The sequence below is a fragment of the Crocodylus siamensis genome, chromosome 12, assembly GCF_052110815.1.
Source record: "Crocodylus siamensis isolate JL-2025a chromosome 12, ASM5211081v1, whole genome shotgun sequence".
In the NCBI taxonomy this organism is placed as follows: Eukaryota; Metazoa; Chordata; order Crocodylia; family Crocodylidae; genus Crocodylus; species Crocodylus siamensis.
The window spans coordinates 600,133-669,615 of record NC_143406.1 but is presented as its reverse complement, the minus strand read 5'-3'; the positions used below and the strand labels follow the sequence as shown (position 1 = coordinate 669,615).

At 57.3% G+C, this 69,483-nt stretch overlaps 1 protein-coding gene across 1 annotated transcript; it reads left to right on the top strand.

Moving 5' to 3' along the window:
* The first annotated feature begins 38,638 nt into the window (after positions 1-38,638).
* WNT4 (Wnt family member 4) lies at positions 38,639-60,418 on the top strand. The gene is made up of 5 exons (XM_090023663.1): positions 38,639-38,776; positions 51,128-51,363; positions 54,805-54,936; positions 56,028-56,170; positions 56,425-60,418. Exons 1-5 carry the CDS (start codon positions 38,700-38,702, stop codon positions 56,890-56,892), a joined length of 1,056 nt encoding a protein of 351 aa, XP_089879789.1. The 5' UTR covers positions 38,639-38,699; the 3' UTR covers positions 56,893-60,418.
* Positions 60,419-69,483: the final 9,065 nt, after the last annotated feature.

The following is a 69,483-nucleotide window of genomic DNA, read 5'->3' as shown; positions in this document are numbered from 1 at the left end:
CTGGCCAAGCTGGGGTAGGAGTCCAGCAAGCACAACAGGGCAGCTGCTCCACAGCCCCTCTGCAGCGGCAGTGCGGCCCAGTGCCTTCCCACAGGGCAGCCCGCTGCTGCCGAAACGTATGCCACCACATCTTGTGCCCTGCATCAGTCTCCTGTGTGCACAGTGCATGGCGCCGTTACAGGATTAGCTGCCTCTTTGACCTCCCTCCAGCCTTGAGTGCATCCTTTAGCGGAACAGACTTTGTTCCTTCCTTCCCCTGCCAGCGTCCCCAGGCTCCCTGGTTCACAAATGTTTGTGGAAAACTTTGGTTTTTCAGAAAGAAATTAAATACCAGCATCTTTCAGCTTTAAAAAAACCCCAAACAAGCAACCAAAAATGAAATATTTGGATAGGAAGTGTTGCCCCAGCACATCACGGGAGCCTCACACCGCCATTCTCCTCTAAATGCTGGTCCGGTCTGGAGTGTGCATGCCACGAACCCCGGGGGGTCTCCCCACTTTTGAGATAAAGACTTTGCATCAGGAGAGCGGGGCTGTAGCTGTGGACGAGCGTGCTGCGTTTGCTGCAGGCGCAGTGCTAAGGGAGCTCCTGCTCCTGGGCTGAGCCTCCAGAAGCTGCTCCCAGAAACCTTGCTTGTGTTTTGATACCAGCTCCAGGTGGGGTGCGTCTCTGAAATTTAAATATTTGCTCTTCAGCATAAGGACATTCTTCAGTCTATTAACCTATTTGTATTGAATTAGTCAGAGAATCGTTGCCCCTGGCTGTTTGACACAAATCTTTTGGGCAAAGAATGTTACCTGCAGTGTTTCTTCTTCAACAAGTCGCAGCAAGGGGAGGATTTGTCAGGCAGAACTGGGAAGTGAGGGGGTGAGCGCTGCCGGCGCGGCTCGGGGCCTGGGAGGGTCCGCGTACGCTGCTGGCAGAGCCGGCCCAGCCAGGGCCTCCCTGGGCTGCAGGCGTGTGCAGGTGAGGTGCACGCCGTGCTGGTGCCACCCTCGCTGCTGAGCTCTGGAGAAGCCTGCTCGTGTGCAACGCCGAGCACAGGGCACGCGGCCCTTTTCACGTTGCGGCTCCATATTCAGTCAGAGAAACATCGGGGTGTTTCTTCGTTGCCACTGGTTCAGGATCCCCTTTCATCAAGCCCAGAGGCTGCAACCCCTAGGCTGAGCATACCTGTAGGTGCGCATGAGCTGGATGTCTGCTCCCACGGACACCAGTCACGCTAACCCGGAGGAGACCGGCAGCGCCGAGGGGCTGTAGGCTCTGACGCACGTGGACTGATCATTCAAGCCGCTGACAGACCTCTCCCTGGTCTGGGGACAGTGGCAAGGGGGTGTTGCAGGCACATCACATGTTTCCAGTGCATTTTGGATTCATAGTGGGTCCAGTTCTTATCTCTGTGAAGATGTACGATTTTTGATGCATTTTTAAAAATGCATCTTCTGAAATCCGGTGTAATGCTTGAGATCTCAGCTTAATCCTGCCTTATCTGCACATCAAAGAGCAACTCAAAAAGACACTCTCAGGGACCCAGAAGAACAGACTTGCACCTTCAGCGTCCTCTGTGCAAAAATGAAGTTTATTTTCTACCTGAGGGGACTTTTTACCATCTTTAATTTTCACTGAGCCTGAGGAAGGGTGTGTGTGCCCAAAAGCTTTGCAGAAAAAGATAATTTTTTTGCAATTTCTTAGTTGGCCTAATAAAAGGTCTCATCTCTGAATCAACACTTCTAGAGTTTTGCATTTCTTTTGGTCTCAGACCAACACAGCTACCAAATACATCCCTGAGATCTCAGCTTGCACTCTGCTTTAAGAAGCAAGTTTTCAACACTCGTAAGTGCAGAGAAAATGTTGAAAATGCAACCCCTGTGTGACCTACAGGCTCAGGAGCCAGAGGGCAAAGAGAAGGGTCCCCAAAGTTGTGGTTTTAACTTTTCAGTTCAAAACCAAGTCCATGACTTGGAGTCATGGTTCATGATTGTGGATCCTGGGCTGGATTTGAATCCGTGCCGTTGCTGTAGATTCTCACTAGAAGACAACGGATAAACTCTACACTCGAGCCCAGGACGCACGCACATGCGCAGACAGCCCAGGTCACACACCCGGCACAGCCAGGGCCGGCTTTCTTCAGCACCTTGCTTCCACTGCCACAGCGCACAGACCCCCGGGGCAAAGTCAAGGGGGTCTGTTTAATCTTAAATTGAGAATCTCCTCCCTTGTCAATCTACTTTTTGTTTGAACATAGTCTAATGCTGTTGTGAATCACCACCGTCCTTGTCTGAATCCAGGTGAATGTGTCTAGGAGGGTCCCTGGCTGATGTCCATGCCCTTACAGAGGCTGCTGTCGGTGGGTCTGTGTGGTGTTTCTCCAGATGCACTTGGCGACTCGCTGGGAGTCTCCAACAACGTGATCATCTGTTTTTCTTTACGACGCACCGTCTGTCTCCTAGCTTGCCTCCTCCAAAGAGCTTAGCACTGCTGTAATGAAAACACAGACCAGGCAGAGTCCCTCCTCCTTGAAAAGTAGCTATTGCACTGCCTGGAGCTTGGTGGACTTCAGTCCAGGCAGGTAAGACTGGAGTTGGGAGGACTCCAAACCCATCAGCAATGCCCCAGATACTAGGAACTGGGAGACGTGTTAGATCGGCCACTCCTGTCCCTGGATCATGCTGCAGCATCTCCGTGCACGTCCTGCCAGTTAGGGAGAAGGGCGAGCCTGGTGCACCTGAGATAAGAAAGGTTTTCAACCTCCAGTTTACACTGCTGTTAGGTTGGGGCATGTGTGACTTTGGATTCCAGATGGATTTTCTCTTGTGTAAATAGATCACCAGCCCCAAGCATTCAGATATCATGAATCAGGCCAGACAAATAAAGACATTGGCTTAGAAATGGCTTTTGAATAATAAATCATTCTCTTTGCCCTCTGGTGTCTGAGCCTTCAGGCTGTGTTGTTTGCCTGCTCACAAGCTTTTTCTTGGAGGCCAGAGGAGCTGGCAGTGCTTTAAGGAAAGCATCGCATGTCACAAGCGGTGCGGCGCGGCACGGCATGGTGCGGCACGGCGCAGCTTTGGGGTCTGTATGCGCTCCGTTTTTACTGACGGAGCAGTGCTAGGTCCTTGGAAATCGGATTGTTTTCATAGTTTCATAGTTGGTAGGGTCAGAGGTGCTGCAGGTTGTATCACTCCCAGGATAGGGATGGTATCCCATGTGGCGGGGTGCGAAGCCACCCTTTTTTTCCTAGCAGAACCAATTAGCCTTGCTCCCTGGGGAGGGCAGGTCTCCTCCAAATTTATAGTGATGTAATCTCGTCTATGGCCAGCAGATGAAATGTCCATAATAAGACTGGTGCAAAGCAAGGCTGCATAATCATGGGCCCAGAAGTCAGTAAATGCCCGTGTTAACTCCACACAGCCTTATCTCTGCCCCTTTCTGAGCACAGCTTCTTTCCCTAGGACACTGAATTGCAATTTTCGAGAGCTTTCTCAGGACAGGACCACCGGGTACTGCCTGCCCACAGGCCCAGCATCTGGCAGTATTTTCTGATGCAGGCACGTAGGCAATGGCAGAAGCACAGGGGCCCTGACAGCAGCAAACAGTACAAACTGCTTAAGAGCCTCGTCTGGTAGTTGTAGGGTCTTGGTACCTGGGTGTGGGGAGGCCCAGCTACCTGGCAGACATATCCAGACCTTGTGTGAGCTTTGGGGCAGGGACGCACTTTGCTGTTGCCTGCCCCGTTTGGAAATCGGTCCCCCGCCCCGGACCAGGTCAGAAGTGGAGCCCAGCTCTTGGCCTGACGATGGCAGCTCCAGCGTCCTGCTGCTCCCAACGGCTCTGTCCTCCCTCAGATACAGAGGACGGATGATGCTCTCTTTTTAATTGGCAAGCTCCAGTCTGCTGTTTGCAAAGCGACCACCTCCTGCCTTCTGGACAGCTGAGGGGCAGACTAGGGGAGCACAGGCCCGCGGCCCGGCAGTCAGCTCAGTAGTAGTGCATTTTGTCCTCGTGGTAGAATGGTAGTGAAACCAGGGTGAGTATATTCGTGCCAGGCAGTGTACTGCGTGTGCAACTCCCCTAGGAAGAGCGAGTCCCATTCTACTATCGAAGCACACCCGTCAAGAAAATACTATTGCTTCTGGGGAAAGGAGGCACGGCATCGCGACGAAGACCTGTGCTTTCCTTGCAAGACTTGAGATCAACCCCTGAACTTTCTCCTTCTCTCTGTAAATTAAGTTGCTAGGTGAATTCATCCAGCCCAGCTCCTCTCAAAGGAAGCCTGTGGAGGTGGCCCAGCCGCACGTCGTGAAAACCAGCGAGAAGCTATGTGAGCGAACAAGGCTTTATAGACGGACAACAGAGTCGAGGAAGAGCTCTTTACTTCAAAAGCCTCCCATGCCCTGCATGCTCTGGAAGCCAGCTACCTGCACGAGGCACAAATGGCAGGAATAAGGGTCCTGAATTATTTGCAGGAAACAATGCTACGTGCACCAGTGGGACCGTCCTGACTGCGCCTGCCATGGGCACTGCCACCGTCTCTCGTATTAGTTCCCGCAACATCCCAGCAACATCTGTCAGGTGCCACCGAACCGACCCGAGCCAGGACGGCCGAGGCAGGGGGAGGAAGACGGTGATGGGGTCTGCGATGAAGGGGAGCCAGGGGGAAGGGCGTATCGAGGTGTTTCTAGGAGAACTCCACCCTGGCGCTGGCAGCAGGAATGTGGCTCTTGACTGAGCTCTGAAAGCATTTCCAAGCCTTTAAACTCCAAATGAAGGAGCTGAAAAGGGGCGAGTGCCCCTGCTGTGGGGAGAGCGATAGGGGGAGATTAAAGCAGGCTTTAACACAGCTTTGCTCAACAATGTCTTCTGAGTAGCGATAGGAGAGCTCCGGATTAGGGGGAAATCCTCTCAGACCAAAGGGGAGTTAAACACGTCCCTCCCTGCGCGCACCGAGGGATGCTCCTGAATCCGGCTCTTTCAGGGGGCCGCGGCAGCCCCTCCCTGGGCCCTTCTCCCTTTGATGCGCGGCAGAGTGAAGCCAAGCAGGGGCAATTAGGTGATGGACTTAAGGTCCCGAGAGCACCACTCCCTGCCTCTCGCCCTTTCTCTGCAGTCTTTCATGCTTTGCCCTTGCTTAGATCCATCTGCACTAATTGAATTAGCCAAACACCTCCCCGTGGCTCACCTGGAGCAGGTCGGGCGGCCTGGCAGAGCTGCGTTTCGGAGTTCAAGCTGCAGCCAAAGGACCAGGCCTAACTGGGGCTCATCGGAGGTCACTGTGGGGCTGCCGTCTGTTTTCTGGGAGGGCCTAGAGGCTTTTTAGCAGACGGGCGAGTGACCTCGGGAGCGACCTGCCTAGGGCTGGGATGAATTCTCCATCACCGGATCTCTGCCTGGAGCCGCGCGGGCCGTCGCAAAGACCTGCCCTAGCCCGACCAGGGGCTCAGAGCCGGCGTGGAGCCGCTGTGCGCTGGGCAAGGCAGGTCAGACCAAGTGGGCAGAAGGAGCCCTTCTGGCCTTGAATCTGCTGAGGCCGCTAGCACCCCTGAGAGGGAGGAAAGGCAGCTAGAGGGATGAGTATACTCCTGTTTAACTCTGGGGAGAAGTCCACCCAGCGGGGAGCTCCGGGGCCAGATTTATCCTCCCCGGAGGCACCCCTTAGGAGAAGAAATTGCAGAGGCCCTTAAACTCCCTTTGGGCAGAGGCTGCAAAGGGAAGCACATCTTCAACAAGCCTCCTCTTCTGCTCATGTTTTCTGAAGCCATCCTCTAGCTCCCAAACCCTCCTGGCCTGGCAGCCTGTCCCGGCTGCATTTAAATTACACGTATGCCAAGCCCCAATTAAATCTTGCACCTCCAAGGCAGAGCCCTTAGCATGAAGCCTGACCACCGCGCTTCAGGATGCTGCTGCTCCGTGCCTCGCTCGTGGCGGTACCAAACCCCCCTCAGGGGCCGGACGGCTGCCAGGGAAGCTTGCTGCAGCATAAAAATTATTCCTGGTGGATTTGCCACTGGGCAACTGATGTGTGGGATTGCCACGACTCCCCGCAAGCCCAGGGCCCAGGTCTGGGAGCCCGGGGCCCACGGCAGAGTCGAGTGTAGACCGTTCCCTGCGGCACATGACAGACGCCCGTCTGTTCCCAGGCAGTTTCTTCCAGTTCTGCTGCATATGCTGATCTCCCTGGAGCTGATCCCGTGGTGGGTCAGGGGATGTTTTTAATAAGAGGGCAGCAAGGGCTCCTGGAGCAGATAAGCAGCACTGTGCAATTAATCATCCCCTTCGCAGCCCAAAGTAACCATACACCAGCATGGAGTTATTAGTGATGACGATCTTTCATCTCCGCTCCCGGCTCAGCTGTCGGTGCCGAGCTCTGCCTCTGCTGTGACACCGTCCCCTGGGAGCCAGGCAGTGTGTGCACCATAAGGTTGTGTCTGCGCTAATCAAAGTGCCTCTAATAGGATTTGGGAGTGTCTGGGAGCCTTATCTTGTGGTTGCCATAATGGAGAATGACACTGGAGGCTCTGGACAAGTTTAGGGCTGTCTCCCCTGCCCGTCCAGCCCCATCCGCAGTGTCTGCATCTTTGGACCTTCTGCAGCAAGCAGCTGGGGCCAGATATGGAGACTCCCAGTCATCAGTGGCCTAAATACCATGCATAGCTGGGAGCACGAGCTCCCAGAGTGCCCAAGGCCCAGGGTTACTGAGCCAGGAGCATCAGCAAGATCTGGGTATTGCTTCTTTGCTGAGCACAGGCCTCACCCTCCCTCCTCGAGTGGGGAGGCAGAGCCCACTGCTGCCCTGAAGATGCAGGATGAGTGGGTCACGGGCAGTGGGGTGTCCCCGGAAGTCGCTGCAAAGGCCAAACGGCACATGGATTTGGGGGCAAGGGGAGCCCGTGCAGTGCTGGGGGCTGTTGACTGGGGGACTCATTCTTTCCTCTGCTCATCTGACACCTTCCTCCACTTTGCTGCTAAAAAGCATTGCACCCCCCCGGTTGGGGAACCAGAGAGCCCCGCTAGACACATTCCCATTAGCTGATGGTTCCTCATTAGTGATTAAGGTCTGAGAAGATGAATCACGGAGCTTGCTTTTAATCCATTTTCCGTGTGCTGTATTGATTGGGTCTGACACTAATGTGTGTTGTTAGGGTGCTGTGCAGTACTGCACGTTGTCGAAGGGGAGAGCAAGGCACAGCACAGCTACCTGCTGGGGCGTCTAGGGAGGCCGCTCTGAAAACATCATCTTTCTTAGTTGATTATTTTTTTCTTTCCACTTGGTTTTCCACCTATTGCCCGTGCTAGGGCTGGACACTGCTCAGCCTGGAGTCCCAGGAGATCCACTGCCTGCTGGACCCTGCAGTGCACACCTGGAGCACGCCATGTCCATGACTGCCAGCTCTACCTGTGGGCGTACAAATGTGGGGAGACCAGGGTGGAGGAGGTGCAAATGTGACCAGCCTTTGCACAGGAGACTTGGAGACAGAAAGTCTTCTGATATTCCCCACCCCTTTGCATATCTGTACGGCGCGTGCACGCTGGCCTGGCATGGGAAATGGTCTGACTGCCGCGGTTTTCACAGGGATTGAAGTTTTGCTTCCAGCAGGTCATTTTCACAGGAGTGAAATCTCTGGTGCCCGTGAAAATCTGACAGCCTCCCGCGGGGCGCCCGGCGGACGGGGTCTCGTGCCATCCAGCACTGCAGTGGTGTACACACACAGCGCACGTCGTTTCTCTTCCCAGCACCTTGGCCAGCACTTTGTGGTTTTGGCTGGAACCTGAAGCCAAATAATAGAAATGCTGAAATTCAGGAAAGGCTGTCAGATGGGAGAGGCCTGGGCAGCTGTTGATCTTTTCGAGCGCTGAACAGTCGGGCGCCGCTCTACCACCGAGTCTCAAGATTCGGAAGGGACCTTCACCGTGATGGATCGACGTTTGCAGAGGCGAAGGCCTGGCCGGCACCAAAAGCAATTCACGATTTGAATATTCTGTTGTAAAATGTGCGACGTTCACTGCCCTGCTGTAAACTGCAAATATTGCAACCACGCGCTCCAGCGATGACTATGGGTAACACTGGGGGTCTGGGGGCCCCATCAGTATTACAGCTTCGTTGTGCTAGGTGCTGTACAAACACATAATTTCTGTGCCAGAAAACTTAGTCACAAGAGAAAGGACGCCGCCGGATGATGGAAGGGGTTCTTAGCTTTATTTTACAGGCAGGGAACTGAGACCTAAAGCAATGGACTGACTTGCTCAGGAAAGAGAAGCTGGCACTGAGATCTCAGGACCCCCAGGAAAATGCCTCAGTCCTAGGTCCCTTCTTCCTCTGCTGTCCAGCTCCCGCACAGTAACATGTGAAATGTGTCCTTGCACGTGTCGCATGTTCCGCTGTAATACTCGCAGTTTGCAGTTCTGACCACATGCTGCCTAGGGAGCATTTGCTTGAAGCAATTTAAAAATCACTGTCAATACTGTAATGAATAAATTCAAGAGCGTCACCCCCTTCTCATGAACAGAAGAAGAAGCTGTATTCTCTGTATCAGTAAGCACTGCACGGTCTTTGCTCAGCTCTTCCCTGCTCCCAGCGGGATAGCTCACAAGTAGTCACAGCACCTCCAACGCTGCTGGTGCTAGAGGAGCAGCATGCTCATTGCTCACCTGCAAGGAAACCAAGTTCACCGCTGCGGCATGGCGGGGCATGGCACTGCTACAGCATGGTTTGGGGCCGGGTGAAATAGGGTGTGCAGCGTGTTTCCTCGTTAGCAGGATGCAGAACGGAGTTCCCTGCAACATGGTGCATCTCTTGCTACCTATGCAAATGTGGTGTGTTGAGGCAAAAGTGGACTTTGAGGGTATGCCAGCTCTTGGTCCGGGGTTACTGTGCTTACCCCACCTTCCTGCCTTTTAATAGGAATTTGGGATTGTGGAATTTAATTTGAAAATGTAGGAGAATGTCGGGGGCAGTGCTCTCGGCTTCCCTGGGGCACGGAGCGAGCAAGGCTTGCAGCAGAGGGAAAGGGCAGAGCAGAGGAATACCAGGAAAGCCAACAGCACGCGCATGGGCCCGAAGGATCCACCCTCCTTAATGCCTTTGTAGATGTGCCTGCTTACATCCTGACACCCAGGCGTCAGCCGTGCAGACCCATAAACCTCAGCTATTCCCCTAGAGCCGGCCAGCAAGGGGGTTGAGACTGCAAAGCTGGGGCTTGAGCGTGACCCTGGATGCCAACTGGCCAACAAATGTGGCTGCACACACCATAGCTGTCTGCAAGGAGCAAATGTGCATCACTAGATACTCACAGCCTGAATCCTTCCTGGACAAGCTAGCGCTCACCACAGGCTCCGGCAGATAGCAGCAGCAGTCTGCAGAGAAAGCACGAGTGCGGGCAGGGGGCCAGGACGTGCACACGGAGCCTGCCAGGGTGGGGGCAGTGGCCACAGGATGGGACAGCAAGAACTCGGAGCAACAGCTGCGAGTGGGTGGTGGCCAGAAGGAAAGACCTCCGGGCCTGCGCCTGCCCTCCATCCTTCTGCGCGTCTCCCCGGCCCTGGCTGAACACATCTGAAGGAGAGGCTCTGGGGTGCACCCTCATGCGTGGGGAAAGCCAAACAGCCCTGACCCTGGCTAGTAGAGAAGAACGGGTGTAGGCTGTACTACGTCTTTGGGTTGCTCATGCATAGGCTATTTGCAAGCCCAAACACAAGCCAAGACGGAGCAGAGAGAATGCATCGGGCTCTGGAGGTGAAATACGTTGTAGAGGCATCGTAGTTACCCCCAAACCAAGCATCGCAGATCGAGGAAACCCACAATGTGGGTTAAGCTGAGCTGCAAACTGACCTCAGTCAGGTTTGGAACTGCAGAGCTAGGCGCACAGGCCAAATTACCGGGGCCCTGGGGTGAGAGGAGAGGAGAAAGGAAGGGAACCAAAACATTGGGGGGGTTCACTTTTGAAAGCGTTGGCAGAAAAGCCATTGCTTGTTGGCTAAAATGTTTCAAAAAACAATGTCATTGACCCCTAATGAATAACAGTTCTTCCTGTTGTGGCCGTATCCTACAGTTTAAAATGCCCACGTGCTCTAGTGCCCAAAGACTGCACGGAGACTTGCCAAGGGGAGCCAGCTCCCGGTGGAGACCAGTGCCTCTGTCTCCCCAGGAAACAAGACCTCTGAAAAGGGAAGACTGCTGCGAGACGTGGGCTAGAAAATCATGAGGCACTGGGGAAGAATTGCAAACACTTGTAGTTTTCTGACTCGCTAGTGTATAAACAGTGCTAATCCAGCACTTCCAAAGGCTTTTAAACATACTTCCCTGGCTCAGGATGGAAGTTTAGACTTGGCCCGTGCTGTGCAGTAACACCCGGGTGTCCCGGGAGGTGGCCTGTCCCTGCGCGGAGGTCCCGGAGCTCGGGAAAGACCTTGAGGCTCTTTGCTGTTCTGTGGATTTCCAAAATGTGCAAGTGCAGGGAGCAAAGTTGGTTTCTTGGAGAAGGAAAGTGATTATCGGACACAGTTGCCAGAGCCTGGCTGAGCCCCCCGCGGTCCTGGAGGAGCGAGGCCAGCCGAGTGAATCTGCCCCAGCCGGGCTGCTGGGGTCTCTGCCCCTGGTTTCCAAAGCTGCACAGGACTGCGGTTCGGGTCCCGTGCTGGCAGTGACGTTCCCCGCCCGGGGACCGCGTGTGGCTTTGGTTCGCCCCCAGAGGCTGCAGCTGTGCCTAGGAGAGGGCTGAGCACTGTCCAGGGAGGAAGCCTGGCTGCACTTTCCCGGGCGCAGAGACAACGCGAGTGTCATCCGAAGTGCAAGAGCCCCGGTGATTTACTGCCTTTCTTTTGTCTCTCGGGGTGGATTTTCCCTTCTTCCTTTTGACCGTTGTTTTACTCCTGCTCTCCTGTCTGCCTGTGGTTTGCGGTTTCCCCCCTCATGTAACCTGAGGAGATTATATGTTTATCTGCGATTATGTGACATGCTTTGGCTGCCTCTTTGGTTTCCGAATTTATTTTCTGCTCCTCGGTCCTGCCTGGTGCCGGGCTCACCGAGGGTCTCTGCACGCAGGGACCTGGAACGGCACGCAAGGGTGCCGGTTCCCTCCGACGCCCCACAGCTGAGGTCTGCGCTGATCGCGGAGGACACGGGGCTACATCCAACAGCGTCGCAGGCCGGGTGGCTTCGGAGTAAATAGGACCCAGATCCACCCCGACTGCAAGGCCTGCCCCCATCTCACCCTCCGCAGACAGACTCTTCCTCCCAGCCATTAGACGGATCCACGCACCCCTCCCCGCTGCAAGACCCTTCCTCCCTGGCCACCAAATGGACTATTGTCTTCCTCCCACTGCTGAGTCCTTGATCTCCCAGCCAGGCAAAGCAGCCCAGCCCGCCCCAGCCGGCAGCTGGCTGACACCGCTCAGCTGTGGGTCTCAGTGCAGCCTGCTGCTGCGGCGCTGACTCATTCGCTGCATCCAGGCCCCCTGGACACACAGCCAGGGCCAGAAACCCAGCCTTCGTCTGCCCTGGGTCGCAGGTGGGGCTCGGGACAGCTGGTCCTGCTGGAGTCCTGAGCGGGCTAGGTGTGGTTTTGGAAACAACCAGGCTGGAGGGAGCGCTGCGCCAGGACAGCAGGGAAGAGCCTGCAGGCTAGGGGAAGAGAGGACGCTGGATGGGGTGGTCGAAGGGATGGAGCTGGGGCCGCGGTGAGCACAGGAGAGCTCTAATAAAAGCCCAGGTGAAAGACAGTGTGTGGAGGAGGCATGTGAGGACGGACAGGGAAGGGGCTTGGGGAGATGTAGAGCAGGAGGTAGGAAGTGAAGGGGGAAAGCGCTTCTCCCACCCATCTCAGACCCCCTTAGCCCTGGGGAGCTGCGTCCAGCGACCACACAAGCCGTAGGCCTCGGTGCCTGGCCCTGCCCACTGTCCGCCTGCCTTTTCCTGCCCACGAGTGCGGTGCATACGAAGGATGTCTGCAAAGGGGGTGTCTGGGCTGAGCGGGGTGGGCGTGCGCGTGTACATGGTGCGTGGGCCGTGTGTTCGGGGCTGTTCGTGGGCAGTGCGTACTGAACGAGGGGGAGGGCGCGGTCCAGTAAGACGTGTGCGTGACTGCCAGTCCAGGCCTGCGGAGGGCTGCCTTGCCTTTAAAAGCTTGTCTGACTTTACCCCAGCCACACAGTTGGTCCCAGCAAATTGCTCACCCTAAGAAATCCCTGCCTGCAGCATCTAGAGACACGCTTTGTACCAGGGAGTATTGCATGCGGGGCAGCGCGCTGGGAATGGAGGACCGCTCCGCACCCCCGGTGCGAGGGGCTATGATGGAGATCCTGACCGGTGAGCGGGGCTGCAGGCAGTGAAGGGGAAGCAGTCCCGAGCGCTACAGCTGGCAGGTGCAGCGGGGAAGGTGGGCATGGTCCCCCCGCCTGGCACGGACACGGGACGGACGACCCTGTCCTGAATGGCCGCCAGCAGCCGCAGCACTTTGAGTAACCCACCGTAGAAAAACCCGGCCGCGTCCCTCCAGCTTGCTGCAGATCCCCGGACCATACCCAGCGCGGCGGCTGCGGAGGCGGTGGCTCGGTTCTGTGCTGATGGTGGGGCAGAGGCGAGGGCTAAGCAGGGATAAAACCGACATGGCGAGTCCTCGTTGTCTCTCGCACGTAGAAAGGAAATCGGCAGCTATCGTTTGCAAGCCGGCTGAGTCCCATCCCTGCCCGGGCCCTTCCTTGCTGCTCCTCTTCCCTCAGCATAGACCATGACCGGCCTTCGTGGCCCTGGTGCTGCGCCCCTATTGCCGCCGTCGGGGGCTGCGGTTCCCCGTGTCTCTGTCTGAAGCTCGCGCCGCTTTGGCAGGGTCCCGGGGAACCTGCTGTCACCTCGTGCTCCTCCAGAAGTCGGCGGGGAGAGGGCTGGGCTGATGGACAGGGGAAATAAGGCTAGAGATGGAGCTAGAAGTGGCTCTCCAATACATGCAGGGAAAACTCTTCCCTCCAGCATCTGCCCCCATCGAGATGGCCTGGTTGTTCTCGTCTTGAAGGGGTTCTCCCCCATCCTGTCTTGAGTTTTGGGATGTGGCCGCTCGGGTCCAAAAACACAAAACTGATGTTACCGCCGAAGGAAGGAAGGGACTAGAGGGCTTGCAAGAGTGACGGCCCCTGCTTGGCCTTAGTGGTGCTACCGAGGGCAGGGCCAGGTCAGCGCCCGTCCTGCGCGGACCCTCGGTCACTGCTGCGCCCCCGTGCTAGCAGGGCCCAGCGAGGACCGTGCGTCGGGCACGGCCTCTGGATCAGACCTTCCTAGCCCCTAAATGCTGGAGCGCGCAAGTGGGAGAGGAGCTGTTCGCGCCGCCTTCCAGGCTCGGCTCTCTGCCACGTGACACGGGAAACGGGGCACGATGGCCCTAGGGTCTGACCCGGTCGGTGGCAGCTCTTACGACAAAGGAGAGGCCCTTTTTCTGGGGGTGCCCATTCCCTGCTGGCCCTGAGGAGCCGGGACACGGGGATTTGGCAGTCTGGGCTGGAGTCTCCCTGCGGATTGGCACGTTGTCCTGAGCGGGTGGGAAAGTGTTAGCTCATGCATGCCGTCCAGGAGCAGACGTGCGGATCGCCTCCACCTGTTTCCGATAAGCTCGCTAATCCAGGCCCATAATGATTCTTTATTAATGGATGCTCCTGTCTTCATTACATGCCTTAATTAGTGTTTTGTGAGCAAATACAAGGGGATAAGAACCGTGTCACATTTTCCAATGGGGGGTTTACACACAGCTACCAAAATAACCCTGTCTGGGAAGTCGCAGTTCCTGTTTCACCCTGCCCATCGGCCGCGGTGATGAGAGAGGTTTCTGCCTAATCCAGCTGCCCGGCTGGGTGAACTGGTGTGCACTGCCCAGGGGTCCCCTCCCTTCCTCCCTGGCTGCAGTCACTGCACGGACACGGGGAAGGATGAATTTCAGTCATGCACAGACTTGAAGTGGCATTTGCAGTCAGGACCAAGCGTCCTGGAAAAGGCAAGGCCGGTGCCCCTCTCCTGGGTGCTGCCCCCAGAAACCAGAGCAGCACGTGCATGGTGAAGGGGAGAGAGAGGGACAAGAAAGGGTTTGTGCAGGCAGATGGGATGGGACATCCCCCACGGATGCTATTCGGTGAGACTCACAGCAGGCTCCTGCTCTCTGTGCGGATGGGACCAGGCACGATTCCTCACTAGCAAAGGGTTCAGTCACCAGCGAGCCCCTGGGGGCAGAGGAGCGCGATGGGGAGGAAAGGATGAGCTGCTTTAGCCCAACTCGAGCAGGAGGTCAAAGGGAAAGGCTGTGGATATGAAGGTGAGCCGGAGTCGCTGGACCGCAGGCTGCAGTGATCCGGTGGAGCCCGTCTCCGTGCACAGAGCTGCAGCAGCCCCGGGACGGACGTCGGCTGCTCTTCCATCCGGCCTTGGTCCTGTGCCCCGGCGCCAGCTGGGCAACGCAACCAGAGCTGGTGGAAAGCAATTCAGTTCCTCCCAGGAGGGAAAAGGGCCAAAACGGTCTGTTACTGTGCACCTGGAGAGGCGCTGCTCCACGCTCAGGGCAGGAGGTGTCCCCTCCAGGCACAGGGCACTGTTTCCATTCCTCCGAAGAGCGCCCCGTGCTCCCGACTGCGTACCGGAGAGCGGGGACACCCAGGTCCCGATGTGGAGGGGTACCCCTATCCCCTAAGCACGGTTGTACCCCGGGAGAGGAGCGGCTGGACAGCTGGAGTCGGCTGCAGCCCCGCTGTCTGGGATGCAATGGGATGCTCCAGCCCCTGCCACCCGGGCACAAATCCAGAGCTGCCCTTGGAGCCAGGGAGGTGACTCCAGTCCTCAGCATCAGCGGGCAGCTTGCGGATCACTTCCCCAGGTGTCGAGGTCACTCCCTCCGCGTTGACCCCAGGCCGCCCCTAGGAACATGTTTCAGTTCCCATCGGCCCTTCCCCATTTTTCTGGAGAGTGAAATGAACCAAAACCTGCCCCGTCGTCGGGGCTCCAGGGAGAATTTAATTCCAAGGTTCAAAGCTCCCCAGGGCCCATTGCAGATAAAAGGGTGATCAGCAAGAGGGGATGAGCTGGTTAATCAGAGATAAAGAAGGCAGAAGGGCTGGGACTATGCAGCAAAGCCCAGTGTGAGAGGCAGCTTTTCTCCTTGCAAGCACTTCCCCGGTTAATGATTGCAGGCCTTAGCTGCCAGTTCCAGCCCGCTGCTCTGCAAGAAAAGGCAATTAATTTAAGACTAATAGGATTTTAAATTCAAAACAATCCCATGAGACTTTGAAAAGGGAGCTGTGAATGCACCAGAGAGACGGCCAGCCATAGGCAGGGAAGCGGCCTCAGATTTGGCAGCATGGACGGAGGAATTAAGAGCACGGATCTGAAATCCCTGCTCCTTAAACCACAGGCTTGGTAAAGACCGCTTTTAATCCAAAGGCGTCACAGCGGGGACGGCAACGTCCTTGTCGTGGGGACGTGAGAAGGCGGCACTTCATTGTGCCAGCCCCGGGCCACCCTCAGCCCCCGCCTGCCCCTCTGACGGGGAATCGCTCGCCTCTCCCTCCAGTTAGACCCAGCTCTAATACGTGTTTCGCGGGGAACTGGCACCCATCAGGGCCTACCAGCCTCCTCGAAGGGATTCATGGGGTACCGCAGTCAGAGAGAGAAGAGGAGTGAATTAGCCAGCACCGGGCGCCGTGCCGCTGTGGCTGGACTGCTGCTAGAAGCCAAGCTAGCGGGTGCAGAGGTAGCGCGGGTCTCCCCCCTGCCATCTCCTTTGTGGGTCACCTGGGTGATGGCAGCACAAATTCACAACCTGCTTCAAAGACCCTTGGACATGCGTTACTTCCTGGAGTGAGCCCTACCCCTCAGCAATGCCACCCCATTTTAATAAGAGGTAGACTGTGGCTTTGTTTCGGATGGTTTGGACAGGGCCGGGGTTGTACTAGATGTGACCTCTGCAGGTCCCTTCCAGCCCCACTTCTCCCTGGGCGCACCTGCACACGGGCTTTAATGCACCGCCGCCTGTTTTAATGCATCACAAAGAAACTATGCTCTTTAGCTCATGCACAGTAAAATGGGCTAGTGTGCCTTTTTCTAGTACCTCACAGTGGAGGTACTAGATTTAATATGCGTGACCTAAAGCGCATTCATGAGCATGTAGAAGTGCCCTACGGCTCTGCAGCAGCTCCCCCCGCACCAGGCTGTGCTTGGGAGTGCGGGTTTGTGCTGGACCTCACGATCCCATCCCAGCCTGCGGGAGGGCTGGGGGGTGACAGGAATTGCCCACACAGTCCAACTGCCTGGTCAAGCTTCCCCCCAGCTACAGTGACCGCTGGGGGGGGGGGGGGGGGGATCAAGGCCGCGGGTAGCTGTTGCTGCGGTGTGAGGCCCCCCGCCACCCTGACCCAACACCTGACTGCGCGCAGGCGCCTTGCACTGGGATGCTGCTGAATACCCTGGTCTCCTGGCAGCAAGGGCCGACTGCAATGTCCCGCTGCATTCCCCTGTGCCCCAAGCCCGGTGTCCCTGTGCTGCAGCTCAGCATCCCCCTCTAATGATATCCGATGCATGAATCCTGGCGGGATGCGGTGTGTGCAAAGGCACTCCCCCAAACAAAGCCCCATTGTCTGGGGCTGAAGTGCTCGGTGGGGTGTGGAGAGTGATAAGTTCGTGCTCTGGGAGGGCAGGGGTCAGGCTCTCAGGGTCCTGCTCCTGCCATTGACCCATGTTTCATGGAAGTGACACTGTCAGGGCAGGGAAGGGGGAGCAGAGAGTCAGCAGGGGCCGGACCAGGCTTCTCCTGCCCCATTTGGCCCCGCTGCTCTAGAGGGGCATGAAGATGCAAGGCATCGACGCCTGGCTTCTTCCCAGTGCCCTCGGCCACCCCCAGCAACAGCCTGCCAACAGGAAAGGAAGCAGCGGTGCCAGCTTGCTCCCTGCTGCTGCTGCCAGGGGAGCGTGGGCCCTTTTGGGGTGGGGAAGGGCAGCGTGGACGAGGGTGCTGCTGCCCTGCCTTGAGCTGCCCGCGCCCTGTGGGACCAGAATCACATCCCGTACGGCGGAGGGAAACGTCAGGCGTCCGCCCGGACCCCGCGCAGCGCTGGGGTTACAGCCGCGGCGCGGCCGGGAGCGACTGCCCTCGGCCTGAGGCGTGCGCGTGCCTGGCCGGAGCAGTATAAGCTCTGGCCTGAGGGTTTAACTTCTTTGCTTTTGTGCTTTTCTGCCCAGTCTGCCGGGGATTTGCGTGACGGGAAAACCTGCCTCAAGAACATCGTGGGGCTCGAACGTTAGGACATGCTGCCGTCCCACTTGCCTGCCCGGTCCGAAATCGGGCATTTCCTTGCTTCCGAGAGCTTGCTTTTCATCCCCGATGTTTTCAGCGCCGGTCTTTATTGGCGCGGGCTTCAGGGTTTTAAGGAGTAAAGTGAAGAGGGTGGAGTCCCGTCGTGTGGAGGCACACTGGCCCCCACGGGTCACCCACGGGCCAGGACCCTTACCTTTGTGTCCAACACTGGTACTTCCTCCCCTCGCCTTGCTCATCATCCCCACACCCTCCTTGCTGCCGCCCCTCTGGGACCGTGTCCCAGCCTCCCCCTGTCGCTCTACTGGCCCTGCTCCCTCCACCCAGCTCGGCCTCCCCGGCCCCTCTTCCATACCGCCTCTCCAGACCCAGCTCCTCGGCCACGTTTCAGGGAGGCAGGCGCCTTCATCCCCATCCTGCTGCTGGATGCTGGCTGTGGCCAGGGCACGGAGGGCACCGGAGCAATGGGCAGCTGCAGGGAAGCTGGTTCCCTTCTTAGCCCCGCAGCCCTGGGCTAAAACATGCCTTGTGCTGCAAGACCCTCAGACTTCAGCGGTTGAACCCAAAGAAGACCCTGAGCACATGCAAATGGAAATGATCCGGACAGTAACGTGGCCAGATCTCGGCCAGTTGTTCTCGGAGGGGACCTTTCTGTCAAGCTGCAAGTCCTTGCTTCAAAGCATGGAGGCACTAAAACTCTCGACAAAACAGCTGTGGGAATTTTTAACATGGACGAGACGATGGTTTTTTCCCCCTGACCTTGTGCCGAGAAACAAATGTATTGTTTTTGCTGAAAATTAAAAACAAAACACAATAAGCCCCACCTCAACCCAAGGCAGACACCTGGCAGGAGGACGTCAGCTTGAACTGTTAAATTCGCAAAGTTATAAAGACCTCAGTCCTATCATGAGGAAGGTTAGATACCGTTAATTAGAGGCCGGCTCTATAAAGTAAAAAAGACAGGATAGCTTTCTATCTAGCAGCACTTGGAATCCAAAATGTGCCGCTGACGGCACAAAGATATGATCTTCGTGTCGACTACAAACTGAGGACGAAGTTGCTCCCCATGCAGAGCCTAAGCTAATCACCACCAGGACAGGGTGCTCACTGACAGCACTCGGAGGATACTGAGGACGATGCCTATTGCTACCTAGTCCCCCCGTCTTGGCTGGGGACCCCCATGGGAACAAGACTCCATCGGTGAGGCGGAGACACGGGTGCAGGGATCGGGGGTCTGCTATTACTGGAAAGCGTGTCCCGGCAGAGCATGCTGGCTTTGCCACGGGGGACGAGTAGCAACTCCATATGATTGTACCACCATAAAACTAATAAAAAGTGGAGGAAGGAAAAAGCAGCTGGTCTGCACACGTGCACGAGCGAGGAGAGGGCCGTGACTGCAGGTGAAAGGGCCGTTTGGGAACGCGGGATGGGCTCCCTCGGCCTGGGAAGACGTGCTTTGCTTCTTCATCAGCCAGTCAAGTGGACTGGTGGCTGGATGCTCCGAGGCCCAATGACAAAGTGCTGGACCCCAGCCATTCGAACAAACAGGAGGCAGCCAGTTGGCCAGGAGCCATGCATATAGCCAGGACCGAGCTAAAAAAATCCAGCAAGCTAGTAAATTTAGTAACCTGAAGAGAAACATTCCTCCACCAACCAGCATGCGAACAAGCCAGAAGGGGATAGAAAGCCTACAGTCGCCTGTTGGCCTGTGGATGTTTGATGGCCAATGGCCAACTGGCTGCCAGTTGGTTATTTGCATTGGAACAGGAAACAAATTTTTCTCCTATTTATACTGCTTACCTCAGGAATAAACTAATTACTGTTGTAAAATCGCATTCCCACAGTGTCCAGCACACATCTGTAACCCCTGGAAGAGACGAGCTCGCACCACTTGCCAGCTGGACCGTCCGATCCAAATGGCCGAAGCCCAACTTGCTTTTCTCTGGCTCTTCCCGCTGGATGATGAAGCCAGCGCCTTGCTTGCAAATACCTCCACCAGATCTACTGTTTACCCTGTCCATAAACAAAATGCTGCTATAAAACGCTCGTCCCAGCTCCGGAGCACACGCTGAGAGCACCAGGGAGACGGGGAAGGGAAGCAGGGAGGAACGAGCTGGCTCCTTAGCGCGTTTGGCCAAAGGTCACTTGGTTACGCAAGCGTTGAGTGAAGCAGACTCTCCACAGGCTGAACTGAGCACGGCTGCACCGTGTCCCCAAAATACCCCTTGGTGGCCTTTTCGAATACAGCTCCTGGCCAGCCCTGCACAGACGCGAGCTCCCCGTCTTTTCCCAACCCGCCAAGACGTTCAGCATGTGCGGCCGCTTCTGCATGGGGGGGTCCAAAAGAGCAGTGCCTTGTGGGTCACGTGCCGTGCTGCGCCAAGAGCCAGAGGTCTGATTCTGTGATGTCGCCGTACGATGGCCAGTGCTGGGATGCTTTCGGGGGCTTTGTCTTAAGGCCTCGGCTGCTGGAGTCCTGTGAATAGTAAAGCGTCTCTGTGGAAAAGTCTGAGAACATGCCAGGGCTCTCCCCAAGCTCAGAAGAGCACGAGATGCATTATTTCTTCAAAATCTCCTGACTTCTTTGCAAATCTCACAATGGTGTAGGGCCTGACTCCTGGCCTTCAAAGACCTGGGACTGTCAATGCTATCCTTATTAAAAGACGATCTCAGCACGCTCCCTGCCTGCAAAGCACGCGCTGTCCTGGCTGTGGTTTCCTCCCAAGCTGTGCTATAACTCTGCAGCTTCCCACCGCCTCTGGCATGGCTGGAACGCCCTTCCCAGCCACAGATGTGTCCCACTCCTGAGCACGAAGCTGCCGATCCACTCGGATCCACCGCGAATGCTGCCACCCGTGTAATCCCAGGACTCGGTGCTAGGGAGAGCTTTGCAGCCTCCTTATCCAGTACAGGTCACGTTGCAGGAGAAGGACAGAGAGAAGTTTTTCTGCAGGTGTTTTTGCACGACCTTCACGCTAGGCACAATGTGCAGGTTTTCCTAACAAGAGCTAGAGCCTGACAACGTGGTGTGGGCTCTACAGAGACAATGTTGGAGGCCAGGAGGAGATGGGAGAGGGACCAATTGGAGGTAGCCAAACACAGGTGAGATCAGGAAAGGGTGGTCTGCTGGGAGAGGCCTTGGCTCTTGGGGAGGTGAAAGCCCCTGGAGCTCCTCCCAGACAAACTGCTCGGCAGCTGCCAAGCGCGTGCACTTTGCAGACGGACGAGAGAGACGCTGAATCGGAAAAGCCGCTCACTTCACCCTCTCGCTTTGCAGAGATACTTGCTGCTGAAGCGGTGTCAGGACAAGCAGCGCCGTACCAGGGTGGTCTGGAAGTTCCCACGTCTCGCCCCCGGGCTCTAGACAGGGCCTGAGCCCTGCTGCGGTTGAGCATATTTCTGAGATGGCAAATCTACTCTGAAGAGGAAGCCAGATTTCCTCCCGCTCAGAGCCCTGACTCCAGGTGACCTTTGTGGGACCTGAACAGGCGTTTCCCTGCATCCTGGGCTCCCCCCAACCTGGACGAGGAAACTTGCGGCGGGGCGAAGTTGCCTGGCTCTGGTGACTTGGGTGGCTGCAAACTGCGTCCCGCCACGCTGTGCTGCTCCATATGGCACGAGGCAGCCGAGTCGCCCTGGCAAATCTGCCCCCAAACCCATCTAGAGGTCTGCTGTTCTCTGGTTGCAGATCATCGGGACTATCCCCTGGCATTCTTTGCTCAGGGATTGTGGAAAGAAATTGTCATATTTACCATAGAAACTCGACCTGCATGGACAGTCCATCACTGACCTCAGGGTAGCAGCCCTTAAACAACTTAAAACTCAAGGGACCAAACTTGCTGCCAGGATAAATGGATGAAGCAAAGTAGTACCTGGCTACCTCGGCGCAGAGCCGGCACCGCGCACAACCAGCTAGAGCAGAGCACCGAACCCCGGGAAGCGGAAGCGGTGCTTCCCTGCCCATCACTACGGCAAGCGAGTCTGATCTCCAAGCCGCCGGGAACCCCACCTGTCTCCCTGTCCCTGCCCATCTCAGTCTTCACCAAAAATCTCCTCTTTGTCCTTCCCTTTGTCTCTGGCTCTTCCTGTTGGCAGGTTGCTCAAGGGGTAAGTCCAAGATAACATCAAAGCTAGGAGCGTGGGCAAAAGCTGGGAGCATCCTCTCCCGATGGCCAAGGCCTGGTCTGTTTAGGAGCCCGGGCCTGGCGACATCTCACATTGTCTCGCCCACTGCTTTTGGCCAAGTGCAATGTTCCCCGGCACTAACCTCGGGGCAAGTCGCCCTAGCCCATAGTAGGCAGAGCCTGGGACAGAGCGGCACTCCACGAGGATTATATTTGATATTGGGTTAATTATTCCTTTCCATCATTTGTTTAGCTTGGGATAGGGCCAGAGCATATGAGCGAAATCCCCCCACATGCTCTGCGCTGCTGACAAGCGGATATTGCATCTGGTTTGGATACGGTAAGGGACCGGGGAGTCAGCGGCACTGTGGAGCGGTTTGAAATACAACATGCGACTTACTTTTGTCAAGGCCCCATGTGCCACGTGACCATTAGAGAGGTGCACTGTGTGGCAGTCCCGCCTCGATCCCCCGGGCCTCCTTTCCCTTTGTGCTTGTGCTCAGTCCCCCCCAGCCCTCGTGACAGCCGGGACCTGGGGGCTGTGGGCAGGGAGAGGGGAGCGCTCTCCCAGATCAGCTCGGAGAAGGAGCTCATCTTCGATGAGGATGGGTGAGACAGCTAAGGGGCCTGATGGCAAATGGCCAAACACCAGGAAGGGGGGAAGGGAGGCTGAGTTGATGAGAGGGTCAAAAAAAGGCAGCTCGGGGCCACTTTGGAGGCGGGCCAAGACCCCACAGCTCTAAGCCAGCCTCACATCCTCACCCAGGACAGAAAAAATCATTTTGCAAGCTGCCCCGAGACTGGCCATGGAGGGGAACCCAGAAGAAAGATTAGCAGATCAAGCAGATCCTCCTCCTGACTCAGCTTGTTATTGTTAGGACCCGACCGGGGGCTGGTGCCACAAGGAGTCCAGCCAGACTGGCACGGATGGGAGGAAGGCGATGGGTGACAATGAAGAAGAGACCGCAGCAGGTTTCTTCCTGCCCCTGTGCTGTGTTTCCACACTCTCGACTCCGCTGTTCGCCACGTCTCCTGGGGAAGAGTGAGCAAGGACTGCCGGGGTCTGCAGTGAACCGGGAGTTTGGGAGCTCGCAGCTGAGCACCACCTGCCGATGAGCCCAGAGGCAGCAGAGTCCAAAGATAGACTAGTCTGCAAAACCTGTCGACATCCTGAGTGCAAGGCCACCAGCATCCATGGTGGTATCATGGGGGAAAGAGCGCTTGGTGGGAATCCCTGGGGGCAGGACAGCCCCTAGGAGCGGTTTGGAGAGATCAGCAAGTCTGTACCAGGGGCCTTGGGAGCTGCCCCTGCTCTCTCAGGGGTTTCCCTTCCAATTATCCTCTCACCCATCGGTTCCACATAGGATAACAGACCTAGGAGTGGCCCCGGGTGACTATACTGGTCATCCAGTGTCCTGCGTGGAGCTGGGATGCTCAGTTAGGAAGCAATTTAATGCTACATTGGGTAGGACCAGCACAGGTAGCCCTGGGATCTGGCAGAAGTGGCCAGCAGAGCTGATCAAAACTGGATCCTTTTTTTGAGGAAATGTGTGTGTGTGTGTGGGGGGATGGGATATCAGAATTTCTGGCAAAAAACCCAAAGAAGCACCTTGGTTCTTTTATTGAATTAATGAAACCAGAAAGCAAAATCAATGGAGGGGAAGAAAAGAGTTAATGCAAGCAGAAAATAGAGAAAATATCAACTCCAAAGTCTTTACTTTCTAGCTTTTAGGGGGAAATAAGGAGTGGGGCGGGGGGGGTTCAATCCTTCCTTAAAGGAGAGATGCCCCCTCCAAAAAGTTTACCGTCTCCAGCAGCCCTGGAGGCCTGTGCCATGCCGTGACTTTAAAATGCTCCTTGTCCCCCTTGGCTGCTTTGGGGCCAGCCCCATGACAACTCTTGCAGCAGGAAGAATTTGACCTCTAGCATCAATCAAGGGGTGTCTTAGGCCTGGCCCAACAGCGGTGCTGACTGGCCTCCATTGCCTGCCTCCCTTGCAAAATTGGACCCTTTCCCCTGTACTTTTATTAATCGTCCATTTTGTGGCTTCTCCATTAGTACTTTTTAAAGCTTTGAACGGAAAATTGTGGCCGACTTGGCATCCAACGGATTAGCCAGGAGAAATCCCACTTGGTGTTATATAAATTGTTACAAATAATACCAGCGTTGCATCTCTCGTGTAAATACGGAGTAAATGCTTGAAATCACAAATGACTGCACTCTGGGCTGATGGCTGGAGCAGCTGCCTCGGAGCCGTGCTGGTCCCCTGAGGCAAGAGTCCACATTTTAAACTAATGTGTAAATATGTAACCTGCCTCCATCCCCCGCCAGCACGGCGCACGGAGTCCTTGGAACCGGCCCAGTCTCTCAGCTGCACAGCGATGGTTTAACAACATCTATAAATACGCTGCGTGCATCGAACAACTGCACAAACAACGGCTCACCTGACAGGCAGGAGCCCCCCAAGAGGCTGCCGGCTCTGTGGGATGCTTGTGCGACCGACGCCAAGTGCTGGAGAAGGTGCCAGGCTGGTGCGCACGCAAGCCGCCTCCACGCGCAGAGCGGAGGGACGGCGAGGTCATGGCTGGCTGAGGTCTCCTGGACGCCCTTTCAGGAGAAGGCAGTGGCAACTGCAAGAAAGTCCTGAGCAGGACTAGAGAACGACTCGGAGAAAGAAAGGACCTTGCAAATGTGCAGATTCGACACCTTCAGGTAGTTTCTGAGTGGCTGCATTATTAGAAAGAAACCCACTGGAGAAGGGTTGGCCACAGCAGCCAGCATCGTACTAGTATCAGGGGCAGATTTGCCCCAAACCACCCGTCTGTGCGGCAGAGATTCGCTGGAGAGCTATGGGATGAACTGGGACGAATGCTAGCCTGGTACTGCGTGTGGATCCCCATCCCTGACAGCTGACGGCAGCTGGGATAAGTCCAGCAGAGCGGTCTAGACGCTGGGCCAATGGTGAACGGTGGAAAGGGGCCAGCAGCAGAGCTGCAGAAAGGTGCAGGGCTGCGCAGCACGGAAACGTCACCAGAAACCAGGATCCAGCCTGTGCAAAGGGACAGATGCCACCTCCAGCCGGGCCACGTATGGAGCATGGAGCAGGGCCACGTAATCTGGTGTCACCGCTTCTCCCAGAGATCCCAGACGACGAGCCCAGGAGAGAGCTCGCGCACACCAGGGCGTGGGTGAAGTCTCCGAGGGTGAAATATTAACAGGATGTCAGGTCCCAGCCCGACGTACGCTGCAGGGTGCAGGCACAGCTAGTGACGCTGCAGAGATGTAGATACTAGAACTGCTCTGTACATGGCAGCCCGAGTCTCTCCTTGTAATTAATGATTATAAAATAAACCCAGAGGGCTCCTGCCTTTGGCAGGGTTTATAAAGGAGTAACATCTGACTCGCTCTCAGCTCAGAGCCGCACCCAAAGAAATAACATTCTTGATGATCACCGAAAATTAGAGTCAAGGCTGAGATTTTCAAAGCTCCCTCGGGGATTTGGACACCTAATTCCCAATAAAATTAATGGTATGAGCTCTCCGCACTTGCTGTGCCATCCCTTCTGCATTTCTAAGAAAGGGGGGAAATAGCTGTGCATTCTGCAAGTCATTTGTCGTAATATTTAGAAAACCACAATCCTTTACAGGAAAGAAATACTGAGCAAGGGAGCTGCTTCTCAGGGGCTCTATTTGGTAATTAGAGTGCTTCTAATCCGAGTGGAAGAAATTACTGAGTGAGTCAGTAATTTAATCAAAACAATGCAAAGTACTTATCTTCCTTGGGTGTATAATTATGTAGCATCACCGCAAATTCTCTCATTCTCTTTGAGTTTTGAATTTGAAGTCATTTATGTTCAGATGAAAAGCCTCAATTTCCCATCAGGAAATTGGTTTTCTTTCTTTTATTTTTACAGTTTTCCAATAAAAGCATGAGCGCTTTCAACCAACACAAATTTATTCTGATGAACATTTCAATTTGACCAAAAATCATTTTTCATTCCAAAAAAAAGTGTTCATGAAACGCTTCCAACTATCTCTAGAAACCTCTTTGGATGAGTCTCCATATGTTTGAGTGTTATAGCAAACCATCTCTGGGTGTCTTCTAAGACAGTCTAGACACGCTCATCCCACTGACTTCAGATGGTGACGATCAGCCGTGCACCGAGGAACGAGGTGCTGCTGCCTGCCCGCCTGTGCACAGCAACTAGGCTTCGCTTGTCCTACAGGGCCTATGAGCATCTACGGTCCTGCTTCAGCCCACCAGAATAACAGCTATAAATAACAGCTAATTAACAGCTATTAATAGCATGTATTATAACAGCTAATTATAGCATTCTGGCAAGACATGCAAAATTACTTACGAGCAGCAGAAGCAGGGTGTATTTGGGAATAACTTTCACTGAACCAATTGCACGGTTATGAGAGATGTTGGACAAACTTTCAGGCATAAAAGGCCCTTCTGGAGACCAGGGGAAGGCACTTTGTGCCCAACAGCTTGCTTCACGGCTCTCACAGCAAAATACCTGGGTCAATAAACCATGATGCCAAACGAATCCTGCTTCTCGCATACTGCCTGGCCCTTCACAGCTACAACGACGCGACGACACTTCAGAGCAGTGGGGCAGTCGCGTGACACCGAGGACAGTGTTTGTCCACCGTCCCGTTCCGATTAGCTAATCTGATCCAGAACCAGGCAAGTCAGAGTCCCGGCTGGCTCCAGCCAGGTTAGACTGAGCCCTTGAGGGCTCCCTCCTGCAAAGTGCAGGTAAGTGCTGGGAGCCGCCAAGAACCGCCAGGGCCGGACACGGGTCCCAGTGCAGCTTTAAGCATGTGCTGAATCCCAACGAAGTCACACGCGCACACACATCCATCCCACACATGTATCAGCATTTGCAGGGACCACCTTATACACCTAAAAAGGATGCATGAACATATCCATACGCATAGACTCGCACCTTCCCTGCTAACAAACGCACAGCCTGTAGGCCTGTCCTTCCACACCACAACTCTCCCTAAGCCCTACACATGGATACACACACACAGACTTGCCTGGCTACGCGCTTGCATCCTCCACTCTGCACACCCCATGTTCACACTCCTACACACACTGCACTCTTGTAGTCCTACAGACTCGCATATTTGACATTCCTCCCCCTCCCACGCACGTACAATATTTCACTCTCGTTTGACAAGGACAAATAGGCATACGCAGTTCACGTGCAGGGAGAGCGATGCCCCGAGCTGCACCTTTCACACTGCTGTCCTGCAGGCGCCACGCTCACCCGGGTTGCATGCATGTGCAAACAGTTGTGTTCCTCTACACACAAAGCTGGTCTCCCTGTCCTCTCCGCCAGGACGTTTCCATCTGCACATGGCTCCTCCAGGTATACTTCACAGACAGGCACACACATTCAATGCTTTGAGCGGTAGCCCTGGAGTGTGTTGGCTGGGCTGAGCGGGAGAGGATGCACTGGAGTGGCGGGGGCTGCAGGCCACAGCTGAGGTGCAAATGAGGATGCTTTCAATGAAGAGGTTTCCAGTTCCCATGTGTAGTGGTTCTTGCAGTGGGTGCTGCAATGCAGGAAAGATCCTTATTACCCATTAGGCTGCTGCTACTGACATTTTCCTCTACCACTGCTGTACTTTCCAGTAATCCCAAACCAAAAGAAGTTGTTAAACCAGACCTGAAGAGGAGACAGTCACAGTGACTTGCACTGGGGGAATTGTGACCAAAATGGTGTTTGACAAATCCCTGCATTCAGCCAGCAGGAAATTCCAGTGGAAAGTTAAATAGTTAATGCCACATGTTGCAGCAGTCAATCCCAAAGCCTGGAAACACCAAGGAAAGGTTCCCAAGACAGCTCAGCTGATTCCTAGCACAGCTCCCATTAGGGTTTTGGCAGGAGCGTGACCTGGTAGACTCGACTGCTCCTTGGTTTTGGCTGCCGCTGGGATGTGAATCAGCAGAGCCCTGCTTGGTAGACGTGAGAACTGGCACAAGGTTCGCTGGGCTGCGTTTGCCAAGATTTAGTTCCCATCTGACAGAGCGACGCTCTTGGGGGTCCTGGTAAAAAACTAGAAAAAACTTTGTGTGCCTGCCCTTCACTTCATACACCTGTGGCCAGCCAAGAGCGTCCGTGCTCTGAGCCGCCCCTCGGTGACGTGGGAGCGTCTGCGCCATGGCTTGTTCGGGGTCCCAGCCGGCAAGAGTATTGGGAGAAATGGAAACTTCCTTTCTGTGGCAAAAGAGAAGCACCACAGATCTTCCTACGCTCGCCAGGTCTTGCCAAACTGCAGCAGAGCTTTCCAGTCATTCGTGATCTTTGTTTCTCGTGAAAACCGACGGCCTGATTTGTGAGGCCTGGTATGGACACAGCCTTCCCCTTCCTGCACGTGCTTCCCTGTACTTGACCAGCATTTAACCTAGTTGCTGGTGTTTCCTAGGGGAGAGACTGTAGTGACTCCTAGTCGTTCCTAGGTTGTTGTAAGTAGTGTCAGTAGGCTGCATCTCCCAGGCCTCCTGGATCGCTGGTCCCAGCCAGATGTTCTCCAAATCCTTCGCCCTGAGAGTGGGCAGGGAAGGAGTAGAGGGGAGCGAGAGGAGCCTCACCCCTCTTCACCCACTTCCTCCCTGGGGCTGTGTGTGGCGAGCAAGCTGGGCAAACACATGGATTACTAAATGTTATCACTCTCCCCTATGCGTGAGCCAATTCTTTCATTATGCTGAAGTAATGTCTTAAAATAGGGACACCTCGGCCAGCTGTATAACTCCCTACACTGCAGAGTTCAGCAGGAAAGCATGCAGGGCGCTGGGGCACAGGTCTCCTGGTGCCTCGAGTTAGGACCCTGGCTCCAACCTTGACTTTGAAGGTCTCCAGTGACCACGCTTCAGGGGAGCACATTGGCTTCTCCCAGGTTGCGGCTGCCGGGCCCGATCTGTGTGCTGGAGGCTGAGCATGGAGAGGCGTTGGTGCAGCAAGCGTGTTACAACTGGACATAACAGAATCGCTTTTAAAAAAAAGCCAAGACACAATGTTAGCAAGCTACTTCTAAAAAGTTATTCGGCATGTCTGGTCACACCCTCGAAAGTTAGGAAGGATGGTTGTTTCCCAAACGACCGTCATTGAACTCCCCTGTGCATGTGATACAGTCTTGAATTAAATGAACATGCACGAGCTGTTTCACAGGACTCGGCCTCATTTAGTGCCCACGCTGGACGATGCCTCCCCCCCATCGCCTTTTCCAGGACTTATGCTCAGGCACACACAAATGTGCCTGGGCTCTGTGGAGCCACACTGCACGTCCTCAGTCTCTGTGCGCAGGCTTATGCACCAGCGCAGGAAGCAGGGAGGCAAAAGCTGCCGCTGAGATGCTCAGGAGGGAGCAGAATCGCTCCCAGAGCTGCTCCGACGGGGGCGATTCTGGGCACGCATGTGCAGAAGACACAACTGCAGGTACCAAGAGAGCTGTCAAGGCCAAAAGGAGGCACCAAGGGAAACACTGCCTGGAGGCAGCTGCAGAGCCCGGGCAGCCACACCGTGGCCTTGCCTGCGCTACCTGTCTGTCTCTCCTTTATTTCCCATAAAACGAGAGCAATGAGACTTGTCCACCAATGTCACACGAGCACTGCAAGGTCTTATCAGACAACTCAGTCAATCGGTCACCAATGCAAAAAAATGACAAGTGCTCTGAGCAGCTGTATTTCGCCGTTGGTGCCCTGTGATGGCAGCAGTGTAAGTTAGGGGGGATTTTGTCCCTTATCCCTTTGTACTGCACAGATCTCTCAGCAAAGCTGGCACATGAATGTGGAAGCAGCTCACCGGAGAGCTGCAAAAGCAAATTCATAAGTGTCTGCGAGGCACTCAGACATGAAAGGATGAACAAAACTGCGGAAAAGCCCGTGAGGAAACCAGCCATTCAAAGCAAAGAAGAGATTGTGAGCCAGAAATACAGCTGAACCAGATTCTTGGTGTTTCCTAATGTTCTTGCTCAATGCTGGGAGCCACGGCAAGTCCCGCTGCCCTCACTTACCCACTGCCGACTTCCTGGACCCGCGGGGAGCCCTGCGAGCCAGAGCCGAAGGCAGCCCATGGACCAGAACTCAGTCACCCCTGCGTTACAACAGCTGTAAAACTCCTACCGCCCATGAGAGAAGTTATCAGGAATCGTTTCGGGATGGGAAGAGTGAACTAGGACCTAGTTTCTGGTCGATGATGAATGGATGGTGGCTGCACCGAGTGAGGGTGTATGATCTTGTATCTACATTGTTGTGAGAGCAGTGGCTTCTCAGCGCATGGGTGTGCATCATTTGTCTGTTCAGTGCTACTTGAATCACCTGGAGTCATCCAATACATCGTACTAATGTCATCTTATGCTTTTTTAATGGTGTGGGTTGTATATTTTCTCCTTTTCCTCTCGTCCGAGCAGAGTTAAGGGTGCAGATGCTTCAAAGTGATGTTCATTGCATACAAATTATACATATGGCTAGGGACTGGAGTTGGGAGCGGCTTGCAGCGTGTGCGCACTCTGACAAACTTTACCATTGATTTCCCATACTTGATTTTTTTTTTCGGTCTTAAGCTTATATTCCCCTGCGTCATGTTTGTATGACTACAAGTCTGCTAGAGCAGAGTGCAGTGTGATCACAGGAAGCACCTTCAAAAGGCTAGCCGTCGCCAAGAGTGAAAGCAAAATCTGAGCTCGTTTTCTAGAGCAGACACTATGAGCCAGTAAAGTTTCTCTTCCCCCGACATGTCTGTATAAGGACAGATACCATTCAGAGTCCAAAATAGTGGAGCAGGAAGTTCATGTGTGTTTGGGTTGATGAACAAACACAGGGTTTAACAGGCTGGGATGGATTTAGGATATTAAACATTGCACAGATACACGTCCCAGAGTGCTAGCAAAAGGGAACACACTACGCAAAGTCCCATCAGTGCCAAGAGAGAAAAATATGAGCAGAACATGACCAGAGGATGAAATCAGCCATTAGTGAATTAATTCCAGCCAACCGATTTAAGCAAGTGGTCACTGTAAGACAACAAAAGTCATTAAGGAACTGGAAACTTCCACAAAGATTTGAGACGAGTGTTGCCCTAGGAGCAGAGAAGATTCTGTTTAGGCTTCAAAATGTAATAGGATTTTCAAATTGGAAGACAAGCCGAAGTTGGTTTGTGTGGGGGAAAGGTTTCATTCCTGTGAAAAAAAATGCTAAAAATGGAAAACGAGTTTTATATTCATTAAAAATATTCTCTATGTATTTTTGAGTTTTCATAAGAAATTAATCCTGAAAGTCCCCAAATGAAGAAATGTTTGTTTGTGTAATCAAAAACTGAAAAGGGTCAAAAACCTGCCTATAAAAATATCCACATTGGACAAAACAGGCATTTTCATCAGTAAATATGTCAAATGCAAGGTTTTGCCAGATCAAGGTTAGCTAAGTCTACCTGGCTTCTCTTACGGTATGGAGGAGCAAGCAGCTTCCCTCTGTCACTGTCTTAGCGACTGGCTGCAAGAAGGCATCGTGTCCCGGGTCGTTCAGGCGGGGAGGGGAGGGAAGTAACAGCCACTTCTCTGCCACCTCCAGCTAGAAAGATCAACAGTGCAATGAGGGAGAAGTGAGGGCCCGGATAACAAAGTGTGAACTGTGCTGCACCAGAAGAGCCCCCGCAGCATTAACCTGGATCGTCACTGAGAAGTGAATAGCTTTTGTACTCATGACAGTTGTTATACTCAATCGGTTCCTCTCCAATCAGTAGAAATAATCTGCTTTCACTACCCTAACCGGCTTCATCTCTCAAGACCGGACTTATTTGGCCTTCCTGACTGATGCAACTCCACTACTGAAGAGATCGGGTTTTGGTTCCAGAGGGGTTTTATTTGTCTGCGTGCAAAAACTAGAACTCTCAGTTCCAAAATGAGACCTTTTGTTAGACCAACTGGGGAATCACAGGAAAACTGTCCTTTTCTGCAAGCTTTTGGGATCCAAGTCTCTTCATCAGGCTCTGGAAAAGGTATAGATGGTACAAGATAGTAACAAGTCCCAATAGGTAGGAAATAAACTTCATTTTTGCACGGAGGGAGCAGAAGATGGAAGGCTGGCTTCCTCCGGGTCCGTGAGAGTCCTCTCATGGTACAAAGGAGAGAGCTTGTATCCGTTGGCGCGTTTGGCAGGTGCCGGAGCAGCCAGCGCCGCGCACGCGCGGATCCCGGCCAGAGCCGTTCAGAGCCCCGCGCCCCCGCGAGCGGGCTGAGGGCGCGGGCTGCAGCCGGGAAGGCCGGCCCGCGGCGGCGGGGCACAGGGGCCGAGCAGCCCGGGGGCTCCCGCCTCGGTGCTCCCCGGGGCACGGAGACCCGGGGCCACGGCTCCCCCAGTGCCGGCCGCAGCACGGCCTTCCCGGAGCGCCCCCTGCTGGCGCTCCCCGGGCGCCCGCCTCGCCTCGCCTCGCCTCCGGGCCCGCGGGCGGTGCGGAGCCGGCTGCTCGTGGCTTCCGCTGGCACGGGAAGGACAGGCCCAGAAGCACCCACGCACGTGTTTCCTCTCAAGGCCTTTTCACCACTCTGGAGTATTTCCCGAGCTCCTTTGAACTCAGCCCAGGACCCCGGCCCGCGCCGCCCCGCCCCGGCCCGCGCATGTGGCCTCTCCTCTGAAGCCCAGGGTCTCTGTCCCTGCGCACTGCGCACCAGTGTCCTCCTCGCCTGCCCGTCTGTCTCAGGGCCCTGCACACACGCGCTGGAGAACTGGGTCTTTTCATGCCCCCGTGTGAGATGAATCAGGAAACTTTGCGTATCCAAAGCTGCAAGGCCAATAAGCAGCTGCTGACTTCTCTTGCATTGACTGCTGATTTATTAACCTGAGAAGTAACTATTGACTGTGGAGGAAAAGCTGAGATCAATATTTACCATGTAGGATAATAAATCTTGATTCACAATCAACCCAAAAGGCAACGTATGTGTTCCTACACGCTCTCAGGTGCATAAACCAACCCGCTGTATTCCCGTTGTTTCGGTTTCACAACACACGACCCATAATCTGACGCCGTTCAGGGGAACGGTATTATACTGAGAGCTGCTACTAGACTGCAAGCCAACAGGCTGCCAGCCTCCAAGGCAGTGAAATACTGTTTGGAGGAGAGGAGGACAGTGCCCCATGAAGATGCTGCGACTGACTTGCTTGGGCTTTATGGAGTACGACGGGTTCAGGCGGTGCCCCGACTCTCGCACCCGCACTTGGTGAATTCGGTGTACGGACCATAACTAAACAAGAGTCAGTAATAGTTACTGTGCAATGAAGCCAGCCAGTCTCAGATCCCATTTCATCAGTGGACCATATGAGCAAGGCAAAAAGTGCAGGGACCGGTCACTGGGCTGAAGCTGGTTCATTACGGATGCCTTGTAATTTATGATCGGTCATTCAGCAAAGACATTTTTGGGAGTTGTTCCTCAGCTTTGGCACTTCCTCTCTCAAGGCCTGCCAGAGCCCAAGCCTGGGCATCTTCTGCTAAAGCCTGTCTTCCTACTTGGGCAGGCTTTAGGACGCCAGGCTAGGCTGGGACACTGTTGGAGGAGCTTTTGCTTCATATTCTAGTCCATTTGCTTTTTTTTTTTTCTGTCTCTCCACATAAGCCACCCAGAGCCTTTATTAGGAAGGGTGGCATATAAATCCAGTAAATGCATAAAGTAAAACTTGTTACTTGACACCTGTTTAGTTCAGACAATGTCCAAGTGAGTCTCCCAAATCTGCTTTAATTTAAACTTTAGAGGGGGGAACCATGATACGGCCCCTCTTAATACAAGAGTGTCCAGGGTGGACAATCCAGTGACAGCTCTGTGAAGTGGGGAAAAAATTGGCCGGTATCAAATCTGGCCATTTTGCCATTTGTGCAAGGTGACAAAGTTTCTGTAAGAGTTCATCTTGATGCGATGCGTTCATGCTTACATGTCTGCTTTTCAAACACAAGTTCTCTTTCACGCCCAGCTTTTTGCTTTCGGGTCCGAGGTACCGCCCCAGAAGTCGATGTCTCAGCTCATCAGCAGTGCTGCTTTTCTCTACGACGCTTTCCATACTAAGTTCCTGTGAGTGACTTATGCAACCCGGGTGCCGGAGGTTAGCTGGTAACATGATAGATTTGCTAGTGTTTGACATTTGAATTAGTGGTTTGTGATGAGTCATGAAAACAAATTTACCTGCCCAAGCACGCATGTTAAGGAGTCCGCTGACCCACGCAGGGCCAAGGGCTTCCTGTTTCATCCGAAAAAAAGAACAAGTCCGTGTGTCTCTTAATAAGCGACTGGTGCAGGCCACAGGCTTCTTGGGGCCGGCGTTTAGCTGACGAACGGCCCCCAGCCAACAAGGCCGACACCGGTCACAGCAAACGGGGATCGTGTTCCTCTTATAATGCCCTGGACACCGTTCTTTTGTTAAAGCATTTTTAATCTTTGCAAGGCGGTTTCTAGTGGTGAATTCCTCTCCCGTACAGCACCTTTTCTGACCAGTCATCACAGCGGTTCTGAAATGTTTGGATAGTTTGAAATAAATTTCAGCAGAAAACCACAGGTTTCTGTGAAGGAGTGCAATTGTCCTATGTTCTCTGGTTTTGAGGCTTCAGGAACAGCTTCCTCTTTCTTCAGGACAAGCTTAATGCATCTGCTGTTGCTGAGTGTCCAATATTTATGTTTCACTGAGTTCAAAACAATATTTATTTCTATCCAGCCCGCCTTGAAACAGATCAGAGGAGTTCCTCACCCGTTCCTGTAGCTGCTCTTACCATCATCCATATTCGCAAACAACTCCAGGTGAACTACAGAGCCGTGAATCCCAGGCCTTTGATAATTGTGGGAAGCACCGTTCGGGCCAACAGAAACTCCAGAGCAATAGCAGGCATCCTGCACGGCAGAGCTTGCCAGAGCCAGGAATCGAGCCACAGTGCTCGCGCCGGCCACGTACCTCAGGGGTGAGGATTCGAGCCTGACGAAGTGCCTCTTCCCCGTGGCAGCAGAGTTAGTGCTTCAGTGTGCTTGGGCAGTTGTGCGTGTCGATCATTACAGGTTGTACTAATGGTTTAGCTAGCTTTAAGGAGGGGGTGGACTGGATAGCCTCCCAAGGCCTCTTCCAGTGCTGCTCTTCTGTACGTCTATGAACCTACCAATTGCAGGCAGGGGGTGAAGAAGATCTCCTGCCACCCTTCCTCTTGGATCGACGCCACCTTTTTGGCACCATCAGCTTGGTATCTACACTGACCCTTTGATCATGTCATCTCCTCGCACCCTATCCAGTTGTCCTGTCATGGAGTGAGGGATGCATCGGCCACTGAACGACTGCTGTGACTTCGTCATCTTCTGGGAAAGTCGACAAAGCCTTTGAACAAAGAATCATAAACCTGGACAAACCTCTCAAACTCACCTCTGGGATTTGCTACTTGAGTCCCTTCCTCTGCAAATATCTGTACACCAAAGCTGGTTTTGTGACCCAATGGGGGTTTTCTGTTCCCTTCTGTAACATAAAGGCTACATCATATCCTGATGCCCTGAAACCGTGAAGTGCATAAGCAGCATTTAGCTTCCTGTCGGTGAGGCTACTCACAAGTTGAATGTTGCTAGTATTGGTCATCTTTATTACAGTAGCTCCTACAGTTAGGTCAGCAAAGGATAAGCCATATATAAATGTTGAAATGTATACGGGTACCGGACCATTTATAAATGTTGAATAAAGGACAGGCCTTACAATCTGAATACGGTCAATAAAATTAAACATGTGCTTGAATACTTTGCTGAATTGGGGCCTCGCGATTTCCAGGTAATCTGTGCATTGAAATAGCCCATGCGATGTCCTGGTATTTTCTGTGTGTACACAAGAATCACTTCTTCCTAAACAGTGGCATACCGGCATTTCACGGAAAACCAACTTTGTAAGGATAGCACAGTTAAGAAGGTTTCTTTCCCCACCGATAAATTGCCACGTTCATATTTCAGCCTGTAACTCTCCCAGTCACTCATACGTCTGCGCTTGCATAGTAAATAAACCTCTCTTGCTCTGAATCACCGTTACCATCTTCTGAGACAGCTCACGCGCCTCTGCTTCCTCTCAGGGACGCTTTCATTCAGAATTTGTGCGTCTATTGTGAACTTCCCTTCTGCAAACTGATGCCCAACTTCCTCGTAGCGCAGACACCCAGGATTTCTAGCCCGAGTGATCTTGTGAATGTGCCGACAGTCCAAAACAGCAGCACACATTATTACTGGCTATAGCAGTCGCAGCTGCAGTTTCTGTGGATGCATAAATGCTTATGCCTTAAGGCGCGCAGACAGAAACCTGGATTCTCCTTCTGCCCGGTCAGGCAGTCACAGACTGCTCAGCTCCTGTGGGTTGCCCCAAAGTCTGTGGGGTTTTCCACCTCTTAGGACCCTATGGGGAAAACTCCTGGTTTATGGAGAAACCCCTGCTTGATTGGCTTTCCTCCCCTTCCCCATCTCCTGGGGCAGAGCAGACCCTTAGGGCTGCTCCACATGTTGATGGGCAGCTGAACCTATTAACATACGGAGTGGGAAATACTCCTGCTGCCTATTTCCCAGTTGTCCAGAGAGAGGAGTGCAAGCGAAGTGTGCCGCTCCTCGATCTCAGAGCTGTGCCTCGTCCCAGCCCGCTCCGGCCCCTCCGGGCCTGTGGAGGTTGGAGAGTGGGGAAGGTGGTATCTGGTGCTGCTTGTTACCACAGATCAGGGGTGGGGAGAGAGGCGACCATCCCAGAGCTCTCCCCGGCTGCGGCTGCTGGCCTGGAGAGGCTGAGATGCTGCGCTGTAGCTCCGGCAGAGGGAATGCACTGTGTTGCACCTCATTTTTCCTGGGACCGCAACCCTGGCCCAGCAGGGAGGAGAAACCAAGTGCCACTTAATGCAGCAGAAGCACCAGCTTCAGGCGAAGGCGACTCCAGACGCTCTGCACAGAGGCTGGCTGCATTTAAACAAGGAAGGAGGAGTGGTGAGGTGGGGGCTGGCCGTGCTTCTCAAATACCGTCACTAACCCACCTCTCCCCGTCCACTCGTCGTGGTGCAGCACATCCCAGGGGCAGTGGAAGGCCCTAGGGCCACGTCTGTCCCAGGGGCACAGGGCCGCTCTGTCTTCACCAGCGCAAGACTGGGAAAACCCTGCTAGTATGGACGCAGGCTGTCCTGACACAGCAGCATGTTTGCCAATGCAGCTGACCCCATTCACCCCTTCTGGGGTGAACAAGGCCATGATGCTAAAAGCATAGGCTAGCCGAACTACATCTGCAGCAGCAGAGTGGGTGACACAAGGTCTCCCCCCTGGCCAGGGTGGCTCCCCTGGCAGCCGGGTAGGATAGATCGGGGGAATCGCCCTGGAAGCGACAAGGCTTTGCTGCTATGGCTGCTCCATCTCCGCTTTACCGGTAGAGCCCTCTAGTGGGGACGGAGCCGAGACCGGCACAGCCCCACCGCCCCAGCCACACCAGCTGCTCCTGCAAAATGAGCCGAGCTGGTATAAGAGGTATCCGCACCGGTGGGTTTTGCTGGCCATGACCATGTCGGAGAGGGGCTGGGTTTGATACTCACCGCCTGCGGACCTTTCCTTGGAAACCTTTCCGGCCCAGCCGGGCCCCAGGCATCATCTCCACAATGGCACAGAGATCTGCGCCCGATGCTTTCTAAGTGTCTCTCCTCCGCTTCCCCCACCCCGGGGCTTCCTGAGAAGGCCAAGTGGTGGCCACACGTGTCACTGTGCCCTGCCCGCAGGGAGTGACTTCTGTGCCATAATCCCCACGTGAACAGGCACCAGCCATCACCTCTCACCGACTTGTTTCCCAGCAGAAAAGCATGGCCGAGGAGGAAGAAAACCAGCCCTGAGACCTAAGCACCTTGCGGTGAGCTGCACGCCTTCGACAGAGCCACTGGGGCTTTCCCTCAGCACAGCAACTGTGGGCACACGAGTCCTAACTGGCCTCTATGGCCAGCCATGTACCTCCACCCTTTTTCTGGCCTTTATCCTTTAAAATAGCTCTCGCCTTCATAATGGCATCGCTCAGCACACAAAAGCAAGTGCAGGCCACAGTAACCCTATATTTCTGCAGCCTGAACGAGGAGGCAGATTAAGCGTCTCTGATCAGGCTGAGCGGCGTAGCTGAGATGCAGGGCCGCGAGCCGTCCCGCTTCCCCTCAGCGCCGAGGTATTGGCAGAGCCCATCGAACAACCTGCTCGCCCAGGGCTGAGTCATCTGCAGGGACAGAAAGACTGCGCCGAGTGGCTGGGTAGACGGCGACGGCCTTTCAGGACTCGGCATCGAAGTCCAGGAATGCTGAAATCAAATACTTGATTTGACAGGGCACTACTGCAAGGACTTTAAACAGGAGTAATATGTTCAGACAAGCATGTGCTGGAGGGATGTGGGTTGCTGTACTTGAGTAAGTGCATCTTAGCTCTACAGCCAGCAGCGGCTCCGGGAAACGGAGCTGAAAAGAGGTTGTGAATAGCTGCAAACCAGCTTGGCAAGTTTGCACAGGGGGCAAAAAAACCAGGCTGTGGAGATGGACCTGCGCATTAAACGCTTTCTGACTCGTTTTGGACTCTTGGTCTGCAGCTACACGGTACCATGGTGAGACTTGGGTTTCACACCGTCCTTCGTGGTGGGGTAACCCTGAGCACAGCTACGACCAGGCCGCTCCTGTCTGTGCTGTCGGGGACCTCTACCCCCGTGCCTTGCCGGTGCGGCGAGACAGCCCAAGGCCCAGGGATCCCGCCTGGGTTTCAGACACGCGCTCCTTTCCAGGTGGGCTCAGACGTGCGTTGAGCTCTTGACACTCGGTTGAGATTTGCCTCCAAAGTTACCCTCCTAACACGGCCTGTGAAGCTGTGGCTGGCTCCTGCAGAGGCGCGGGGATTCAACGGGACCATCTGGACTGGCCACCCGTTCACGAAAAGCCCGAGTCCAGCTAGGGCTTACCCATCCCCAGTTGTCAGCGAGGCTCTGGACCCAAGCGGCAGGCCTTCGCCTGGCTGCTGCCCTCGCCGCGGCGGAGCCCTGCTCCCGGGGGTGTCCGGGGGGCCCGCCCTGCCAGGCAGCGCCTTCACCGCTGCTCGAGGCGGCCTCGGCGGCCGGCCCGGGCTGGCGACACGGCTGGCGGGGAAGCGCACCGCGCCGCGGCCGGGGGCGGGGCGGGGCGGGGGGCGGGGCGGGGGTGTCGCCGCCCCGCCCCGCCCCGCCCCGCGCGGCGGCACCCGGCCCCGCTGACAGTCGCGCTCGGGCGGCGGCAGCGGCAGCCCCGCGGGAGCGGAGCGGGGCGGCCCGCAGGATGAGCCCGCCGTGCTTCCTGCGCTCGCTGCTGCTCGTCGTGCTGGCCGCCTTCTCGGCCAACGCCAGCAACTGGCTGTGAGTGCGGGCGGCGGGCGCGGGCGGGCGGGCGGGCAGGTGCCGCGGCCCCGGCAGGGCAGGCGCTGCGGAGCGGGAGCGGGAGCGGGGCCGGGGCCGGGGCCGCGCCCGCACCTGCGCGCCGCGGCCCCCGCGGGCGTCCGGCTCGGCCCCGGCCCGGCCCGGCCCGGCCCCGGCTGCCCCGCGCCGCCCGCGGACACGGGGCTGCGGCTGCCCGCGCTCCCTGCGCCCGGGCTGGCGGGAGGATGCTGCGCCGCGCCCGGGGTCGCCGCCGCTCCCCTCGGGCTGCCCGGCTCCAGAGCAGGATAAACTCTCCCTTCCTCTTTGGCTGCCCTGCTCTCTCTTCCCTCCCCAGACAGGAAGGCTGGCGCAGCCTGCGTCTAGCGGGCGGCGGGTGCGCGGGAGCAGGGAGCAAGGTGCGTTTTAGGCTGCCGAGGCTTCTGGCGCGGGGCCCTGAGCGGCGGCCGTGGGTTTGCTGCGCTGGGGACCTGCTGGGAAGAGAGCACTGGAAGAAGAGCATTACAGCTCCACTGGGCCTTTGGAGAGGAGCTGGCACATCTTCCAGTCGGCAGGCTGGGAGCCCCTGGAAGCGGCACCATCCAGCCCGGGAGCGGTCGGCACGCCCGGGGTCCCACCCTGCTTTGCTGCAGGCGCCACAGCCCGCGGGGAGATGCCCACCTGCCAGCGGGCGCCTGGCCCAGCCGCGGGCGGGAGGGAGCGTGCAGGTGCAGCCGAGCGGGAGCGCCGGCCCGTCCCGCCCGCGCTGCCCTCCGGACAGAGAGGGCTTGGCTCCCGCAGCGGCGGGCTGGAGGGGCCGCGTTGTAACTGATGAACACAGCCCTGCGACGAGCTGCCCTGCTGAGGGAGAGCTGGGCCCTCTTCTAGGTAAGGGCAGACTGGAGCGAGGAGGATGTCCAGCGCCCGGGTGGGATCATGCATGAAGGCGCATCCGTGTTGGACAGCAAGGCTGAAAGCCGTCTCTGATAGCAGCGCAGCGCGCTGGCACGCCTTGGGGAGAGCGTGCTGCAGGTGGGGTGCAAAGCCCCGGGTGCCGAGGGCACGAGGGCTCTGTGTAAGGGGTGCACACGTGGGGCTGCAGCTCCCAGGCACCGATTCCTGCCAGTGGAGGAAAAGCACGCTGATGTGCATGTGAAGAGACGAGCTGGTTTTTGACACGACGGATGTGTCGCGTCCAACACAAGGACCATCCTCGAGTCAGCAGATTTGGGTCTCTGTCTGTGGGCTGAAGGCCATTCCTACCCCCTACCCCCTTGCTGCGGAAAGAGAAGCAGGGAGCAGAGCGAGAGGGACCCCCGGGGTTACCAGCACGCGTGTACCTGGGGGGCCTCCGGGAAGCCTGGGTGCCGGCTGTGGCTTTGCGAGCTGTGCCGCTTCAGCGGGCTGTGCGGGTGCCTTGCGGCAGGCCGTTGGGCCCGAGCAGGCGGTGGTCTGGCGTCTACCTGCCTTGTGCACATACTTCTTTTGCGGTGCGTAGGTGTGTGTGTTCAGTGGCAAAGATCTGTAGAGTTTGCTTTTCCAGAAACCTGCCGGATTAGTGATTTAGCTCCGTGAGCGTTTCACAAGACGAGAGTTTTTCTAAAGCTGCTTGTAACCTGTCTGAACTCGCATGCTGCAGCCGCTTCAGAGCCGCGCGATTGTAGCAGTCCAATCGCACATTTTCCCAAACTCCCTGCTTTGTGCAGAAGAGCTCCGAGGAGGTCGTTGGAGAGAGCATTTCGACTGGTTTGCATGACAGTATTTGTAGAGAAAAGCACACGAGGATCTTGCGGCATTACTAACCTGCCGTTCCCCTGCAGCACTGCTCTGCTCCAGAGCCTTTCAGAGCTGGCAGGGAGTCTGCAAAATCTGCTCATTAAACAAACTCAGATACTTAATATCTGGCTAGCAAGTGAAGCTCGGGCATACTGGATTTTGAGAATCGCTGCTGCCTGTCCCAAAAATCTCTGTTATTAAGCTGTTTCCAAATTTGGAGCGAGATCCTCTGTTTCCCCTTTGGATGAAAGCTGTCACTTTTTGCTTTTCTTCCTCCCTTTCCAGACTCAGTGGAAGCCTTGTATTAAGCTGCTTCCTTGAAATTAAAAGTCAGCGTCCAGTACGTCCGAGTCCAGGACCGATGTGTGCACCAGTGAGTGTCTCTGTGTGTGTGCGTGCACGTGCACCACCACCCCTTTGGACTCACCTTGTACTTCACAGCTGGTCATCTCCAGAGGAGCACAGAGGTTTACCTCTGGTGTAGGGCTTGTACTCCGACATTGCGTATGGTTTGCAATACTTTCCAAAACATCGCGTGCTGGGGTTGCTGTGACTTGCACATGGGACTGAATTCAGTCTTGAACTAGTTGCTATACTGGACTAATGCATTGCACCCCCTCCGCAGTGTGCATACACCCAGAAACACGCAGCTTCGTTTTCTGGGGGTGCACGAGCATGCGGCAATTCACATCGGGCCGTTCAGACTAGTGCGGCACCCCTCAGGAAGGCGGAGAGGGTGGGCAGAGCCCTGATCCCAAAGTGCAGATGAAGCAGGCTCAGACAGTTCTGCAGTGAGCTGGGTAATGGGGGCAGCGGGCGCAGGTTTCCTCTGACTGTCTGTCTTACACTGGTGAACCTCCGGCGCTAGAGGTTGTGGGTGGCTGGGGTTATTGCGCCCACCACCTCCTCCAGAGTTTTCCTGTGGGGTGTGGAAACTGAGGACAGGAGGGTCCCTCGTGGTAGAGGATGCGGAGAGCCCCGTTGTCCAGGCCGTGGGAGAACTGCTCCGCTTCCAGCCAAGACTGTGCTGGGCCCTGCGGGCTCTGCAGGAGGCTGGCCAATGCCATGTGCTGCAAATACTCTGAGATGTGGTTATGCCGCTGCACAGAAGGGTGTGCCGCCAACAGCTCCTTCTACCCCCTATTTACAGGGGTTTAAAATGTGGCAGCAACACTTCCCTCTGGGCTGAGACTTGGCTTAAAGGGCCAGGAGCAGAGTTGTTTTTTAAAAGGCCTCGAAGAAATGGATGGAGCTGGACACGAATGCATGCAAACCGAGGCAGGCTGAGCAGTGGTGCTTTGGGGACGCATGGGGAGAAAGCAAAGAGCTGTGCATGCCTGGGGGCCCTTTCATCCGGAGAGCTCAAAGGGCTTTGCAGCCCTGGGTCCTGGGTCCCCGCTGCCTGGCATCTCGTCATCGTTTGGACCTTAGAAACCAGGGGCCAATTCCTGCTGCAGGTGGAGCGCAGACCCGAGTCTGAGAGCGCTCGGTGCTTGCTTCATGCAGGCATGAACAGATACACGAGATGTCCGGTAACGCTGGCCGGACTCTGCATCTCCCTTCCCCGCCTGAGCCTTGTGCGGCTGAATGCCAGCCTTACAGCTACCATGAGCTCAGGGCAGGGCCTTGTCCTCAGCCAGAGTCTTCACCATTTTCAGCGTATTATTAGGGGGCTTGGCCGGGGTAAATTCCAGGCGGTGCAAGATCCTCTCTCCGGCCCCGGGCTTTTCAGCTCAGGTGGGAACTGGTCCAGCTTTTGCCAACTTGTGCCAGCAGCCCGGAGGGGCTGATTTTGCAGGCGAGGTGAGCTGGGTCATCAAGGCTTTTTACCCGAGTCCTCCCCTCTGGCCCCACAGACCTCCTGCAGAGGACGATCGCAGGGAGCCGCACCCCGGGCAGCACACGGCCGGAAGAACGGCACTAAAAGTGGATCCCCAAATCGTGTCGAGCATCCCACTGCTGCGGCCACTGCTCTGGGGCAGCATGAATAGCTGATTACGTCCCTCCTTCCTCCCCAAGCCCCCAGGGACCTAGCTGTGAGGACAAGTGCCGCTGCTCCGGGGATCCCTTTCTAACCCAGCAAAGTTTCACCCTTTAGCGTTTCACTCCCGCAGCTCCCTGCGCGGTCAGGGCAGCAACCGCTCCAGCAAGCGACACCCGTTCCCAGGAGGGCGTGGGGAGGAAGAGCTAAAAGCTACAACATATTCCGCTGGAAATTTTTTGTTTATAAGAAAAAATCCTGAAGCAGCTTTGGACAAGCCCGGCTAATTTTAGTTACCCAATAAAAACAGCAAGTGGCTGTAAAGATCAGATCCTCCTGGGAGAAGAAACCTCCCTGAGCTTGGGGTTAGCTGAAGCAGGCAAGCCCTGACCTCGGGCCCCTCCTAGAAGCGAGCGACCAGCAGTAAGCTGGCCCGAGCTGGCAGGGAGGCTGAGTGCCGGGACAGGAGAGGGGACTCGCTGGTAGCATTCGAATAGCCGGTGGAAGGGAGCACCCTTCTCCGGGACTTCTTCAGCAGGTGTAAAGCGATAACCCGGCGTTAGGCAGCAGTGCTCCTGAAGCTCGTGTGAAGAGGGGCGTTCGAGAAACAAAGCTAAAATAAACCGTGCTGTGTCCCCAGGGGTGGAAGACGAGGTTCTGATGAAGTCCAACATCAAATTTTACAGCAAGAAAAAGGGCTTTCTTTCCCAAAATGGCAGGTGGCCCCAGTATTCGGGGCAGCACTGGGCCTCGGCATAACAGCTATCACTATTTATGTCACTTGCCAAATGTTAGTCCCCCTCTTTGTCAGCACTTCCTCTTGATGGGGAGAGAGAGGACAGGCTAAAGCAGTGCTGTGGGACTTGCTTAAACCGGAGGAGATTGCTAAGTAACCTCAATCCAGAACATTTCGATTTCAGGAGTAACGCAGTACTCCAGCTTTCCGAATCCTGGGCGTCTTCCTCAGGCCCCAGGTTCGGGAGTCGCGTGGCTGCACGAGAGCTGCTGCGTTCACTTGAAACCAGGAACGCAAAGACCCCCTGGCAGTGTGACCAGAGTGTTCCCAAATGCTCACGGCTCAAAAGGCAAGCAAAAAAAGAACCCAAAGCGTATTTCTTTTCAAATAAAAATCTTGGGATTTTGGAGGGTTTGACTCGCAGCTTTTGAACATCTGGAGTTGATAAAACTGCAGCAGAAATTGCCCCCTGGAGAGAGACTTGTGAGCTCCAGCTGCCCGAAGGGTCCTGCTGACCTGTCCGTGGAGGCCGTGAAGTTTGGACCCGGCTGCCCGTGGTCCCTGACCAAAAGGCTGAGCCACGTGCTGGGATCGTCCCGGTGCCCAGAGCCGCCCTTTCCGAAGGCTGGCCGGTGGGCAGGGCCCAGCGCTGCATGACCGGTGCCCAGCGCTGCGCGGCAGGCACCCCACGCTGCAGCACGGGAGCGGGCAGAGGGGCAGGACGTGACGGGCAGCGCGGGGCAGCGGGGGCGGACAGGCCCCTTCCGGGAGCGTCTGACCCGAGTCCCGTTCGCGAGGCGGTGGCGGTGCACGTGCACGGGAGTGTTGCTTGCCACCCGCTGCAGCAAGACGAAGCGGCTGAGTCTGTTGCAGGAGATGGCTCAGGGATGTGTGGGGCATGGACAAGCCCTCCCCGGCTGTAAGGATAATCAGAGAGTATCGCACCACGACTGTGCGATTACCCAGTGGCATCTTTGTGTGGGGCCCGGGGACGGTGAATGGCGCCTGGGCAATGGTATGCAGTGCCTAGTGTGACACTAGCTTGCGTCACCTGGGAAATCCTGTTGTGAGGCTGACTCGGTGACCTCCTGGAGGTGGAAACAGGGCCGTGCGGGGAGTGTACAAGCCAGGAGAAGAGCGAGCACGCAGCTAATGTGCTGGGAGCGGCGGCCATAGAAAGATGCTTCCTGGTCCCAGTGCACAAAATGGAAAGGAATTAAAATGCTCGATTTGGGGAAATAGTTTTCCGGGGAGGGAAACCGATGTCTGACTGCAGGGTGATGGGGGAGAGTGCCTGGACGCACGATGAACAGACACGAGTGGCAGTCCCAGGCACTCTGCGGGCGTTGTTTGCACCCCAGGTTTTGCCCTCTGCACCCTGCCAACATGCACGGCTTGCGGCGCTGGTGGAAGACCTGACAAGTTGTGTCGGAGCATGATGCTGCGGGGCTGGGACTCGTGGCCGCTCACCTCTTCGCTGTATTGGCGAGAGCCGTGGCTGCCGGCAGCAGGTGCAGAACGGGCTTGTGGCAGAAACGGGCACCTAAGACGCGCTCCTCCTGCATCCTTTCCCCGCTCTCAACGAGCGAGAAGGCTGGCTGCTCCGGTTAACCTCTGGTTTCCCTGGAGCCAAGGCCTCGGGGTCAGATGAGAGGTGACACGGTCAGTCCGTAAGCATCCGCGGGGAGAGAACGGTTTTGACAGGAGACAGGCAGCCCTTGGACCCAGCAGGCAAAGGCAATATAAGAAGCAGTGACTGGAATCTGAAGCATCTCTAACACGTGAAGGCTTAAAATCAGGATGTGGCACAGGAGATGCTGGGTGAAAACCTCCATGCTCCCTCCTGCCTCTCGATGGCTGGTCTTTTGGACGGGTGGAAATCTGCCCCCGCGCGTGCAGATTGCAGCTGTCCAGGAGGACGAGCAGGTCCCTGCTGTGCTTGTGCTGCAGAGGATGAATAGGAGGAAGGACCCGTCCTTGGCAGAGCAGAGGCCAGTAGCTAAATAGAGGAGGACAGAAGGGGTATGTGGTGGCCGGAGCAAACTGCAAGCTGAAACCAGGGTTGGGCAGGTGCATGAGGTTGGGGGAGTAGAGCCGGCACCGTGATCAAGGGAGACAGCCCCCGGACAAGGAGAAAACCTTGCAGAGCCCATCTAACCCCAGCCAGGCAAAGGTGCACTTATGCATGTGCTTAGCCCGGTCTGTCTCCAGTAGACCGGGGCAACTGGCCTCCCTGCCCAGCCCTAAACAAGTGGTTCCCCAGCTCAACCAGTCTCCCAACACCGATGTTTCCAACTCTAGACACCCCTTTCCTTCCCCAGGTGGCTAAGCCAAATTAGACATCCCCCCCATGGCTTTCGCTGTATCTTGTTCTAATTTCTTCCTTTCAAATGGTTGCTCTCCTTGAGTACTCTCCAAGAGTCTTGATATTGGGGCTAGATGGGGTCTCACAGTTGTCTTTGCAGTCCTGTAGAGGCACTTTCAGTGGTGAGACTTGGGCCCTTATTGACATGCAACGATATCACTACGGAGGTGGCTTCATCCCAGGTTATTTAAACCAGAGCATCTTCTACGGCAGAGGAGACCTGCTTGGATTTTCTTTTCCAAAGCAGAGCTACAAATGTGGGCACATTTCCAAGCTGTAAAGATGGAAAGAAAGAGGAGTAACAGATGCGACTGAGCAAGGGAGACAGCACAGAAAAGCAAGCTCCCTCCAAAAGACCAGTTGGCTCCTCGCTGTGTTCAGCGCCAGTAATGGGAAAGGAAGGAAACGATCCCCAGGGAGGATCTGCTGCTCTCTGCGTGGTGCTGGGCTGTCTGCTTCTTGTGCTGAGGGTCTGCCCGGCAGTAATCCTAAAGGAAACGGTCCAGGTGTAGATGAAGGCAACTTCAGGAGAGGCTTGAGGGACTGGCCCTGACCCCTGGTTGTGCACTGCAGCAGGACAAGCTGGATGCATTTAGTGGCACTAAGCGGAGCATTATGTTGTCAGCTTGTGACCCCGGCGAGTGTGAAAATGGAAAGTGAACATCGTCTTATTTCTAGAGGCCTAATTCCAGGGGAAGAAAGGACCTGGAAGACCCCTTCCTTTGGACAACTGGTGGAGCCTCTGAAAGGTGCACAGAGGTCGCGCTCCTCTGTCCTTGGGCCAGCTCCCCCATGGGCATCGGACTTCCTGACCTCTCCAGCGTCCATTTGCTCACTCCGATCCTAGGCCTCTCGGGGTGATCCGGTCGCTCCCTCTCTGCCAGGTTTCCCCAGGGTGGGTTCCTGGTGGGACTCGCGCAGCCGGCGTGGCCTTGCCCTCGGGGGCTCTCTGAAGGCGTCCATCGTCTGCCTTCATTTGCCACTTTGCAGAGGGCTGAGGTGACCGCGGGCTGCTCCCCCTGCCCATGAGGATACAAAGCGCACGTCCGGCGCCAGAGCCCAGGGTCCGACTGTCTCCATGCAGGGCTGAGGACCGCAGTGCACTGTGGCTGGAGCTGAGATGGACGAGAGGGGCCGAGGAGCTATGGCTGGGGGAAGGGGCGGAAATCTTGACGTAGGTCTGTGATCGCCCCGGCAGCAAAAGCAGCGCTGCCATGGGGCAGGCTGTCCAGACATCAGCGCTGCGGCAGTGAGAGACGAGCTGGGGGGCGAGGGAGCGAGGAACGGGCTCTCGCGCAGTGCTACGGGATGGTGTGTTCCTGCCCTTCTGGTCCTCCTGCGTCTGCGTCGCCGTCTCCTGGCTGCCCCTGGTTTTATTCTAGGGGGAAACCTTTAGGGGCCGCAGCCTCTTTGAGGGCCCGAGCCAAGGCTGGAGGAACCCGGAGTTCCTGTGCCAAGCAGAGGCTGCCGCACGGGGAGGCGAGGCGGCGACTGGTAAACTGCCATGGGCCAACCCCCAAACTGTTTTGGAAATGCCTGGGAGAAGAGAAGTGCTGAGGGTTTGCCCTGGGACACGGCAAAGCACCTCCGAGCGGCTGTCCCGGCGCTGAGCGCGCGGCAGGAAAGCAGCAGCGTGGTCAGCGGCTCGCTGTGCCCCGGTGGAAGGGCGATGTGTGTGCTCACCACCCCCGGGGCGTTTCTGTTCCGGGGTAAACAGAGGCACAGCTTGTCCTGGGACAAACCCAGCGTCCATCCCTAGCCTAAGATACCATGTTAACAAGTGCCACCCTTGCAGAGGGCGGCCGTTTGTGCGCGTGCACTGCCTGGTTTCCTTCCTCGCCTTCCCACGTCTTGGCGACTCGTCTGTAGTTTCATGGAAGCGCAGACCAGCAGGGCTGGCGGTCGCGGAGTCCAGCCCCTTGCTCAGAGCAGGAGTGTTTGTCGAGGCATCTATTTATTTGTGTTATTTATGTATATACTGGATTTATATCCCGCCCCAGCCAAAAGGCTCCGAGCAGCTGACACAAAACAGCCCACAGAGAGGATTTCCCAAGCAGTGCCCCAAAAACAGAGCGCTCCAAGCCTGCCCTCCCCACAGCTGCCACTTCTCTGCCTGAACTCCAGCACAGATCGACCTCAGCCCACGCCCGGCCCCGCTCCCAGCCCCCATTCACATCCAGATATAAGAAACCTCGGCCTACTTCCCCTGTCCCACTCCCTTCCAAGCCTGCACCCCCTCTCCTACCTCTGCCCCCCAAAACCCCAAGCCTAGCTGGTGGGAGCAGCCTACCTGTGCCATTAGCAGCATGCGTTCATGCTTAAGAGGTGCTCTTGCTGGGGGCGAGGGGCGAGGGCCGCGGGGAGGCCAGGTGTGAACAGTGCAAGGTCCGGGTGCGTGGGCAGGTGGAGGTGGAGGCCAGGCGCACGGCTTCCCTGCTCCATGGGAGGGAGTCGCTGCAAGCTTTCTGCACAGCTTCCCCTGGCCACGCACGCTGCGCAGCAAGTTACCGGAGAACTGTCCCCACCGCTGAAACGCTGTCTTTCATCTTCATTTCATCTTCTTCAAGAGCAATAAACGTTTATTTGGGAGCCCTCTTATCTGGAGCATCTGCTTGGAAAGCTTTGAAAGGGCCCCGTCACGCTTCTTTCCACGTACTTCTTGGACTGTCTGAGCCCCGTTGCCTGGAGTCTTGTGCAGGGCTGGAAAGCATCTTGGAATGGAGAAAATTGCTCAGGCACCCCCTTGCCAAGCAGTTTCCCCGTACGCCGAGTGCCCGGCTGTCTCTTGCAGCTACTTCACCTGCGGCATCGTCTTCCTGGCCAACGCGGCTTTCTCAGACTATCTCCTGACTCAGCGCCGGGCTGGCTGCGCAGTTCTGGGAACTGTAAATTAAGGGACTTCCTCTGAGCCAGCAAGAGATGCCTCAAATGCTGTTTTCATGGGCACGGTTGAAGTTGCCCATGTTCCCCCGGGCGTTCAGTGCCCCCGGCTGTGCTCTCTGCCTTAAGGTCGTGAATCCTGCCATCGCCGTTTCAAGAGCCGGAGCTGGGGTTAGGGCCCAGTTTTCCCGACTCTTGGTCCCATCACATAAGGGAATGTGCATGAGTCTTGACTTGCCTGTGCCTCGATTTCCTCCCCTGTAAAATGGGTGGCAATTATTGAACCTGGATGAGGGCAGGGGTGGCAAGGTTCATCAGTAAAGCATCTCTCCAGAAGCTTTTGCTATAAACTACTACCCAGATGTTGATCCGTTTTTGCTGCCTGCATCACGGAGGAGCACAAAGCAGCACTGCATGGGCATGGGCATTACTCTCCCTGCCAGTAACTGAGATCCCCGAGGACCCCGGTCTGACGGGCACGGGGCTTCGGTGGCGTTCGCTTTGCTTTCCCCCCAGCTGAAAGATGGCAGCCTGGGGCTCGGCCTCTGTGCAGTTCCCAGCGCGCGTCTAGGAGTCCTGGAGCTGCTCTGGACAAGCAAGCGCTTGCCGGGGAAGAACGGCTGTAAAACCGTTCTGAACACGTGGCACGTGTACCCGAGCGGCTGCATAGCGACCGCGCCGCGAGCCCTGGGGTCCGATGGGTCGTCGTCTGCCTCCGGGGGCATCCCTGTGACGGCCGGGACTTTGCACGAGCGCTGTTGTCGGGAATCCCGAAGCCCAGGAGAGAACAAATCCCTCCCTCTGCGCTGGGTGGGTCGTGCAGAGCTGATGGCTGTGGGAAGCGGCAAAAACTGCTTTTTTTTTTTTTGGGGGGGGGGGGGGGGTTAGCTGAAGGTGGCAAGTTCAACTCCTTAGCCCGTGGGAGGAGAGCCAGGCCGCACTTTGAGAGAGAAATCCTCGAGAAGCAGTCGTCGCCGGAGAACAAGGAAGCTTCTGGATTCCGATCATTAGGAAATTCAGGGGCGAGGGGTGCCAGGCATCCTCCGCTCAGCCCCTGAACTGGCGCGGGGGTTGGATCGCTGGCTCCCGGTGGACCCCCGCCCTTCCTGCGGATGGTTAGGCTGTGGGGTGCCGCGTGGTGGGGCTTTGTGCCGCGCCGCTCGGCCGTGATGGCAGCCCCTGTGACGCCAGCTTGGTGCGGGACGTGTTCGGGCCTCGGCCGCCTGCGGGGACTCCCAGCCCCCGGAGGCAGCTCGTGGCTCTGCTGGCTGAGCATCTGCCCCCGTCACGCCGCAGCGGGGAGGAGGGGGTTGAACTCCGTCTTGCGCTGCCCGAGGGAGGGTTGGCTGGGATGTTACCAGCTCAGACACGTGTCGAGGGCCTGGGACGGTCCAGGGGCCTGCGCACACGTTGTGCCGGTGCCGCTGAAAGAGCCTGGCGGAGGGTGGACGGGGTCGTGGGAAAGGGTGCAGCATCCCCCTGGCAGCCCTGACCCTGGCGGGGATGGGCAGGCTCCTGGCTTCGGATCAGTCCTGCCGCCCCGTGGGGAGACCCCTGGCAGGTCTGCGCAGGGGGCAGCTGAAGCCCCGTGGTCGGACGGGGACACGTGGCGTCTGGGAGCAACGCCGGCCCCTGCCCCGAGCCGGGAAGCGGCCCGAGGGCAGCTTGCTGGAAGCCCCAGCCGTGGGGAGAGACCCCCGGAGCCCGGCTCGGCACGCCCCCGGCCCGGGCGGGGAGCTGGCGCGGCGTCCAGACAGTTCGGCGCGTGGTCGCCAGGGTGCGGGGGGAAGCGAAGGCAGCATTTTCAGGGCGGCGAGACCTGGAGCCCGTGTCTGGGAGCGCAGACCCTGGAGAAGGTGCCAGTCTCGAGTGGTTTTGCCCACGACCAGGTCCTGGCTCCAGGCTCCCAGCTGGAGCTCCCTCTTGCCGCCAGCCAGGGCCGGTCCCGGTGCAAGGGTGGCTGGGGGAGCTAAAAGCAGGCCTGGGGCGGGAAGTGGTTTTGAGGGAGAAGTTTGCTGGCGATTCGAGCAGAGCGGCACTGCGGGAGCCGGGTGGCAGCTGGAGCTGGCAGCCAAGCTGCTGCCTTGCTTACTTTGGCTGACTTCAGAGACCTCTGGCTGTCCTAGTAGCGCTTGGACCTGCTGGCGCTCGGGAGGCCTGACGGGGCATGGTCGGCACGCCGAGTCTGCCCTCCGTGCGACGGAGGCAGCGAGGGCAGTTAGCAGCCTCCGCGGGTGCCAGCTGAGCGTGGACCAGGCTTTCCCCCGTGCGCGGGGCAAAGGCCTCCCTGGGAACCGTGCCGTGCCCAGGCCGGCCCTCGGAGGTCCAAACCCTTGTGCAGCCACGTTAGGCCAGTCCAGCACGTCAGGGACGGCCAGGCCCTGAGCCGCAGCCGGGAGGAGGGGCATCTCCCTCTCCTCCTGCTGCTGAAGGGGGCTGGGGGGTGCGGCTGCCACAGCAACGTGCGCTCCAAATCCCAGGGCCGAAACAGTTATCCCCGGGACCCCTGCCACTGTCCTGGCGTGACCCATGGAAAGGCTGGGACGGGTGTCCCCCCCGCTCCCATCCGGTTCCCCAGCAAAACATCCTAACAGATTTTGGTGGGTGTCCTCGCAGGTACCTGGCCAAGCTGTCTTCCGTGGGGAGTATTTCGGAGGAAGAGACCTGCGAAAAGCTGAAAGGGTTGATCCAGCGCCAGGTGCAGATGTGCAAGAGGAACCTGGAGGTGATGGACTCGGTGCGCCGGGGCGCGCAGCTGGCCATCGAGGAGTGCCAGTTCCAGTTCCGCAGCCGGCGCTGGAACTGCTCCACGCTGGACGCCCTGCCCGTCTTCGGCAAGGTGGTCACGCAAGGTGAGAGACGCCGCTGAAGGGAGGCATCGCCCTGCCAAGTCACTGAATCCTAGAGCAGCGGGGCTGGGCTGGGGGGGAGCTCCCGGGGCCACGGCTCACCCAGCCCCTGCCTGAGGCAGCATCAGCCCCATCCAAACTCTCCCGCACGATCCGGCGTCTCAACTCGGCCCTCAACCCTGGCACAACGTGGGCATCGCACCCGACTGGCACAGGGAAGCCGGGGCCCACGGCAGCTGCACGCTCGAGATCCCCGGCAGAGCCCGTGCCCCTGCTACAACGTGTAAAACCCCCACAAGTCCATACCACTCTGACGTGTGGGGGAAAATCCCTTCCTGACCCCAGATGTAGCATCGGTCTGAGCTTGGGCGCAGGGGCGAGACCCTCCAGCCAGGACCCTGCGGGGTGGGTGCGGCAGGAGCATTGGCACAGCCCAGCCCCCTCCCCAGCCTGGGCTGCAGCAGCACCCACGCCTCTGGGGGAGGCTTCAAACCCCCCGACACGTGGAGCAGAACTGGGGAGGGGGCCACCAGCACCACCCACAAGCCTGGGATATCCCCGCAGCAGAGCACGGGCATCGCTGCACCCAGATCATCGCCCACCAGTGCCCGCCCAGCCTCTGCCTGGGCCCTCCAGGGATGGAGAGTCCCCCCTCCCCTGGCGTCTCTCCCACGACCTCCCTGCACTGACAGCGACAAAGTGTTTCCTGATCTCCAGCCTAAACGTACTTTGCTGCAGCTTGCAGCCTGTGGTCTGTGGGAGGTCACGAGCTTGGGCCACCGCAGACACGCGGGTTAGGAGTCCGATCTCTAGGCCAGAAGCTGTCTCCTGCCTGTGCCTGCCTGCCTTCGCGGGGGCAGTCAGAGCTGCTCCGCGAGAGAGGCGAGTGCGCGGCGCTGCCCCCCCGGCCCAGCCGCGAGCCCTGCTGCTTCCCGTCCTGTAGAACGGGAGCGCTGACATCTCCCAAAGGAAGGTGCAGAAGGAAAGACTGCTTTCCTGGGGTCTGTGATGAGCCGGTGCGGGTCGGCAGCCAGGGCCCACAGCGGTGGGGGCTGCGCGCCTGCAGCGCCTCCCCGCTCTGAACCAGGGGCTGCCTGGGGTTGTTCCTGGGCTCCTGCCACGTGCGTTTGTGCTGAACCCTTGTCTCACTAGTCCACGCCACGGGGCCGGCCTGCAGCCACTGCCCGTGGGCCCCTCTGCACCTGGGCATGGCGGAGAGGGCTGGGCATGCTCGGGGCAGAGCGCTGGTTTGGGGTGTGTTGCTTTTGCCTTGGACTCATAAAGCTGTTCGAGGAGCCTCGTGGTTCAGTCGGCTATGCCCTCAGGCTTCCCCTCGTGCCTCCCGAGGCTGCAGAGGAGCAGGGCGCGTTATCCCTCTGCTCTCTTACCCAGCAAGCAGGGGAGCAGCTGCAGGCAGGGCCTGGCGGGGAGCGAGGGAGCCATCCGCGTGCCCTCTGCCGCCCAGACGCAGTCGGACACTGTCGCTCCCGTGCCAGGGCCACTTCCCTCCGCCCAGCCACAGGCCTTGCGAAATGCTGGACGGCGCGAGCTGCCCGCGGGCCGTACGCGCACCAGGCGGCCGCGCCGTGACCCGTGCGTTGCGGAGCGGCGCAGCGGCTCGGGCGCAGGTCCGTCCCCGGGCGGGGCGGGAGCCGGCGGGAGAGGCATCGGCAGGGCTGGAGGTGGCGACGGTCCAGGGCCGCGGGAGGCTCTCCCGGCGCCCGCCCGCCTGGCGTGGGCTTCCAGGCCCCGTTGCTCCGGCGTGAAGCGGGCGGGTTCCTGCAGCGGTGCGCGGTAGGCGTCCCATCGGCGCCTTCCCCCTGGCTTGGTGGGTGCCTGCGAGGGGGCTGAGCAGAAGAGGCCGAGGAGAAGCGAGGTGCAAGTGGAGGCATCTCCGTTCTGGCCCGTCTCTCCTCTTGTAGTGAAGCAGAGCGGCTCCCTGACGTGACCCTTGCTCTCCCCTGAAGCGCCGGGGCTCGCAGGCCCCAGCCTTCCCCAGCTCAGCCTCAGCTCCTTATTTAACTTTCCTTCCCTTGTCGTAGGGGTGAAGATTTGTGCTTGTGAAGGTTCAGGACTGGAAATACCAGAAATACCAGAAACTGAAGTAGTCTCTTTTTTAGGCAGCCACAGCACAAACCGACCAACATGATCCTACTATTAACCTTGATTAACTTGGAGGTGATTCAGTCCCCACGCGGCCTGGGTCCTGCCCAGCCACTGCTGCCCAGGCCAGATTACAGCCTTGGCCACCAGTGTCTGAGCTGCGACCACCAAAGTTGCTCCCCGTCATCCGACCGGTCCGTTGTGAGCGCGGGCCTGGAAGGTGAAGGGCAGCTCTCTGCTCTCGGCGCTACACGCCGGCTGCCACGGGAAGGGACGTGGAGCCTCTCAACCCTGCGCTTCCAAACAGCACGAAGCAAACGCTCGGCCCTGTTCTTGCAGAATATCTCGCGCTGGGCAGAAGGGCTTGTCATGTCCTGACCACCTCTGCTTCATGGGAGAGCAGAGCCAGGGAATCGGGTGTTGCAAGATTTAATTGACAACCCCCAAGCCAGCGATCCTCACTGCATGCAGACAGACACTCGGTGAAAGGGAAGTGCGTGCAGACGTGGACACGCTCGCCCCTTAGGGGAACCTCTCCAGAGAGAGGGAAGACTATCCCCCTTGCTTGCAGCTCTGCTGGGGCTCCGCTTTCAAGCAGGGCAGTCCGCTGGCGCCTGGCCGTGTCGTCTGTGTGCACGGGGATCTCTCCCTTGCAGCGCCCTGAAATGGCCAAACGGTTGCTTTCTAAACATGCAGCAACCCCCGAGGTGAAAGTGCGCGAGGGGCTCCCCGCGCTGGGCAGCGCTGTGCTCCAGGAGGGGCGCGGTGCCAGGAGGATTGTGCACCGGGCTCTCCGGACGTTGGCGCTACAGGACTGGAAAAGGGAAGGGAGCCTTTGAGAGCCCTGCCAGGTTGAGTCCTATCCTATCTGGGAAGTGTCAGTGGGTGCGAGGAGAGCTCGAGGTGAGCTGGGGTGCAAGGGAAGGGCTCTGGATGTGCTGGGCCCAACTGAGAGCTCTTGTGAACACGGTTTCCAGGAAAGTTTTCCTGCCCTGGGATTTCAGGTCTTGCCAAGCTCTGGGGGTCTCTGTGCTGCGTGCTGCACGGGGGAATTTGCCTGGAAACCTCATGCTGTTTTGGTGGAGGCAGAGGCTCACTCCTACCTGGTGAGCTGTAGGCAGGGTGCAGATGCAAGGTTCAGCATGGGGCTTGCTCTGAAGCTGGTTGCCTGGACCTGTGTTGGGGAGGTAGCGTGCGGGGCTCCGGCGTGCCCCACAAATGCCCCGTTGCTCTGACCCGGGCAGCGCTATTGCTCTGATACGGGTGGGTGCAGTCTGGTGCCTGGAGGCCCGGGCTGTGCATGGGGACGTGCCGGTGATTCCCCTGCTTTTGTCCTTGCAGGGACGCGGGAAGCAGCTTTTGTGTATGCCATCTCCTCTGCAGGCGTGGCCTTCGCGGTGACTCGGGCTTGCAGCAGTGGAGAGCTGGACAAGTGCGGCTGTGACCGGACTGTGCATGGCGGCAGTGCCCAGGGTACGTACGTGCAGGAGCAAGAGGGGAGAGGGGAGGGGAGAGCAGAGGCAGCGCGGCATTGCCTGGGCCTTCTCTGGGCTGAGTCCCGTGCCCACGACAGCCCTCGGGTTCCTGCCGCTTGTTAGAGGAAAGAGCAGAAGAGCAGAGACAAATGCACAAAGAGTTTCCCTTCTCCAGTCCCCTGCTACCTGTCCCCTCCAGTCACACGACATGAGATGCAGTAACAGACCTTGTACCGGGCCATGCCCTGCCTGAGATGTCCCCCTCTTTACAGTGCCCCTGCCCCGCGGCCAGGGGCTCCGGGTGCGTCTGAGCAAAGAGCTCCAGCTGCACGGCCGTGCCCGCAGGTGCCTGGGTAGCGTGCGCGAGGGTGCAGTACGGCCTGCCCGAGGTCATTCCCCTGGCTCTTGCTTCAGGGTGGGCATGGAAGCAACCGGGCACTGACTGGGCGATATGCACACCCTCCTGGCGGGCGCTTGCCCGTGCCCAAGCCCTGGAAGCACGGGCAGCCAGAGACCCCCGATGGGCAGCTCGTGGGCTCTGGTGGAGGAATATGGGGGCCTGCCGTGTTTTGGTCCCAGTAGTTGAGTGGTTATGAGCTGGCCCAAGATGCTAGACACCAGGGTTTTAGGGGCCCCCATGCAGAGGGGTCCAAGCCTGCATCTCACTGACTTCCTAATGCAGTGCTCAAGCCAGCGCACCACACGTCAGGTGTTGCCCCGCAGCTCCTCCGGCCCCCTCCTGAAGCCGGCCCCTGTGCAGCCAAGAGAGGCAAGGGTATGTGGGGCCAGGGAAGCACCACAGGGCAGGGTGTGCGGCTCAGTGGGACGGCTGCTGCCCCGAGAGGGGGCAGGACTGCTCTTCTTGCCCACGCGCTCGCCCCCCCCGTGCGGCTGGCACTTCTGCACTGCCCTGCCCTGCTTTTCCAGCGACTCTGACATGCAAAGGGCAGTGGCTCAGCTCCAGCATGGGCCACGAGGACAGCTAGAAACCTGCCGTTCAGATAGAAGTCCTCCCCGCACATCTCCCACCTCTGCCTCTCCCCCCGTGGCCGCTGCAAACGAGTCTTTCTCGCCCATGCTGTGCTTTAGGCTTCCAGTGGTCGGGCTGCTCTGATAACATTGCCTACGGAGTGGCCTTCTCGCAGTCCTTTGTCGACGTCAGGGAGAGGAGCAAAGGGGCCTCCTCCAACCGAGCTCTCATGAACCTGCACAACAACGAGGCTGGGAGGAAGGTAATAGTGCGTCCACACGTGCTGTCGGGCTTGGCTTGCGATCGCTCCCCCTGCTCCTCCCTTTACCCGCGAGGATCGATGGCCCCTGCACCCTTTGCTGGGACGTCTGCTCCCACGCAAACCATGTCCCTCGTGGCCGGGAGCAGCCTCGCTCTTCCTGATCTCGCCGGCCGCCGCGGCCGCGCGCGTCAGTGCAGCGGGTCGCACGCTCCGGGGCTGACGGCGGTCTGTTCTGTTTGCGTCCGCTCTTCCAGGCGATCCTGAACAACATGCGGGTGGAGTGCAAGTGTCACGGCGTCTCCGGCTCGTGCGAGTTCAAGACGTGCTGGAAAGCAATGCCTCCCTTCCGCAAAGTGGGCAACGTGCTGAAGGAGAAATTCGACGGGGCCACCGAAGTGGAGCAGAGCGAGATCGGCTCCACCAAAGTCCTGGTCCCGAAGAACTCCCAGTTCAAACCGCACACTGACGAGGACCTCGTCTACCTGGACTCCAGCCCCGACTTCTGTGACCACGACCTGAAGAACGGGGTCCTGGGCACCAGTGGCCGCCAGTGCAACAAGACTTCCAAGGCCATTGACGGCTGCGAGCTGATGTGCTGCGGCAGGGGCTTCCACACGGACGAGGTGGAGGTGGTGGAGCGCTGCAGCTGCAAGTTCCACTGGTGCTGCTTTGTGAAATGCAAACAGTGCCACCGGGTGGTAGAGATGCACACGTGCCGGTGACCTGCCCGGCCCTCCGCCACCCGCCCGCTCTCCCCTGCCTGTCGCCCCCGGGCTGGGAAAAGGGATGCAGAGACTGCCAGGAGAGGGCTGCTGTTCAGAGAGACAGAGCGCAAGAGGAAAAACAGATTTTTAAAGAAAAAAATATTTAAAGTTTCCCAAAAGTCCTTGTTGTATTTTTGTTTGTCTGCTTTATTTATTGCTGAAGCCAGAGCCTGTCCTTCTGGACGGCATGTGCTGGAAGGGACGTGTGTGCTCTGGATGCTGCTGCTGGGCTGGGGACAGGACTGGGACCCTCACGGCACCTGTCCCCGACGCTGTGTCTCGTCAGACGAGGTCCCACCGACTGGCCCCAGAGCGCTTCGACCTGCCTCTCTGACACGGAAGGCACACCTAGCGTTAGGCACTTTGTATCCTGGCGTTGTACACGGCAGCTACTTCCACTTGTTCCAGCCCGAGCCCTCCGAGTCCTCGCTGGAGACGGGCTCGGTCTGCACTGCCTGCCTCTGGGGGCAGAGCCACATCCGCAGAAGGCCCCAGCCAGCCCTGGGTGTCGAACCATCTCCGGAGGCTGGCCGCTGGGGCCAGCTCGTGCGTGCCCGAGATGTGTGGAGAAGTCAAAATGTTGGGTGAAGGGACAAAGCTGCGTGGCTCGGCGTTCCCCAAGTCTCTTCCTTTTGCCCTCGGGTAGGATTCTCTCTTGGGGTCTGAGCCGGCAGGGGAGCGCAGGCTGTCCGTCGCGCGGGGAAACAGTCAGAGCTGCCTGCCCCCGGGGCCCCTGCTCCCCCCAGCCTACTGCTGCTGTCTGCAAGAAGCAGAAAGGAGGCCTGTGCCCAGCCTTTGCAGAACGCCTTCTCCGCAACGGGGCTGCGCCCTTGACCCTCTGCCCGCTTCCTGTGCCGGCTTGTGCAGGTCTGCTCCCGGGGGGCTTGTGTGATGCTGAGAGTGCTCTGGGGCCCGGGCCCTGCAGGATGGCCGTCTTCCTACTGATGAGTTAAGAGAAGAAAAGGTCACGGTGTCCTTCAGCAGGTCTATTCCTTGCTTTCCCTAGCAGCCCACCGTGGCCCACGCCACCCTGGCACGCGCTACCCGGTCCCTCCTGCACCTTCTGCTAGCACTGGGCTCTGGCCTCAGCCTGCACCGTCCGCTGCTTCGCCACACTCACCTTCAGCTGGGGGGGCAGTGTCCTGAGTTAGCACTGCTGGTCTCCCCTCCGCATCAGCTGCAGGAGCTAATTCCTCCTCGCCCCCCGCCCCTGGGCCCTCGTAGGGAACGCAGGGCAGGTGGTGTTTCTGAGCCCAGGTGTCTGCAGAGGTGGTTCAGGGCAGCTTGAATTCGCAGGCATTTCCAGCAAGAGGATGGACAGTGTGTCCCTGCAGCGCTGCCCCCTCGCCCCGCAGGGGCCCTGTGCCTGGATGGTTTCTCCAGCATCTCCCCAAGCCAGGACCTCTTCCCATCCCACCCCTGCCAGTGCTGCGCTGTGGGTCTGCTCTGCTGCCCTTTCCATCTCTGACACCGCGGCATCATCACAGGGCCTTCGCTGAAGAAGAAATCAGACTCCAGCCCTTGGACAAGCTTGCACAAAAGATCTCTTCTGGTTTTACCATTTTCCACCCCCCTGGGACACAAGACCTTTTGCACCCATTGATGCTCTAGCCTGAACACGAGCCATTATCGTAAGCGACCGTCCCCCCACCTCCGACCCCAGTGGCCTGGAGACCGGACCGGTCCCTTTGCCCTGCCTGTCTGTGCTTCCCGAGGGGCTGGCTCCCCAGCGCCGGCCCTGCGCCTCCGACACACAATCTGTGGGAAGAGAAGCCCAGTGCCGCTCACGCGTCCCAAAGCCCAGCTGTTCTCTGCCCCTGGGGAGCGCCGTGACATTTCACGGGGGGAGCAAGAAGCAGCCGTGAGGCACAAGCGCCAGACACTTGTCTGCGCGCCCGCACCGCTGCCGCCCTGCGCACGGGAAGCTGGAGCTGCGGAGGGAGGAAAGGGAACGGCACCGGGGCCCTCTCACTGGCTCCTGCACAGCCGCCGGAAGGAAATGCAGATCCCAAGCAGGCCGTGCGGCTCGGCTCTCCGGGCAGTGGCCTGAATGCCCCCGCCGCCCCTCGCCTCCGCCGCATGTGCACGGCGCAGACGGTGCTGGGAGGTCGCGCTCAGCTACCGAACCCCTCCTGCCGGGGCCTGGGCGGCCACGTGGTGCTAATGAGCAACGAGGCGCGGGGAGAGGGAGTGGGACTGGAGCCGTTTCTCTGCCTCACCCGGTCACCTGCACGGCGACGAGGCTGAAGAAGACCCCCCGGGCAGGCTTGTCCCCAAAACCATAGCTCCGACCTGGGGCCCATCGCTCGCTCGCAGCCCCTCTCCTGCTGGCTGGGCACCAACGGTGCCACCCCTCCATCTGAACACAGACAGCATTTGTCTCTGCCCAGAAAGATCCTCTCCTCTCCCGCATGCCCTTGGAGCCGCTCCCCTTAGGCTTGGGATAGAGGTTTCACAGCTGCACGTGCACGGACCCCAGGCCTGGTTTCTCCCCTTCTTTCTTTTCAAACGAGAGGCGAGGGGAAAGGTTAGGCGAACATGCAGACATACATTAAATCCCGTCTGTGCCGTGGCAGTGATGGGCCGGGGGAGAGCCCGTGGTCATTGGAAGGTCTCCAGACAGCGTCCGGCTGGAAGTTTTCTGACGGCGGAGTCGATGATGCAGCAGCGGCTGCTTCCCGGGCTGAGCTGCGTGCCCCGAGCGGGCCTCTGCTCACGCGGGGTAGACCGCCACGTTCCCCGCTGCGTTGCACGGGGCAGAAAGGCTGCCTGGAGCCGGGCGACCGAGTGGGGCAGAAGAACGCGCCTCCCCCGCGGCCTCTTGCTCTGCCTCGCACCAGCGGTGTGGCCCAGCTTTGCCGAGCACCGGTGGCCCCAGATCCATCCCGCTGCGCACCAGCACTTGCAAATGAAGAAGGACCCTCAGCTGCTGGGCTGAGCCCCTGTCCCCGTGGGCCGCGACGCTTCTTGCACCAGTTTATTCTTTCTGGCCTCAGCACAAGCTGTTATCTCGAGCAGTCCCAGCGTGGAGGGACTGCTGATTTCTGTCTCTCCCTGCTTTGGGTCACCTCGGCCCTGGTCCTGCCTCAGGCGTCCGGGCTCAAACCCCCATGTCAAGCTGCTGCCTCCTGTCTCTGGACCCCAGCGCATTAAAGCTGCGCGTTCTCAAGTGCCTTGAAGATCCCTTCTCCTATTTCCCAGCTCATGCAGTGGGGGCCGCCGACCTCAGGACGTTGGCCAAGTTCTCTGCTCATTGTCCATCTAGGATGAGGGCCAAAGCTGAACAAGACAATCCAGATCAGTGCGGAGATAATCTCTGTGCATGGGATTTTTTCAAGCTGCAATGAAAGCTGATCCCTGTAAATGTCACCCCGTGATGCCCCACTCCGCAGCGCTCTGGCTCTTCTCACAACTGTAAATTTCAGCACCAGAAAAAAAAGAAAAAAAAAGCCTTTTTCCTATTTACTTTGCATTAAATGATGATTTTGCGCTAAATTAGCCTAGCATTTTTTTTTCCTAGTAACGAGGCGACTTTGTTCTATTTAAAATCAGCGAGTGCTGAAAACACCCTCTCCTGCCCGTTCCTGCCTGCAGGCGAAGCGCCCAGGCAGGAGCACGCTTGGGGTTTTGGTGCCCTCCATCCACACGCTAAGGATGAGGCGCTTTCCTCTGCGCGCTCCTGGCTTGGACCTTCCTGATTCTCACCTCACAAACGTACCGGGGGCCGAGGCACGGCCTGAGGGTCGTGTCTCCATTTTACTGGGGACTGATCACTGGTCTCACCATCCTGTCACCTGTCGACCCCCACCAGCCCTACCACGGTCCTCAGTCCAGGCGGCAGAGGCTGAGCACAGAGATGGAGCAACTTGTCCGGCATTAAACAGCAGGTGTTGCTGGAGCTTGGAGGAGAGCCCGGAGCCTGAGCACTGATCTGCTCGACCACTAGCTCTGGGGCTCCCTGATCAAAAGACCGCGTCGCTTTGGTCTCGGCGGGCCGGCAGCTGCCTGCTGAGACACGTCGGTCTGGAGCAGGGTTGTCCGTCTGCCCAGCCTGTGGTCAGAGCCTGCAGGTTGCACCGTGGGGCAGGTCCGTGGCCTCGGAGGGGCTTAGGCCGTGCAAGGGGAGCACACGCCCCTGCTAGTTTCCTGCTGGGGGTCCCCAGGTGGGAAAGTCACCAGTGGGAGCAGGGACAGTGGACTTGGTGGGACTCACTCGCCCTTCCTCCAGCCTGTGATGCAAGGGACAGTGGGATACGGAGGGGAAAGCCAGGGGCATGGGGGTATTAGCTACAGTCCACAGTGCTCTGGGTCTCCGACTGGTGCAAGGGACAGTAGCCTGGAGGCTGCTCTCGTTTGTGATGGAGCAGAGCCGTAGCTGGTGGCTGGTTCCCTGTTTCTCCTCTTCCCTCCTTGGGGCTGCTCTGGGGAGCTGGGGCCCAGAGCCATCCTGTATTCGGGCTCTCGAGGGCCAGCCGTGCTCTGACTGCGCCTCCACAACCTGGCAGGGACATGGGCCACGGAGCAGCCTGGCCTGGCCTCTTCTCCCCCCCTCACCGTGCGGCAGCACTGACCGCCTGCAGCGCGAGGGTGGCAGCTGCTCCAGAGGATCCCGATGCCCCCAGAGCTGCTCCTGGAGCCTCAGAGGAGCTGGTGGTCTCTGGGAGCTGCCCTCCCCACTCCCTGCAGCGCCAGGGCTGAGCCAAACTCGTGGCTGGTGGTCAGGGACTCGCGCTCAGTTCAGGACCAAATGCCCCTTTCACAGAAGCACAGGATCACCGACAAGGAGACTGGAAGGGACCCCAGGAGGCCACTCCTAGTCCAGCCCCTGCTCAGAGCAGCACCAGCCCCAACTACATCATCCCAGACAAGGCAGTGTCTTTAAACACCTCCAAGGCTGGAAACTGCACCACCTCTCTGGGCAGCCTGTCCCCGTGCTTTACTACCCTCCTCATGAGAAAGTTTTCCCTAATATCCAACCTCAGCTTCCCTCACTGCAGTCTGCGCCCATTGCTCCTTGTCCTGCACCTGCCCCACTGAGACCAGCCCAGCCCCATCCTCTGTGCAGCCCCCCGGCAGGGAGGTGAAGGCTGCTGTTCAATCCCCCTCGGTCTTCTCTTCTCCAGACTCAGTCAGCCCAGTTCCCCTAGCCCCCAAACCATTTGCATTGCCCTCCGCTGGACTCTTGGTATCCGCATCCTTTCTGCAGCGGGGCCCACAGCTGGACACAGGACTCCAGATGTGGCCTCCCCAGTGCTGAGTGGAGGAGAAGAGTCACTTTGAGGGAAGTAATGCCCTGGAGCCCGAGGGCCACACACCAGCTGAAACTAAGCACCAGCCCCAAGCGTTTCCCGTCGCACTCAAGCGAGGCCAAAGGGCTGTCCCCGTGCACTCAGCCTCTTGGTCGCTGGCCACTTCAAACCCTGGCTCTGAACGCTTGGAAACGCTTCCCACGCAGGGCACCTACTCACTCCCAGGGGAAAGACGCCCCAGCGGCGCTGGGGCCTGAGGCCGGGAATGCCAGGGCTCGGCGGGGTGGGGAGAGAGAGGTTTCCCCTGAAACAGGGGAACCACCGCTCCTCTCAGGCCTCCTTGCTCAGCTCCTTCCCCTTCAGGAGGCAGGTTGCGTACTGGGCCCATCGACCCAACGCTGGGGCGGGAGACGCGGGAGGACAGTTACAAACAGAGCAAAACCTGGTCACCAGCTCTTCACCTACTTGGTATTTCTGGACAGCCTGTCCCATGTGACGGGGAAGGTTTGGATGGCACCGTGTCTACCACGCCCTTCCTCCGCGCGTCCCCGGGGACCTCGTGTCCCAGCTGGGAAACGGGGCCGGTCTCCGATATCAGATGCTGCTCTCCCAAACTTTGTGGTAGTCTGACTATTATTTTTGAAGTCCAGTGTCCTATTTTGATATTCAGCAGCCAGTGTAATGTTTCCATGACATAGCTTGACTCACACTTTCGTGGTGTTCACTATAAAAACAATTGCTCCTTTCACTCTGGCATCTGTGTGGGGTTTTTTTAAGTTTGTCCATTGTTGTATAAATGGAAATGTCCAACAAGTACTGATTCTGCAGCCTGGCACGCACAGTTCTCATGAGCCATGAACACCCCCAGTCCCTGTTACCTCTGCCCCTTGAAGCAGCTTGAGTTCCCCCCGCTGTCTCTTCCCCGATAACCCCTGGTTCTCCCCCTCCACCTCCTGTCTCTCGCGCCAGCCCTCCCTCGCGGCCCTGTCTCCCCGCTCTCTCTGCCGTGCTGATCTGTCCCTGTTCCTTCTCCGATCTGACCAGCTTGGCATCTTTAATGCGTTTACCCGCAGAGCAGCCCAATGAAGCAGGGGGGAGATGTTGTCTGCACTGGGCAGAGCAGAGGCACAAAGAACAAGGGGCCAGATTTCTTGGCTCAACACCTTTAAAATCTGGCGTCAAGATGTTTGCTCAGTCTCGTGTGGGGATACGGTGGCAGAGCAGAGCGCCACATTCCTCTGCTACCTCCCCCACCGCATCGTCCTGCTCCTCCTGTCCCTTTACAAGCCAAGTGTCACCTTCCACACGCCCCTTGAGCCATTCACGCTACAGCCAGGTCTCAGGTGTCCTGGCCATGCCGTAAGCAAGCCGAGCAGGAAGCAAGCAGCTGAAGCCCTTTACTCTCTCTATCCAGCAGCGACTCCACAACTGAGGGACTATCTCCAAATCCCAGCTCGTCTAAATGATAACTTATAATGATTTGGATGAAGAGGTCAACTCCACGCTTAGCAAATGTGTGGCTGGCACCAAGTTGGGTGGAGTTGCAGACACTGTGCAGGGTAGGGCTAAGATGCAAAAGACCTTGAAAACCTGGAGAAATAATCTGAGATCAACCCTATGACATGCAACAAGGAGCACTGCAAGGTCTGGGCTTGGGTTAAGCCAGGCATATGCACATAAGCATAGACTGGAGAAGGCTGGGCTAGGCTAGCACGCTGCAGAAAAGGGAGGGAGGTCATAGTGGATCATAAGCTATGAGCCAACAATGTGCTCCTCTTGCAAAAAGGCCCCGTAGCACACTGGACTTGAAGATAAAAGCATCGCTAGAAAGGGAAGGGAAGTGACCTTGCTGCTCTATTCAGCACAGGTGAGGCCTCACCTAGACTCCTGCGTCCGGTTTTAGGCCTGGCACTTCAAGAAAGATGTAGAAAATCCAGTGGAGAACGACAAAAATGATTAGAGATCTGGGAAACATGACTTATGAGGACAGGCAGAAGGAACTGGGGTGATTTAGTGTAAAGAAGAGAAAACTGAAGCGGGATTTGATAAGTCTTCACATACCTGAAGGGTGATTACCTGGAGGTTGAAGATACTCTTTTCTGTGGCTGCAGTGGACAGGACAAGGAGCAATGGTCTTAAATAGCAGCAAGGGAATTTTTGGTTGGATATTAGGAGGACAATTGTCTTGACGAGGCAGGGTCAAGCATCGGCACAGGCTACCTGGAGGGTGCTTCTGTCTCTTCAGCACACGTAAGGCAAGCAGCACACACATCAATGTCACGGTCTGCAATTTGGTCCCGCTCTCCGGGGAGCTGCTCCGCTCAAGCCCCAGAGTGGCGAGGGCCCGGGGGGGTATAATGACCATCTCAGGCCTGTTTAAATGACGCAGGGATCGCCCCAAGGGTCAAGCAGTCTGTGCGGGAAACGCTGCACAAAACTGCCACCGCGCAGGTTTGTGTCCCGCCTGCGGCAGGTCACGAACAGCTGCTCTCATTGCTTCGTTAACGATGAGCCTGGCCTCGTCACACTGGCTCACCATACCTGGTAGCTGAACACGCAGTTCTCGTCCACGTAATGCTGTGTTTTTGCATCTGAACTGAATGGCAAGAACGCGCGCAAGGGGGGAATCAATGCGAGCAGGCGTGACAGCGGCAGGGCTGTGTCCGGCGCACAAAGGAGCTGCGGCGCTGATGACGCCCTTTTTCCGGCTGCCTCAGAGCCAGGGCGGGTAAAGAGCAAGGCCTGGGATGAGCCTCTGCGCTGCACACGCAGCCTGGCGCGGGGCAGGGCGAGTGAGGGCACCGGCTGTGCGGCTCTGGGATATCGTGTTTGGTTACGGAGAGCTCGGCACCAGAAGGGCACTGGCAGGTTTCAGGACAGACAGACTGTCCCAGATGGCTGCGCGCCTGGGCACAAAGGGCCCCAGCTCGGCTAGCTGGTGCAGGAGTTGGTGGTGCAGGGATGGGTTCGCATCAGAAAGCAACGAGGAGTCGATGGCTGTGACGGCTCGCAGAGATACCTCCAAGGAAGTAAGGGACGGGGCCTGTAGCGGCAAATGCAATGTCCAGGAGCTTCGCGGGGGGAGAACGAACCTGTGCTGAGCACAGACGAGTGCTCTGCAGAAAGACTGAGCAGATGACACAAGGCCAGGTCCTTTCCAAGGGTTACTGGGACAGCGACGCTAGTGCCTCGCTGCCGGTGGCAGAAATAATGACAAACCCCTGAGAAAGAAGGGGAAGACGGGCTAGCCTCCTCTGACCCTGCGGTGGGACTTCGAGCGAGAAGCAAAGGCAGTTGCAAAGGCCTGAAAGCAGATGAATCTCTGCTCATAAAAGACAGTTCATCCGGAGAAGGAGGACAGTGGGGCAAAGTGCAGCGTCTATATAATCAGTAAAAAAGGGTCTTGCATGGAACATAGATGGCGTTATGTGTGTACGAGTCAGCCTGGCTGTCTTCGAGCAGCCATCTGGAGCCGCTTTCTTGGGCGTCCAGGTGCAAAGAACACCCTCTTGTTCTGTGTGGTTTGGAGTTGCTGGCACCCGCGTGCCGTGCCGCTCCTGCTTCCCTCGCAGCAGCCATCAGCCCTGCGTATCGCTGGGGAGTGCTGAGCACAGCGTTGCTCCTGTCTTTATCCAAAGAAAGAAAGAAAGACGGGCCGTGCGAGCGGGGCTCAGACCCGCTGCGCAGACGCAAGGGCAAGGGGCGCGCAGTGTCGGGGGGAAGCCAGCTCTCATGCTGCACATAGGACCTGCCTTCACTAGTCCCAGCCTGTCAGCGTGTTTATCCCCCGCAGGACCCACCATCCACAATGACAGCGAAGAAAATGCCACGCAAGGCGATGGGGCGTGGAGGTGAAGCAACAGCCTTCTCGCCGTCCTAACGCTCAAGCGTCATGGGAGGTGGAAGCAGCTCAGCAAAACAGGAGGCTAATTCTGTCAGTGAAGTAAGAGCATCGCAGGGGCCCAGCACGGCGCAGGAGACGGCCCCACGCGAGCTTGTAGCTCGTCCAGTACAAAGACCATTTCAAAGATATTCTTAGAAGAGACAACAATCTGTGCCAAGATTTTTTTCTTCAAAATGTGGCTACGGTACACAGGCCTGTGCTGTATGCCGGGCAGCCCAGAAGGTCTTGGTTTAGTTCTATAAATACAATAAAAATCCCTCCCCTAAAGCGCCGGGGAAAGAATCCCCTTTAATAAGGGGACGGTCTCAGCAGTGATCCTAATCATTGCAACCGTTTCTATGAGAATCGATAGGAAAGCCATCCGGTGCTTTCCCCATCCCCTTTCTGCCTCGCATCTAACATTTCTGCCTCTCCAATATTACCTCCCAAATTCCACTCCTGATCCGAGGATCATTCTCACATATTGCATCGCTCGAAGGACTCTGCTGCTTTATCCCTTTCACCTGCCCTTGGCTTCTGCATAAACACTCATAGCTCCCTGCACATTGCTTTAACTCTTTGGCTGCACCAGCCAGGACCCACGTGGAAATGCTTTTGCTCGTCCCCTCCGCGCGGATTCAGCCGACCAGCGTCACCCACCTCCCCCCGGCTTCGCATCAATGTACTTGAGTTCTCCCGAATACCCTTTCCGCCTCGGGGGGCTCCGACCGTCCAGTGCAGACCGCTCCCTGCGTGCAGCTGTCTTCACGAGCAGCTCCTTGACTAGTTTCTTTAGTTTTGTTTCCCTGAGCCTACTGGTTTCTGCTCCAGCTCTCTGTTCCCCTCCTCATATTAGACTTTTGTTTCTTTGCGGCACTACGCGCCGAGCTGCGGCTCTGTATCTGAGCTGCAGGGACGACGCATTCGCTGGGCAGGGACTTCATGGTAAAAGTGGTTTGCCTGGGTCAGACATAGGGTACGTGGGACTTCTTCTCCCATCCTGGCACTACTGCTGCTGCCTCCCCAGGAAGCCAGCAGACAAGGGAAGGAGCCTGCCCTGCCTCCCGGGGCTGCAGCCAGCTGGTGCCTTGCAGCACCGTGTCCCCGCCTTACTCCCCTACGAGTGCGGCGCTGTCTCCGTTCTCTGCTCTGAGCCCTTCCTGATGGGAAGGGAAGCTAAGCAGGAAGGAGGGCCCCAAGGATACGAGAACAACCAAGGCAAGATGGAAGCACTTCCCCAGTGATCGCCCCAGCCTGGGTACGCTCTCGGGGCCCTCGCGTGCAGCTCTGCACGGAGACGACAGAAGCACCTTCGAGTCACCCAGCGCACGTGGCAATAAGCAGGCCCAGGACAAAGCAGCACCGCGGGGCTGGCTCTGAGCCGGCTCGAGGAGGCTGCACTGCCTCGCTTCTGTGCAGGGCACACGTGGCGTGGGAGGGACGGCAGTGCCTGCCCCAGTCGCACGGCCCTGCCCAGCATAAAGATGGTCCCAGTGGGCCTCTATCCCATCGCCCTCCTTGTGCCCCCGGGTCTGGACCAGGCGGGCTTGCTGCCACAGGCGCTGTGGTTGCCCCTCGTCTGCCCAGTGGGCTGCACCCCGCGCTGTGCTGCCTTCGCCCTGCACCGTGGCTGCCCCAGAGATAACTGCCCTGCCCTCCCTCCTGGCCTGAAGTCTAGGCATGAACGCAGGCTTGCCCGCTCCAACCGGCTCGGAGTATTGCTGCCCCGGCACCCCCAGACCACAAGCTCTGCCTTGCCAAGACCATGACAGAGGCTTAAGAATCATGAGTCTTTCGATAACAACCCACGCTGGGGGCATGTCCTTTGCCTTTGGGTTTCTGAGCCGGTCTCAGGCTGACAAGAGTGCACGTTGCAATGGGCGAGCTTGGATTTTGCCACTCAGATGCCTCCTCCACACAGGAGTATATGCACAGGTCACATCAAGCTTCATTCAGATGGGCACGTGCTGAGCGAGCGCTGAAGTCAATGGATGTGGAGTTCGGCATTGTTGAAAAATCCCATTTTTAATAGACAAAGAAAAAAACTTTCCCAGTCTCTGACTCTTGAACAGGAAGGATTGTGATCACTGTAGGAAGGAATTTGGAAGGTTAAACCAAAAAAACAAGGCTAGCCAGGCAAAGAAATCCAAGGATCCAGCGCATCAAATCATCCTCCAGTCTCAGGAGCTGAACGATAACTCCCCCCAGGCTGACGGCTGCTGGCAGACGCGCAGGCAGCAGGGAAAGCTGGGAAAACTGGTCTTGGTGGGAGTGAGATTTAAAAGGGGATCCGGCAGAGTAGAAGTGAGGCCTTCAAAGCCCTCAGTGGTCCTTGGTTGGCTTGTAGGAGTCCCTCTCCACCTGGGTGGGTGGCAATTCAGCTTCAGCACCTCCTGCGTGGGGTACAGCACTGCGGTACCCCGGGCGGTGGGCCCGTCAGCTCCTAAGAAACGGCACAGTAGAAAACACCCAGCCACCACCGCGGCCCTGGGGGCTCCCGTCGCGCCTCTCTGGATGGGCTCCCCGCGCAGCGCCAAGTCTAGTCCAGGGACTCGGAGGACAGGGCTCTTCGGGAAGCCAGTTGCAGGGCACGGCCAAACCACGGCAGTGGCCCCGAATGAAACGTCCAGCCCAGGGTTTGCCAGTGGATGCAGCTCCTTGCGCAAGGTGTCCCCAGCTGGTCACCAAGCTGTACCTTGGGCCTCTGTCTTACAGGACGTCTTTCCATGCTCAGCTCCCAGGGCTTTGGGGCAGCAGGGCCTGCTCCTCTTGGGCTTGCCTCCCAGGTCGTGGCAGGAGAGAGCAGGGAGGTGACCGGGGCACCGGGGTGGAAAGCCCCATGGGGCTGCCTGCCGGGAGCTTCAGATGGGTCGATGCAAGACCAAACCTGCCGCTGGGGCCTTATCAAACAAACACTGGGCCTGGCCGGCGAGGAGGCATCAGTCCAGCCAGACCCTTGACTCCTGCTTGCCATTCAGCACCAAGCACTTGTGCTTGAAGGTCAACGTAAAGCAGCCGCTGAAGAGCTGGGCTCCTTGACTGTTATTATGTGCAGTAAGAGAGAGGCCCTGGGTCCAAGCATTCACGGTCTAAAGCCAGAGGTAGCAAAGAGGCTCACCTAAGGTCATGCAGCAAGTCAGTGGTAGAGGTGGGATTAAAACCCTGGTCTCTTGAGGCCCAGACCACTAGTGCCTCCCCTAAAGACCAGTAAGCAGGATGAGACATCAGACTGCCTCCGGCTGTAATGCCCGAGTCAACAGAGCAGGTTAGACTGCCTCGTTAGAAGTCCCCGTCTCTGCTTTTGCTCAGGTCCCGAGCGCGCATTTCCATGTCCTATTAGCTGCATCGTTAACGCCCCGCAAGAGGCTCATGCAACAGGAGTCAGGAAGAAAGGGAGACGTAGGTATGTCTCCCATT

What these genes read in the sequence shown, in the direction of transcription:
- WNT4 (XM_090023663.1), top strand. Translation starts at nt 38,700, where the DNA reads ATGAGCCCGCCGTGCTTCCTGCGCTCGCTGCTGCTCGTCGTGCTGGCC. An exon ending in GCCAACGCCAGCAACTGGCT is followed by an intron (nt 38,777 to 51,127) that starts GTGAGTGCGGGC and finishes GTGTCCTCGCAG; the next exon opens with GTACCTGGCCAAGCTGTCTT. An exon ending in GCATGGCGGCAGTGCCCAGG is followed by an intron (nt 54,937 to 56,027) that starts GTACGTACGTGC and finishes GCTGTGCTTTAG; the next exon opens with GCTTCCAGTGGTCGGGCTGC.